Raw genomic sequence first — 72,089 nt, 5'->3', positions numbered from 1 at the left:
AACTAGAAAATCGTCTTAGTCAAGGTCTTGGTTACCTGTGTTCGTGCTAGCACATGCCATGTTAGCAATCTTTGGAACCATTAAGGTGTGAATGAGGGTGATTACATCAGCTAAGAACACGTCTCTAATTGTAGTTTGTTTCTTTCTTCACTTAGTTCTTAGGTGGTTTGAGGCTATTCGCTTCTCGATGATGGGTTTCTTGGTTTGTTTTCGTGGTCCTAGGGGTATTGCAAGTCCTATTGGTGGGTTCATTTCTCAACTTAATTTTCCTTTAGGGTGCTCCTTGTTAATGAGATTACTTCGCCAGTTTACACTTACTCACACACTTGAATGGTGCAATGCAGGGTGAGCTATGCACAATCAAGCTTTCCACTTTTCTCATGCACCTAAGTGCCTACCATTATGCAACCTTCAATGAAATCATTCACACACCCATCAAGCAATCAAACAGTGTCTCTACTAGGTAGCAAGTTGTCAATGATCAACTAATTTGGTCAATTCTTGAGCCTATCAAGGCAAATTCTGATGTTGGTCAACTCTATGGTCACACTTGCAGGTCTGAGATCCAACAGCTAGGGTCACTCAATATTTAGCTCATAGCCTTTGATATGTTTGGGGGCTCTGGATAGTCCCTGAGAAAATGTTCTGGGTTAGACACAACTTGGATGTCTAAGTTGCAGGTTTTTGAGCGTTTGAGTCCTAGATTCAATCGTCGAAGTGGTGAGTTTAGACTGTCCAAATGGTTAGGTTTGAAAGGGAGCGACAGATCAAAGGTTAGACTCGAGAGCTATGGCGAGAGAGCAAGAGCAAGAAAAAGGGAGAGACTAGAAATGGGAACTCCAATAGTCACAATGTGTGACCGGGCCTTCCTTTATTCAAACAGTCACTAAAAGAATAAAGAATAAAGTGTCGGTGATGGGCGCCCGCTACCTGCAGTGTGCAGTGGCGATGACTGTAAGTGTAGTAATACACATGCGGCTAGGCAGAGGTGCCTTTACCCCCAACAACCTCCCACTTAAAGGCAAATCTGCCCCACTGAGGAGTGAAAAGAAAAAGAAAAAAGACAGTACAACATGTACACATGTACAATAGGATGAGGAAAGACGTCATCTCATCCCACACCCATCAACCTCCTGAGGAAGGCAAAGAGCTCTGTAGAGAGGCTTTTCGTGAGCAGATCTATAGGATTCTGGTCAGTCGAGATCTTGACAAGATCAATAGACTTGTCCTCAATGACCCCACGTATGAAGTGATATACCTCACCTTAATGTGTTTCATCTTCGCATGGAAGACCGGATTCTTGGCTAGCTGAATAGCACTCATAGAATCCGAATGCAGTGTAGGGATAGCATCAATACCAAGGTCATCAACTAAACGACCCAACCAAATGGCCTCCTTGCAAGCCTCAGTGGGCTGCAACATACTCGGCCTCTGTAGTAGAAAGGGCCATGCATTTCTGTACCCTGGACATCCAAGAAACAGCACCTCCAACATAGGTGAATACATAGCCAGAAGTGGACTTCCTACTGTCTGCATGTCCTACATAATCAGAGTCAGTGTACCCCACGACTCCTGTATTCTGGCTGCCATAGCATATGCACAAATCTGCAGTGCCCTTCAGGTACCTTATGATACCCTTCATGGCACCCCAATGCTTCTTGCCAGGTGTAGCCATATAGTGCGCCACAACACCAACTGCAAAGGCAATATCTGGACTAGTGGCTATCATGGCATACATAAGACTGCCCACTGTGGATGCATAGGGAATCTTGGCTATCTCGGTCCTCTGCTCATCTATCTGTGGACAATCAGCCTGTGATACCTTCACATAAGAAGGCAATGGACAGCCAATAGGCTTTACGTCCTGCATACGGAAGCGCTCAAGGACTTTATGGATGTACTCCCTCTATGACAAGTAGAGGAGTTCCTGATGCATGTCACGTCTAATGTGCATACCAAGTATGTGAGCAGCCTGTCCCAGATCTTTCATCTCAAAGCTCTTCTTGAGCTGAGCCTTAAGAGCATCTAGCTCATTATGAGCTTTCCCTGCTATCAGCATATCATCCACATAGAGTACCAAAATCAATAAAGAACCATCACGGGCTTTCTTCGTGTAAAGACACGGATCCATAGCACTCCGACTATAGCCCTGTGATTGCATAAAGGCATCAAACTTATGATACCACTCCCTAGGTGCATGTTTCAAGCCATAAAGACTTTTCTTCAATTTGCACACTAGGTGCTGCCTGCCAGGTTCTGCAAAGCCCTTAGGCTGCTCCATATAAATCTCATCATGCAAGTCCCCATGTAAGAAAGCCGTCTTGACATCCATCTCGTATAAATCCAAGTCAAGCTAAGCAACCAAAGCCAAGACTAAGCACAAGGTTGTCATCTTAACCACAGGAGAAAAGTCCTCATCAAAATCCACACCCTGCTCCTACTTAAAACCCTTTGCTACCAATCTAGCCTTGTATGCCGGCTTGGGGTGTCCAAGGGTACTTTTTAGCTTGTACACCCACTTGCATGGCAAAGCCTTCTTGCCCGTAGGCAAGGAAACCAAATCCCAAGTGTCATTCTTATATAGGGAGTCTATCTTAGATTGCATAGCCCTCTCCCAGGAGTGACTGTCACCCCTGCGCATAGCCTCATCATAGGTGAAAGGCTCTCTTGCATCTGTAACCAAGACATAATGCATCAAGGGCTGAAATCTATCAGGTGAATGTCTATTTCTAGTAGACCGTCTCACGGCAGGCTCTGCTGCCTGCCCAGCTGCCTATCCAATACCCTAACCATGAGCATCTACTGCAGCCGTAGGCTGTCCAACTGGTTGTGCGGGAGCTCTCGGCTCCTCTTGAAATATGATCCTGCGAATCTCAACAACTCTCTCAGGCTGCCTATGCATTTTGTCTTCATGGAAGACTACATCATGACTGCGGATGACTTTCCGCGCATGCGGATCCCAGAGACGGTAACCCATCTCGCCTGCATCCCCATAACCAAGGAAAATGCAATTGACTCTCTTGGGATCCAGCTTACTTCTGTTGTCCCTGGGCACATGGCAAAATGCCTCACATCTAAAGACACGGAGATGCGCATAAGAGGGAGGTTTTCCAGTCCATACCTCCTCTGCAACTTGGAAATCCAAACCACTAGAGGGTGATTTGTTTATGACATGCACAACTGTACTAACTTCCTCAGCCCAAAAGCTCTGTGGTAGGCCTGTATGGCTAAGCATACTGCGTACACGCTCCTAGATGGTTCTATTCATCTGCCCAGCCAAACCATTCTGGGGGGTGTAGGGGGCAGTCAACTGACGCTTAATACCCCTCTCATCACATAACTGCTCAAAAGCACGTGAGACATACTCACCCCCATTATCTGTCCTTAGGCATTTTAGCCTATACCCAAACTGGGTCTCAACCAATGCAAGCCATCTCTGAAACACAGCCAAGACATCGGATTTCAACTTAATGGGATAAGCCCAAACTTTTCGTGAAAAATCATCTATGAACGTAACAAAATACTTTGCACCACCCATAGACTGACAAGGCATGGGCCCATAGACATCCGAATGTACTAATGCCAAGGGCTCACTCATGCGTGGCCTACCAGACTTCTTATGCATAGACCTAGTCTGTCTACCATAAAGACAATGCTCACATGAATCAAAACATGCATAATCAAGGGGCGGTAAGTACTGCAAACCAGAAAGCATTTTCATTCCCTTCAAAGGCATATGGCCCAAACGAGCATGCCAAAGAGATACATGTGGGATAGAACCCACAAAAAAAACATGATCAAGGGAAGAAGCTGATACAATCAAGGGGTAGAGACTGCCAGCCTTGGCACCTCTCGCAATCACAAGTCTGCCACAAGTGATCTTCCATGCAGAGTCTCCAAAACATACATGATATCCTACGTCATCAAGCTGTCCAGCTGACATGAGACTACGTGTCAAAGCACGTACATGACGTACATCCTGCATAACAAAATTGTGCCAGAAGGAAACTGCAGCCTAACATCACCAATGCCCATAATATCAAGAGAGCTGTCATTACCCAAGCGCACAGAACCCGAAACAGTACGATATGAATGAAACCACTCTCGGTAAGGTGTCACATGAAAGGACGCACCTGAGTCCGAGAGCCAACACTGTGCACACATAGAGTGTATCTCTGTCATCTGCAAAGCACTAGAAGAAGCTGCTAGGATATAATCATCATCATCAACATTCTCAGGCTGCATAACATTGATCTCTTCAATTTTAACACTGGACTTTGCAGGTACTATGCTGCGATCAGAAGACTTATCCTACACTTTGTCTTTCCCCTTATCTTTGTGCCTTTCATTGCGCAATTCATGGCATTGTGGCCTAATATGGCCCTTTTTCCTACAATGGTGACAAGTAACATCTGCATTCCTGCCACGAGATTTGCTACGTGACTTCCCACGAGACTTGGACCAAGATTTCTGAGAATCCCATCCACGGCCACTACCACTACCATGCTTTCCATATCCATCATTCCTGCCTCTAACTGTCATAGCATGAGACACACGAGAGGCATCCAAATTCTTACGGTTAACCTCTTCCTGCAGAAGAGCACTCTCAACATCAAATAATTTCAAGGTAGTAGTAGAGGCACATAATGCAGTGCGGAATACATCCCATGACTCATTAAGAGTACCAAGCAAGAAAAGAGGAGTGACATCCTTTGCAAAAGTGATGTCCTGCAAAGTCAAGTTCTTGAGTATAGCATGGAACTGACTCAAGTGAGCATACATAATCACATTCTCCTTCATGTGCAGATCCATAAGCTGCTTCAGCCAATACATCTGACTCGCTGGACTTTTCTTGTCATAGAGATTTTTTATCTTTTACCACAACTGCCATGCACTCTATTCTTCCTCAAAGACATTATAGTGAACCTGTTCTGTAAGAGACAATACAATAGTGGACTTGCATAACTCATCAAGCTCAAGCCATTCCTCAGCTGGCATAGTTGCAGGCGGATGCCCACTTAACTTCAAAGGTTTGATCTGCGATTTCTGCACCAACACCTGCCACATCTGGCTCTTCCAATAAGAGTAATTTGTACCATCAAGCTTAGTGATGTTGAAAATAGAATGATCAATGGACAAACTCGCCATAATGCAGGTTAGAAGAGTGTAGACAGTTCAAAACTACTTGCTGTTTACTGCAGAAAATGACCAAAAAATCACCAAAATCGAGGAAAAATGGCGAAGAAATGGAACCAAAGCTACTGCCCCCCAAGTACTAGTGAAAGTACATCATTTCAGAGTGTTTCAACATGAAAAATCCATGTCAATCCATACATATATGCTTGCTGTAATAAATTTCAGATTTCAATAAAAGAGAGCTAACAGTGCCAAAATTGGATCCCAAGGCAATCAGATACTGCCAAGACCAAAGCCGGCATCATGCAGGCATAGCATAAGCATATGACGGTCGATAAGCATGAATCCAACACCCAAGTATGTCATACAAACATCTGCCAGTGTGAATAGGCACACCCCCCACGCAATGGGGCAAAGTGTTCCTGCCACTACCAAAACTTGACACAAGTAGGTGTCAGTTCACAAAGATACGGATCCAAAACTGAAACTTAGCTCATAAGCATACACTGAACCAAGACATATGATGTATGATCCCAAAAGGTAAGAAGTCCCAAAGTCTCAAGTGTCTGTAAACTGCTCAATACCATGTAACGGCTCAATGCATAAAAGTACCACCTGCTCAATGTCTAATAAGCATTCAAGAATGCTTCCATTGGCACAAAATCCATATGTACAAGCTCAAGAGCTCAAGCCAAGGCAAGACATAGTGCCAATGACATAAGTCCAAGACAATACATCAATAGTACATCCCGAACATGTAGGCGGTAGAGCATCCGTATGTAGCATCCATAAGCATGTAAGACATCAAGTACATCCCAAGATACAACTCTGGCAAGCCAATAAATAGCTCAAGTAAGCTCCGAGAATCCAAGGTCAAGCCAATACCGAGCTCCAGTAGCAATAGGCTCCAAACAATGTAACTAGCATGTAGTGATGGCATAGGCTAAGCATGTCAAGACCGGTCAGACATAAGCAACATACATGCCATAAGTACATCCAAGACGGAGCATCCAAATGCTTTGCAAAGTGAACTCAAGCTCAACCAACGATCCCGAATTAAAACCAAGCTCTATGTCGAGCCCCAAGTGTCAATACATCACCATATATGTCCGAAACATAGCCCGAAAAGCATAGGCATAAGTATACATGAGTAAAATGACTGCAGCCCAACTGTGTACAACATTGATTTACTGTTCAAAACTGAGAATTTCAGCAATAAAATCAGCTCCAAATGGTTGCCAAACAATAGGCATACATTCCCCTAACATCCGGGCATCAAACGGGACCAAATGGGCATCAAATGACAATGCCAAGGAAGGCCTCAAACAAGCTCCAGCAAGTCTTGTTCAAAGGCAAGTGAGATATGAAGCAAGGGAGCTTCAATGGTGGCTGCCCCAATCTTGTTTTCAGCCTATGAAACCTGAGAACTGAAGTAAACTCTAGAGAAAATGATCAAATACCTCTGATGTGATGCCCTGAAGGTGCCCAACAATGTCACGAAGGTGCTCGGGAAGTCGGGGAGTGACGGGAGCTCGAAGGAGTCGGATATGGCTACCGGGAAGGAGACCCAATGCAAGTAGGGAGTCGATGGGATACTGAGAATGCCACGAACCAAGCTCAAGAGTCGGAAAGCAAAGCTCTGATACCAATTGAAAGGGAGCGACGGATCGAAGGTTAGACTCAAGAGCTATGGCGGGAGAGCAAGAGCAAGAAAAAGGGAGAGACTAGAAATGGGAACTCCAACAGTCACAATGTGTGACCGGGCCTTCCTTTATTCAAACTGTCACTAAAAGAATAAAGAATAAAGTGACGGTAACGGGTGCCCGCCACCTGCAGTATGAAGTGGTGGTGACTATCAGTGTATTAATGCACGGGCGGCTAGGCATAGGAACCTTTACCCCCAACAAGGTTCCACTCAAACAGGGGTGCCCATCCAAGTCCAAAAAAATATGTTCCAATGGACAATTTGGTCGTTCAAGGCCATTCAGGTTGCCTGAGTGGACTTTTGCTATCCGAATGGACTGATTCAGTCGTCCAACAAGTAAGTGTGTCCGAGTGGATTTAAGTGGCTTGGCCATCCGTGTCCGAGTGGGGGATGTCTATGGGTTGACTTAAGTGGCTCGGTGTCAAAGTGCGAATAGCCTTCTAAGAATTAGGGGACACCGTCCAAGTGGCTAAAAAAACACACCGAATGACACAAAATTGATGGCAATGATTCACCTAATCGCACACATGCCTAACTATGATCCTACCCCTCATTCATGAGGTAAGCAAGGAGGGTTTGAGCATACTTGGAACCACTGAGGGCGAGGACACATGGATTTTTGCTGCTCCTTTAGCCTATTGCTCTCCCTTGGCCTACTACTCTCTCTGTCAATCTCTCACAAGTCAAAATGAGCCCTCCCCCCCTTTTTCTCTCCTTTTAATGCTCTCTCTCTCTTTCTTCCCTTACTCTCTATTTTCCTTCCAAGATATTCAAAATCTTTCTCCTTTCTTTCTATGTTCCCTTGTTTGTTGGTTGTTACATAAACTTACCTTTTCTTTCTTTTTTCCTATTTCCCAAGCCTTAATGCATCCTACTAGTGAAAAACTTCCTACCACTGATCTAACTAATGTTCCCAAATCTTCCAATGCCTAAACAGTCCAGCAAAGGAGATCAAACACCCTCCAACTCCCTCACTTCCTACCTATATCAAGCACCATTTCAAAGACAAACTCCTACTTCATGTTGCTCAATTTGGAGCATGCAAGCACTCAAGCTTAAATCTATTGGTCCTGGCAATAGAACCAAAATGTCGTTGCTATCACTAGCAATCGTCAAGACCCTATGAACCACATCAAGTCAAGTGTTTCAAGCGAGTGGCAATGGCTACCTCTCACATAGCCATGAAAGCTCTCACACACGGATGTAGTGAGCTTACCATTGAATCCAATCATTGAAGTCCTCTTCCTCAAATTCTAAATGGCTCCATAATTCAAGGTGCAAGCAAGCTCTATCTCCAAGTTCCAAGATCGAACCTCCATAGCTACGCACGCAAGAAAAGGGAAGAGAAGAAGGAGGAGAAGAAGAGCTTCTCATTGGTCCCTCACTCTCACACACACACACTCTCCCTCTCTCATGCACAAGAAGAAAGCAAGAGCAAGAACAAGAAGAGAGCTAGTCTGCACAAGCACTAAGAATAAGCTTATCCATTCACTTTTTGGCTTTTATACATATCCTTCTCCCCTTGGGCACCCAATCCTTTTCTATGACTAGCCATCCGGCCTTGGTCCTCTTTTCCACTTTCTTTCCTATTGTTTTCCTATTTGCATGGCTCTTTCACATGCGTCTTTTCATTTACAACTTTGCACCATAGGGAGCCTAGAGCTCTTTTACAAAGGGCAAAAATGTGTTTTATTTCTTGCGTGTCTTGTTCTTGATTTTTAACATTTTTCCCAGGCTTCTTGGTCTTCTTTTTCCAACAAGCTATCTTTTCATGCTCCTTCATAACTCTCTTTGCACCTTGTGTTGTTTTGCACCTTTGTACCTTGTGTCGTTCGGAGGGTTAACATTCATGATGGAGATCCTCCACATAAATAGCCTCATCTTGAACATTATTGATATTGGAGCAATCAAGTTTAGAGTACCCAACCAAGTTTTCATAGATCCTTTAATTGTGAATGCCCTTGATGAAGGCTTTTGTGATTGCATTGGTAGTGAACTTTAAAAATAAATAAATTCTAATGTGTAACGAAAGGGAGACGACATAAAATATGGAGGCTCAATCCATCTTCTTCTTCATTCTTCTCTTTCTTTCATTCTCTCATGCACACTCATTGAGTATCTTCGAAAGTGGATAGATACTTTTACTTTTAGGTCACTTTACACATAGCCTCCCTTTATTTCATACAAGCATAGGATGTAGTCTTAGCTTATGACGTATCTTTCAACACTCCCCCTCAAGCTAAGAATGAACTTGCAAATATAATACCCCGAGTGCACTTCTAAATTACTTGAACTTATCTTTACCTAATGCTTTGGTAAAGATGTCCATGACTTGGTCATTGGTTTTGGCATGTACCAAGTCTCTGTCTCCATCCATAACTTTCTTTCTAATATAATCATAGTGCACTTCAATAATGCATAATAACTCTGCCATCTATCTCAATCCCCATGTCACATAGAAGTAATCTCTACTCACAAGGTGCCAATGCTATTCCTCTATACTTTGCTTCAGTGCTATAAAGCTACTGTACATTGTTCCTTTTTTATGATCCAATTTACCATGACCGAACCAAATGAAAATACATATCAACTCATAGATCTCCTATCCATTATACTTCCTTTCTAGTCTACATCTATGTATCCAAACAAGGTAGCCTTGATTCATTTCTCGTAGAATAAACTATAACTAACTATCTTCTTCACATATCTCAACACTGAGTCACACTACACCCAAGTGTGATTTGCATGGTTTTTACATGAATTTTATAATCACTCCAACTACATAGCTCAAGTACGGTCTTGTTATTGCCAAGTAGATCGTCACCAACCATCTTTCTAAACATGGTAATATCCTCAACATATTGTCTATCATCAACCATCTTCCTATTTTGGTCCAATGGCGTATTGATCGGCTTACACGTAGTCATCCCATATTTCTCTAGAATCTCTAATGAGTATTTCCTTTACATCAACCAAATCACATCTGGTGTGTCAATTACTTCAATGTTGAGAAAATAACTCAAAAATACAAGATCTTTGATATCAAACTCCTTGTGCAAACCATGCTTCACTTCTATAATCTCTTTCTCAAGTGTCTGTGTTATGATGAGATCATCAACATAAATAAAAATAACCACCATTCCATCCTCTATGTGTCTAATATAAAGTGAGTAGTCAATCATGCTTTGCTAAAATCCCATGCTACATAGAAAACCTAGCTGAACCTTTCACACCAAGTTCTAGGTGCCTACTTTAACCTATACAGTACCTTCCTTAGCTTGTATACATAATGCAAATACTTAGGGTGCACATACCCTTCTAGTTATTCCATATATACTTCCTCTTCCAAGGTTCCATTTGAGAAAGCATTCTTTACATCCATTTGATACATATGCATGAATGGGAGATTAAGAACTTGCTCAACATGTTGGTGCAAGAAGTGAGATTTCTCAAACTTGGAAATTCCCCTTGTTACATTGTAGACATCAAGTAGACCAACTTGTGTTTAATATAGGTATTAAAAGGTTGATGCATGTGCTTAAATTTACCAAGATAGAGATCAAGGTACAAGGCATAACTTCAGAGGTCGCCTTGTGTCATGAATGACTAAAAGGTAAGGTTGCTAACTTCTTGGGGGGAAGGTTTTTGACTTGGATGAAGCTCATATTGTTATACATGTATTCAAGGTCTATATCCTTTGCTTGGACATGTTATTTACATAGGCCATGTAGACCTTGCCCTTGAATAGTTCGTGTACTTGCATTTCTCCCTGTCTAGGTTTGGGTTCATATGGTCCCAACGGGCTAAGGTAGTGTCATAGCCTAAAAGTGGGAAACAAAAGGTGATTCTCAAAGTAATGTTTCTTTTTTGAAATGCATGGAACTGTAGATGTTAGTTGTGAGATATAGCCATTAATTTTCATTTGAGAATATAGGCATATACTCTAATTTCAAGTCTATTATTATCTTATAAAAATCCAAACACGTGCACATGTGAATACACATATACAGATGCATGGTGTTAGTTAAGAGAAATTTGCAGGCACAAATACCTATATAGATCATGGATTCAAAACTCACATGAATGAGAATGCCAATGCACAGAGAATAGGTCGATGTGCATAGAGAATAGAAATGTTCATGTAAAATGCACACACAATGTTTGTAGTCATATGTTATATGAGGGTGCAAAATTTTCGCATGGCACTAATCAACCCATCATCATGTGATGTAGGTAGGTGTTGGTACATATCATGAGTGTGGTTTTGCAACATTAATGTTTGCACTATCCTACAATAACAATCAAATGCATTAAGACTTTTTGCTCAAAATTTGGGCTTTTGAAGCGGATGTGATAACACATATTCACCTCCTTGACCCACTTCTCCTTACTATCATGACTACCCATTATGGCATTATTACAATGATGGTGGCTATTTGAACAAAAGTAAACAAGAGGCCTAGGGGGTGTAATCTTGTAAAATGAGGAGATGTTCATGTTGACTATGCCCTCATACTAATGTAAAAGTAAACAAAAGACCAAGGGTGACTAACCTTGTAAAAAGAGTGGATGTTAATGTTGACAATGCCCTCATACTAATGTTTCTCTCATCAAAATTGATTACAAAAATGGCTACAAAATGTGCTTTTACTTTCAAACTATTTATCTCACTATGTATGTGTGGTGAAATGTGGGAAATATAATTTTACATCACTTTTATATTAGGCATGGTCAAGCATGGTTTCACACCAAACTTGATTGTGCCAATTTTTTTCTAATCTAGTGCCATGTGCTAGCTTGTTTTGCAACTACAAACCTTATTTCTCAAGATGGTGCAAATGCAAGTTCCCAACGTTGTAAATATGAGTTTTGCTAGTCATTAGTAATTGGAAACACAAACTCTAACGTGTAAATTCCTAAATAGATCCCAGACTTAACACATGTTAATCAATGCTTTACTAATTCTTAGGTTGTTGGGCTATGGCCCTAGCAATAAGCTTGAGGTTATTGGCCTAGGACCCTAGTAGTAAAGTCTAATTTGCATATAGGTTGTGAAGGTTAGAGTTTTCAAATTTTGGGTCTCTTTGACCACGTGTTAACAAGTTGAGGCCCTTCCTTCTCTAGTTATCTAAGTGTGGTTATGAGATAAGAATTTAAGGTAGCCTTAAGTCAACTATGTCTCTACTTAAGTACATGCACATTGTGACGGGTCTTTGATCTAAATAGATTTGGAAATTACTAATAATGTCTTCTACCTTAACCTCGATCATTGGCAAAGCTTTTAGAGAACTTTACAATATCAATTTTGATGGGTCACAATCCCATAAGATGCCCATAAGAGTCCATGTGCTACTCTTTTTAAAAAAAGCAAGGTAAGGGTGGACTTCTTAGAGTTTCAAGGCGATATCACTAGCACATCAGAGCCACCCCTTGACTCTAAAAGTTGCATGGATGTTTACTATTAAAATCTTGTAAAATCATTGCATGGGTTTTCTTTTTCTCCCACCATGTTGTGCAAATTAGGGCCATTGTTCTCTGAGATGGATCACTTCCTTGTAAGATTTCAGAAAAAGGGACATATGTTGTAGGTTTTGGTCCTCAAATGCTATCTGAAACATTCAATTTAAAACAACATATTAACCATCATTGGGATGATGGTAGAAGCTACAACAAAAAATCAACAATGGACAATGTGATTTATGAGTGCATTTGAAAGTATCCTTCATATATTCATCATTTGATTGGTGGATATACAATGTACTCTAGCTTCATTTTGCAATGTAGCACAAATCAAAGATTCAAATTGCATTAAAGTGTGAGAACCTCTTTCCAATTGGTATTCAAGCTGAGGCTAGCTAGGAGGCGCAAGACAATCTCATCCATTATGAACCCAAGCAATGAATAAGAATTATTTGATGTATTCTTTAAGGACAAGAATATTGAAGGTAATCAATTAACATTGGGGAAGCTATAGTCACTATCTTACTCATGACATGAGTAAATTTCCCTACCTAATTATTTCTAGGGAAACTATGACCAACACCATCTAGTAATGCAAAAGAAATACTAGGTGTCCAAGGTTGAAAACAATTATATTCTTGGCCACCATTGAGACTGACTTCACTCTAGAAAGGGAATATTGTAATGCTCATAATTTTGAGTGGATAAGTTATCAACCATTTTAGTGGCTCTAAATATCATCATTTATTGTAATTTGATCAATTCTCATATAGATTAGAGGGTAGGATCAATATTGATATCCAGCATATGCACAAGTTGAGTTTGGATGTATTCAAATGGATTTTAAGCCACATTCATAGTGTAGGATCATTTTCATGGCTAGTTACAAGACTAGTATTAACTCAAGCATTAAGATTGTATATTCTTATATAAGCAGCATGCATCTAGATATGGCACCTTTGGGCATAATCTACCACCTAGATTTTGCAAATATACTCAAAACCACAAAGCCAAACAGAAGCTCATAAGATACGAAAGTTAAGTTGATTTATGCCAAATTAAAAGTGTGTGAAAGTCAAATGGGATATTGATTTAGAGAAACATCAAAAAGATATTAGTACTAAATCTCATCCATTTTAACAAATGTATTCTCTTGTTTCTCCATCATGAAGGATTACCTTTTTTCCCTTTAGCCTATTTACTCCTTTGACTAGATTCTTCATTTTTTACATGGCACATTTGTGCTAAGTGTAGAAGTTTAAATCCAACTAATGGTTGAATGGCTCCAACTTGACCAAATATTGAAACAAAGAAGTTGTGTGGTGTTGATCATGTCCTTTAGATATTGTAGATATAAGATTATTTTCCTTGGAACATTGTTTCATGAGATCAAGCAATGTGATATACAACTTGAATGTTGTATTGTGTCATGGTTACAACCCACTTTCTACTCATTCTTTAATTTCCTAAAAAATGCATTATACCACATCATTTGACTTGTAAAAGTAGTTTCCTTGATTAAGCCTATTGCAAAGGATTCTTTTGCACATTCTTGAGTCATTGAATACAAAAACAAGTCAAACAGTCATTGAAAGCTAAATTTTATTAAAATAGCATTTTCGCGCATTACTCTATCTGGAGCATGTATCCCTTGAACATGACAATTGGTCCCACACTAATCTTATACGCTATGTCTATAATTTAGGTGTCAAGCTCATGAAGGATTCGACTCCATTATTGTAGAAGAATGATATCACACTTCTAATTTGAAGAAACATTACTTCTTAACATATTATATGAATTCAAGGTGGTCAAATGAGTAGTTGTGTATACTAACTTTTTGCTAAATATTCACCTAGTCAAATATTAATGGAATATCACATAGAATCCCATGCACATCAACATGTGTGTGCGTGCATACACATACGCTTGCATGTATACGTGCGTGAAAACGTTTGTGACGTGTACACACGCACACACAAAATTATGTGTGGATCATGTTATTCTATTGTAAATTTAGGGTAATATGTCACTCACATGGTAATTGTTCATTGGTTTCTCATGAATCTCCTTTAAGCAACATATGTTAGATTATAATATGCATTATAAATTCAAACCTTCATTGGTCAGACTACATTTATCTCATAATGTTAACATAAGGACAACCAAATGTTGAAATACTAAGAAGAAAACTATGCCATTTTGCTTTAAACCTTTGTTCCACAAGTAGAAGAAAGTATAAAGTGTTGAGCTTTTAATAATCATTCTTTCACATCTCAAGTGTGTAAAGTATCCATCGATCGTTTTTGAGAGAACTGCCAACATTGTTTTAGCTTTTCTTGTCATCGGACTTCATTTTAAGCCTATAGCATCTGTAAGCTTATACATCAAGTATAAGATACCCAATACCATTTTGATGGGCTTTCACCAATGGTTTTAGATGATAGAATCAAAGGTTGGAATATGTTCAAGTAAAAATGCATTACTAAAAATATTGAACTTTCAAAACTATGTGAAAATCAAAGACATCAACACTCAACAATGTTGATAATTTTCATCAAATCCCAATTGTAATAATGGGAATATATTGTGTACATATCAAATTTCATAAAATTTCTAGATAGATTATTTTTTACATGGTTTGATTTGAAGCACAAAAGCTTTTCTACTTTTCGTTAAAGGGTCTTAAAGTGAGCCACAAGAATACACACTTCATAGCTTATTTTGAACCCCTTGTATGTTTTTCAACTATTGTCTCTATCTCATTTTGTTGAAACCATCTCTTCTTAATCTTTACCATTGCAAAAAAATGAAGTTTTTATAATGCCAAAATTATAACAATATTAGCTTTTCTCCTACAAGACTAGTGTTAAAGTTTAAATTGACTAACAATGGCCACTCTTTAACTCCAACATTGCATTTGGATAGGCCCTTGTAATAATGTCACTAATTTCAAAAGATTTACTTTCTAAAGGTTTTGTATCATTATATGACTATTAGGTAGGATTGCTTGCCTCCTTAGTATAGTATATGTGCAAATTTAGATTTCTTAGTGATCCATATGTAGTTGATTTTTAATATTATGAAAGTTAATTCTTATAGTTGTGATTGTTGATGTATACTAAAATTTTATCTTTTTATATATTGACTCTCTTTTATATACTTTTCATTCTAAATCTAGTTATATGAACTAATCATTGTAATTTTTCATTTGTGTTCGCATATGTACATGCATGCATATGTATGCACAAGTGCATCCATCCCATCCAAGTGACATCCATTTACCAAACTCCCTTCTAGCAACATGTGCTCTTTTTCTTTTTCTTAGAAAGAATTCTTAAGGAAAAAACCCTCTAAAGTAATATTAAGAATAATAAAACCTTTCAATTACTAGTGTATTTTTGTAATGCATTTTTTAAAAAACCAAGGTTTAAAATTTATCACATACAAGTACATTTTAACTCATGCTATTACTTGAATGTGGATTTAGGCATACATTGAATGATACCAAACAAGATTCAATTCATACTAACTTTGAATTACATGTCGAATGTGTTTATATGTAAAAGCAACGCATCGAGGAGCCAATCCCCAAGATGTAAGAGAGTAACAATGGGGTCGCAGCAATCAGTGACAATCTGTGAAAGAGAATCAGACGCCATTACAAAACACTGCAAAAAATTCTGTCACTGCAAAGAACACAGCTTCAACCTCACAGGGAGCAAATCTGCAAAACTAACGAAAGTGGTATTTGACTACACAGTCACTTCCTAGTGGCGATTTTGCATCAACAAGCAACAAGGATGATTCTGTAACTCCCAATGTCTCTGCGCTGCAAGCATATTTACATGGTACTATACACAAAACAACTCAACTCAAGCTTAGATATAGTCCACTAACCACCATCTTTTAAAGCCCTTCTAATGAAAACTTGCTTTTTGAAATAGTGCAACCCTTCGAACTTTCATCAATTTGTATCTAGCTCTCTTTAGCCACCTATTATGTTTCGCATTATTTTCAATTGATAGCCTTTTTATACAGACCATAGTATCCAACTATTACAAGCTCATGTAAGTGTTGTTTCTTCTTGAACATGATTCCTATATTGCCTTATGTAGTGGTTAGTAGTCACAAAAGACACGCATGCAAGAAACAAAGTTACACCACTCAAAATCCACATAATCAATTATCTAGAACCAAGAACGATAATCACATATGTTGAAAATTTTGATGCAAAATAAATCATTGTTTGATAGCAAAGGCCTTTTTGTAAGATATAGAATAATCCATAATGTTCATTCAAAACAAAGGACCCTGTGAAGATGTGAATCAAAAAGATAGTATTATAGTCTATAAAAGCTTGAACCAAAAAGTATAATGTAGAGTTGCATTTAGTAAATACAACTGACACAAGTACATGTTTTTGCCTTTCAAGAGCCAATACGAGTGAACAAAAGAGTTATCAAGTCATGAGGAATTGTGACAAACAAAGGAATTTTGAGTCAACAATAACCAACCATTGTCCTTTGTGACAAGTGTTGAAATGCATACACAACAATGGATTTGCATGTATCATATAACATATGACTGGTAAAATAGCCTTATTGACACCCAAATTTCCAATTATGTTAAATTGGGTGGTCTATTGGTACTGATACAATCCCAAACCACAACTCTCGAACAAGTAGAAATGCCCAAATAGAAAATATCATAACCATCAAGTATTGGCACCAAAATTTTGATTTTGTTCCTACTAATAAACCATTGACAACTATCAATCCCCTTTTCCCGAATTACACAGGGCTGTAATATAATATGTTATGCATAAAACAGTCACATTTGTGAATATGTGTTCAAGCTTCATGCACAGATTTACATCCACCTTCAGGACCATTTTCACCACCCACCCCAAAAAAAAAAATTTAAAAAAACTCTTAGCAGTCCTAATCAAAACCATCCCACAATTTTTCCATCAAGTTCACACTCTCATGAAGACTACTTCCATATGTACTCCACACCTCGATTACGATTGCTGTAAATTAAATCAGAACTGTCAGACTTTTTCATTAGCTCCAAATAGTATGGTTTAAAGTTGTTTTGAACCCTTTTTCCTGCACTCTTATAAATCAGATTCTTGTAGATAGTGAATTTCAACTTGAAGCATGTTCCAAACCTTTGATTCTGCAATCTAACAACATTGAAATTAACTCCCAATCAAATTATAACATCATAGACACACATTTCTTTGCATGCAATCAAATGAGGCCTCAGTCATTTACAAGACTAATGTTGAAGGATTGAGGACCAAAAACGTCTTTCCAAAGACAAGCTAGGTGTGAAAAAATCATTTTAACATCTAGTAAAGGCCAAAATGACCTACAAAACCAAAATGGTGATCCATGGTATCTCATGGTTATAATAAACCAGTAACAAGAATGTAGATGCATATATGTGTAGAATAGCCCCTGGCTCTATTATTATTTAAAGATCTGCCAAAAGATTACTATGAAGGGATCTCAGTACATCTATGCTTTATGTATACAATAGCTCCTGGCTCTAATATTATCCAAAATATCTAACAAAGGATTACTGTGAAGGTATCTCAGTACATCCAACATCCATGATGGCACAAACAGAGACACACTGTAGTGTTAAAACTTTCTCTAGCATGGTCTTTTTAAATAAAATTAGGAAAGGAGGTTTGGATTCATGCAGAGTTTAAAACCACATGGGGCTCAATGAAGAAAGGACACATCAGAAGCATACAAAAATGTACACACACCTAATGCACTTCGCACTTGGTGACAATACCTATATACATTGCAAAATTAAATCTACTAAGCCTACAAGTGAATAAAAGCATACAATGCACAATGAAGTACTAAAATGGGAGACATGAATACATAATCACCCTTCTATACACAAAATTAACATTTAGAGCTAAGGCAACCTGATGATCTGTCACTGCAGGAAGAAACACTAAAGTTCAAAAATTTGGCACATTTTGTGTGGCAAAAAACTCTCTAACAGTTTAGGAACAAAGTCAAACTCAGAACCTGAAACACCCACTTTTTGAATTTGTGTCAGGTGTTCTGTTTTCAAAAAACAGAGCATACCCTGATGCATGGTAAATAAAGTCATAGTATACTGAGTACGCATTTCAATTTCAATAGTGTCCATCAGATCTTACACCAATTCTGAATGTTTCTCAGACCATGACTGCACACAAGGCTCTGTTGTACATTTCGTACAAAGTAACACTTTGAGCTCTATCATCAGAATCAAATTGACAAATATTCATCTGATTCGATCTTGGAGATCAGCAATGAGGCTTGTTGCCATAGATGTTAGCTTCTTTCCAGTTTGACCAGCTAAGGTCTTCAGGGAAGACATATCCTGGGATGCCTGAACACAGTAGATATAAAAATTACTTCACTTAAAAACTGTCCCAGTACTAATTAGTGAGATCTGATGAAATAAGCAAGCTATGTACTTGAAAGCTAAGCCTTGTAATCAGTTCACTGGCTGTTAAATCTGCTGGGTTATTGGATGGCCCCTCATTACGCTCAAAAAAGTCTGCACTTGAAATAGAGCTTGAATTCTGCCATCGAAAATCCCACCCCCAACACCCCAAAACAACCAAAAACAACAAGACACAAACACACTTTTCTGTAAGCTCCAAAGGAATTCATGCAGCTCATAGCCTCACGCTTAGGCATATGTTCATCTGGCAATTCTTTAACAGTTTTCACCAGCAACTCACCGCAAACTTCTGAAGACGTACTTGACTATCCGCATCAACAACTTTCTTATCCTCCCCAAAAAATTGTGCAGATGATATGGATTTAGCATTTGCAAATTTCTTTTGTGCTTCATCACTCTCCTCAATCTGCCAACATCAATGAGAATAATGTGTTACATACACAACATGCAGACTTCTCTCTCCCCCCCATTCCCACTCTCTTAATCTCCATCACCCTCCACCAAACCCTCTCTATCCCTCAATCTCAAGCTTACACAGAGGAAGCACAGAAACAGACCTGACAGCTAGAATCTTTAACAGATGCAACCAACAATTGCAGGAGAAGTTCCACAGATTGCAGGAAAAGCACAAAGAACAGAAGCTTGCTGGAAGGAACAATGCAACAATAAATTCAAGAATGTAACAAGAAATTTGACGAGTATGCATACCATGTAAATAAACTATTTGCCAAACCTCTCATATTATAGCAGCTGCAATACTCCACTTGCAAACAGGAGCTTCTTGCAGTGGTCATGCCTCGCACAACTGGAGACATTATTTGATTGCACAAGACCAAGCTCAGGATAAATCATCAAGTATTGAGTCTTCTCCCTAAGTCACAAAAAGTATCATGTCTCTTCGCATTCAGTTGAAGTTTATGAGAGCCACTTTCAGAGGACCCTTTACTACTTCGTCAGATATATTAGAGAGGACCTTTTTCTTCAGACATACTAGAAGACATACAGTTCTTATGGGGGAGCATGACTCCCCCATCAGATGAGCCTAGATGCTTCATCTTCTGCACACAAAAATCGTGGCAGAATTAACCAAGCAGCAGTGAGTGCAGCTGCTGCTGGAATACCCAGGAAAACACTTCAGCGAGCAAATCAGTGGTGGCACAACATTGGAGACATCTGGCCAGGACTGCATTTAGTCACTCTTCATCTTCACCAAATTCTTTCCCTCTCCACTTTTGTAGCAAAAAAGATGTCGCTAATCATATTACTCAAAAGAAAATCACAATGAAGTACGAGTGCTCAACAATCTAGCTGGAGCTGTCTGTAGATCAGAAACCACTCGTATTTACAAGCCTCTCAAGGGGTCCTATGGAGGATGGAGGATAGAAGCCATGGAGGCTTGGAATGGCCATAAGCCAATGGTGTCACGCATATGTATTTGGACGTTTGGCCTATGCTTAGTTCAGTCACCATGTTAACACAAGCTTCAAGACAAAGCTGTCTAGTGTATATTTATTGGATACAGTGCTGAAAGTAAAGGGTACCACTAGTACCAGCCTTCCATGAAAAAGGTTATTGTGACTCGTGAGTCACAATGTGGTATTTGCTGAACATGCAGATCAGCCCTTTATGGAGTGCAAACTTGTGGGTCCACTTGACATGTTTAACACTTTATTGCCTTTGTTCCAAAGTGGTGCACTGGATTTCGGTCATATTCGACAGCCTATTGAGGTGTTCACTGTTACAATGGCATAATAAGCAGCTTCACAAGCTGATCACAAGCCTGATTTGCGACCCATTGATCAAGCAGCTAAATGGGATGTAGTGGCCAATGAGAGGGTTGCTATTCAAAAAGCCAAAACAGACCCCAAATGGTTGCTGGATGCATTGTGGGACAGCAAACAGCCCACTCCTCTTCCTGGTAGTACTAGAGCACTGAAAAGTAGCTATGCAATCTAAGTTAGACTCAATGATACAAATGGCACTTGGCACTTACGTTGCATGCGAAATGCCTCCATGCAAGCATGCCATAGGCACAAAGTGGATTTACAAGGTCAAACACAATTTTTTTGGCAGCACAATTCGCTGCAAGGCAAGGCTTGTCACCGACGGGTATGCCCAACAGCATGGGATTGACTATATGAGACATTTTCCCCCACTTCATGTATAACTACCATTCCCAATGTTATTGCTTTAGCTCCACATTTTGGATGCCATGTGTATCAATTGGATGTAAAGACTACCTTTCTAAATGGCAATTTACAAAAGGATGTTTATGTCATACAAATTGTCACGGGGACAAGTATTTCTTAATGCTTACCTTTGGCATTATTAAGTCATGCACATGTGAAGTGCAAATCAATTAAGTCAACATCGACAACCTAAATACCCCAAGTGATTAGTAAGTGACATTGGCAAAAGTTGTATAAAGTTATGCTCAACAGGTACTTGAGGGTGCTTGGTGTCAATTTGGGTAAAGAGCATTAATTGGGCCATTAAATGTCCAATGGTGACATTAGGGGCCTAGGCATTAATGAATAAATTATTGATAGCCTAAGACCAATTAATGTTGGGGCGATCAAATGTCCCATGGGAGTGAGCACACTCATTGTTTGGCTTAGTATTTGATTAAAAGATAATCAAATGTGCAAATATGACTTGCACATGCACGTTAATTATTTTATAATGTGGGACCCAAGACCCCAAAATATCAATTGCTACAAAGGCAAAAGTTGTAATAAGTTATGTGTAACAGGTATTGGGTATCATGAGGACGTGAAATTTTATTGCTTTACTTAGAGTTTGATTAAAAGTTAATCAAACGTGCTAATGTGACTTGCACATATGAGATACAAGTAAATTATTTCACAAAGTGAGACCTAGGATCCCAAGATATCAGTTGGTGTCAAAGGCAAAAGTTGCAATAAGTTATGCTTAACAAGTACTAGATGGTACCTAATGTCAGATTTAAACCTAACCAATTTATTGGCTACTAATGTTAATCATAACATTAGAGACTAGGCATTAATTAATTAATACTAGTCTAAAGGTCAATAACTACTCCAGGATACTTGAAAAACAAATTGGCCTGGAGAATTTAATTATTGGCTCATGAGATTAATTGTTTGAGCACTAGAATAATTATTAAATTAATATTCAAAATTATTATTCTGAAAATTAATTTAACAAGATGGATAATACTGAAGAATGGGATTAAACAGCTGCCACTTGGCAAAAATTTCCCATGCAAGTGGGAAAATGTTTTTAGGGACTGGTGAAAGTCTATTCCAACCATTGTGAGAGAGAAGGCTGTTAGAGAGAAAGACGATACTGTTGATGTGATTTGCGACCACCATGGACTAGTCCTACAACGATGACAACAATTTGGAGCACTTCAAGAGCAAGTGATATCAGCCCAAGGTCCTTCTGGTGCAGACATACAAGAGGGCGATGATGGGGCAGTCATGATACTTTGGTGGTGGCACTAGTTTCCATGCTATGGTGGGTCAAGAACCGCATATGGAGATATATGACACAACTCCTTATCGTATGCAGCAACCAATGCATGGTGTGCAAGGCCCAATGTATTCGAGTATGGCTGGTAATATACATAACCCCATGTAGAGCAATGTTAGCATGATACTAGTGTACAAAGTGACAAGTTTGACAATGTATATATGCATTCACTGTGATTGGGACTCATGCTATTAATGTGGTCATGCAAATGCTCCATATAGTGTTGGTCATGAGGAAAAATGTCGCTAGTAATGCATGCAATGTATGGAAAAATGTATCTTGGTATGGCTAGTATGCAAATTTCCATGCACAATTACATTGCAATGGTTCAAACTATGCAAACAAGAATGTTTCCTAATGTATCTAGTGCTCCTAGCATGTCAAGTATACATGAGGGGCTAGTCAACTAGATGCAATGTTGTATATCCATTAAGTTGAAATTGTAGCAGTGTGAAAGTATCAAGCATCGCAATGCTTAGGGGAAAGAAAGGCCTACAACCTAATTGAGGTTTCGAGGTAAGTAAAGTTTAGAGAAAAAGTTTCCATATGCTTCTTAGTGAAGCTTCAGCATTGTTTCACCAAATAGATACAAAGTGGATGGAAGAGGATGACTTGGCAAACCATCCTCAGTTGTCGCAACTTTACCTAGATGCCTTTCAATTACAGCCGACTTCAATTTGCTTGTAGTCAGGTTCAGCAAAGTAGAGGTTTCAAGTATTGCCTAATGCTCGAGGGGGGGGTAGCACTTCCACTCCGCTAGTTGAGGATAGCTCTCGTATGTAGTGGATCACGGATGTATTCAGTATGCACCTAATGTACTGTGCTAGCAGTATGTCTGCCATGAGGTCACTACTCGGTGTACTAGTCACTATGAGATGTATGCAAATGAGTTTGAGTTTCACCGAGGCACTGAAACTACACTTTGCATCAGTTTATGATCAATTTGACATGAGTTTCTGTCTTAGTTTTGAGACAAAATTCTGATTAGTTCAATTTCTTATCAATTTGAGTACTATTCACGGTCACTTTTGGGATCTCTTCTACATCAATTTTTGCATAAGTTACTAACCACTTTGTGATTAGTTTGGGATCACATTTACAGCAGTTTATGATCAGTTCTCAAATCAGCAAGTGATCAATTTATGCCAAGTTTTCAATGGTTTACAGCCAGTACCATGGATAGCGGCATGTTAGTACATGCCACATGGTTTATGCTGAGAATATGCTTTACTATGGTTCAGAAGTCAGAATAGTTGAGAAACATGAATTATGGATGTATCCAATACGTTTCCAGCAACAATTCTAGGCTAATTCTTAGTATTATTTGATGTTTATGTTAGCTGGAAATTTTCAACATGTTTGCAGGATATGGCATGGTTGGACAACAATGGCCAATGTTGTGACTATAATGCCTTATGAAAACTCCAACGTAGTGTGCTTTTGCTTTGGCACTATGTAGTGCAATCGAGGACGATTGCAAGGATTTCAAGGAGTGGGTCTATCATGAGGACGTGAAATTTTATTGCTTTGCTTGGCATTTGATTAGAAGTTAATCATATGTGCTAAACGTGACTTGCACATGTTAGGTGCAAGTGAATTATTTCACTGTGTCAAACCTAGAACCCTGAGATATCAGTTGTTAGTGCTAAAGGCAAAAGTTATAATAAGTTATGCTTGATAGGTACGAGGTGGTACCCAATGTCAAATTTGGACCTCACCAATTTATTGACGACTAATGTCAGTGGTGGGGACATTAGAGACTAGGCATTAATTAATTAATTAATTAATGCTAGTCCAAGAATCAATAACTACTCAAGGATACTTGAAAGACAAATTGGCCTAGCTTCTTTAATTATTGCCTTGTGAAATTAATTTTGTAAGCACTAGAATAATTAAATTAATTTTTAAAATTATTACTCTAAAAATTAATTTAATAAGTTAGATAATGCCAGAAAATGAGATTAAAAGGCTGTCAGTTGGCAAAACTTGCCCATGCAAGTGGAAAAAATGCTTTTAGATACTGGTGGAAGTCTATTCCAGCCATTGTGAGAAAGCAAGACAGTAATAATTTTTCAGCATTTCTCATAATGAAACTCTAAAATTTCTCTCTCTATAGCATTCTCTCTGATCCCCTAGACATCTCTCAAGTTATCTCAGCATTTTCCACTAGTTTGGGCCATCAAAGAAAGAGATTTCAATCAATCTCTGCTGTAAATCCTAATTTACAATAGAAACTAGAGTTTTCATAGCTGCCGAAGGATGCATACTCAGAATTGAGGGCCTAGAACTTGAATTCTAGCAACTCGAATTTTAGGGAGATTCAAAAGACCAGCCAACTAATATCAAGTTTGGGGCCGAATTTGTATTTTAAGGAGCAAGGTGAAGGTCAAACCAAGGGGTAAATTGGTTTGAAGGCTTGTTGGTCAGTTTCGACAGCAAGGGGCACTTGGATTAGCAGAGGAGATTAGAGGATCTCTTTTGTATTTCTCCCATTTGCAATATAAGATAAAGAAATAACGCAAGGGGCACCATTTTTTAGGCCAACATGATGTCCAATGTCCATGATTAAAGTGATAAAGTGTTTATTTTCAATTTATATGAATTTAATTATTTCTCAAGTTATCTCAACAAAATCCAATCATTTGAGTCATCACATGTGGAGATATTGAAAAATCTATGTTGTAAACTCTAATTTATAACAGAAAGTAGGGTTTGACTACCACCTTGGGATACCTACTCAAAATTGAGGGCTTAAGACTTAAATTCCAAGGGCTGAAATTAAAGAATTTCAAGGAGATTCAAGAGGCAAGCCAACCCATATTAGATTCGGGGCTTAATTTGTCTTTCACGAAGCAGTGTGAAAGCCAATCCCCAATGAAACCAGGTAGCAATTTGTAGCTTAATTTGTCTTTCAAGGAGCAAGTTGAAAGCCAATCCCCAAGAAAACTAAGGGGCAATTTGGTTTCAAGGCTTGTTGGTTAGTTTTGCAAGAAGAGGCATACGGATTAGCGGAGAAGATCAAAGATTCTCCATTGTACTCAATCCATTTGCAATAAAAACTGTCACCAGGTGATGATACTTTTTACAGTTGATTTTCTTATTTACTTATATAAATATTTTATTTTTCTTTTCTTTTGTTGCTCTTGCTTTTTACCCCCAAAGTCCTCTTGGAATAAGCGGAATCTTTGCATGGCCAGAAGAGGTAGCCATTGAGACAAATTGAACTAATGGTTTGTCTGAGCCTTAGGACCAATTCTATATTGAATGGACACTGAAGAATAGAATGCCAGTGGTTTGGGACTGTGTGCTTAGCCACTGGAGATGGTGCAAGACAATGAGCCTAGCCAAGATAGAAGAAGCACACGTGAGAATGCTCACGGAATAAAAGTCACTGTAACTTAGCCATATTACACTTTTGATATGGTTGCAATGATAAAAGTTGCACAGAACAACTTGAAGAATGCAAGGGTCACCATCCCTAAAATTTAGGGAGTTCCTATTTTTAGACCCCGGAATCTGTTCACGTCATTGTCTTCGTTTTTACACGAGGATTGATTCTCTTGTTTGTGCCGAGGTCAAATTTTGCACCGTTCATGGAGAATTTTAGACCGGAAGGTTTAAACGGGAAAATTGTTACATGTATGCCATGTGGCACAAATTCCCAAAAGAGAGAGAGAGAGAGAGAGAGAGCATTAAAAAAAAAAACGTAATAGGCCCAAGGGGCAGATGGGAGAATGAAGTTTGGAGGAGCTGAGGAAATATTGCTGCAAGAAAACTAGCCATGGAGCGTACTTCTACGTCTCTGACTCAAGCACGGAGGTAGAGCTTGCTCCCTCTGATCACCTCTCTCTCTATTCTTAGAAGAAATGCTTTGCATGATGGATTGATTCCATCGAAGGTACAATTATGTGTTTTCTCTGCTCATACTGAATAAGAACAGTGAACTCTACACATGCTGAATAAGAACAGTGAACTCTATTCATGCTGAATAAGAACAATGAACTCTGCACATGCTGAATCGTAAGAACAATGAACTCTGCTCATGCTGAATAAGAACAGTGAACTCTGCACCTGCTGAATAAGAACAGTGAACTCTACACATGCTGAATCAAAAGAACAGTGAACTTTTTTGATATGGGGGTCTAGCCTCTACCATACACGGCAAACCACACAAGATCAGTCATTGCCTAAAGGGGAGGAGAGATATGAAGGATGGGAGCAGATGGATTGCCACCTGGTAATGATGATCTCCCAGCTGATCAGGAGTAAACCATCAGTACCACACAAGATCATGAGGGCAAAATTGGGAGCACCACCTATAGTGGCAGAGGCCCTATCCCAGACGGTGGCTTTCCTGCACAGGCTTTGGAGCCTACTGCGACACAAATACTGCTACCTCGCACTAGAATAATCCAAACAACTCGCATCGCAAGGGGACACTGAATGCTGGTATGCCCGTACTCAGGCCTAGCACTACCTCTCGCCCCTACAATATAGCCTGAACAGCCCCCACCTGAAGATTCGCCGAGAGGAGCTGAACCGCGTCATCAGGGTGAATATTATTCAACTACACACAACCAGGACATGGGTGTTACCAGCCGAGGATCTGGGAAAGAAGATGGCCTTCTACCAAGAGCACTTCCTACGCCTCACACCTGACGGCTTCATTATACGCTCGAGATACATGGATGTATACCTATCCCATGGGGTCCCAAGTGCCATTGGGCAACTCCGTACGTCATCACACCAGCTATGGATCGAGATAGGGACATAGGGAGCAAACTCTCTTCCCCTAGAGGACACGATCTGCCAACTCTATCAACTGGAGCTAGAGATAGAAGAACATTACATATGTAGATGCCCAGTGTACTACAAGATCAAAGGCCGCTTCCACTGTCTCTTCAAGGAGGGATTCAGGCCACTCTCCCAAATACTAGACTTCCCCGACCAGAAATGCCTCAGGCTTTTCCTCCTGGACCTATGCCAACATAGAGACCACCTTCTACAAGTCCAGGACCAAACAGCCGGGAACACACAGCAACGCACCCTCCAAGAGTTCTACAAACCCTCGACCACCCCCTCTACAGCGAGGACTGCAGCCAACTAACCAATGGCCCCACCCCGAGGAGTCACCTTGGATAGAGCTACAAAGAGAGGCAGAGCTCGCCCCCCACACCCAACAAGCCCACGCCCCCAGAGACATCACCTACAAATACAGCGGATACTACAGCGCCATCGAGGAGCCATACCCCGCCGCTTCAGCCTCTCCAAATAGACAGGGCCATGCAGGACATCTTAGGATGACCACGCTCCATGATTAGTTCCACACTGCACTTGAAGCGCATCTAGATTGTATGGAGTCTGTATACCATTTTGTATCTACTCACCTAGTTTACCATAACACTAGATAGTAGCTTTACTGGGACTTGGAAAACTTCCCAGACATTTGTATGTAACCTTTTGATCTCATAGGCCAACTTGGCCTTTTGTAGACGTTAATATAACTTTCTACTTTCTACTTTCTTTCTCTCACTCTCTCTCTTTATGAAGTTCCATCCGCCATAGCCTACTGGCCCATCTTCATGAGCTCCATACCCAACAGTGGTATCAAAGCAGCCTCAAATGCTGCCAGCTGTCACATTTGTGCTGCCTTAATAACTCAGCCCTATGTCTTCATGAGCTGCTGCCCAAGACCCAACCTACTGCAAAGCATGTCAAGGACTCCATGCTAGAAGAAGAAGAGGAGGAGGAAGAGGAGGAGGAGGAGAAGGAAGCGAACAGTTCAAGTCCCTACATGCCAGTCTGCCCCGACCTTCATGTCTGCCTACGTGCCTTGTGCTCTAATCCCCACATTGACCTGGATCATCGCTCATGCCCACCTGTCAACGCTAAATTGCCTACATCACCTCTCTCATTTGCTGCGACACTTCGACTACCTCAAGATTCTTCACGCTCATCTTGTTGTTGTGACGCTTCACTCCACCTTGATGCCACATCAACATTAACCTACACCATTCGCCACACCACATGCTCCAGTTGGTCTAGTGGACAACCATACACTTGGAATAAGCCACATTTTTTTTTCGTTTTTGCTCGATCATAAAGGTTTAATTATTTCTTAAATGAGGCAGTTCACATGAATTTGGGGATTTTCAATATTCTTCAAAATTTCTCCGAATTTCATGATCGAATTTGGGGCTTTTCGTGTTGGAGCCCTTTGACATCCAATTGGGGTCTCGGACAATACGTTGAAGACCGCCCGAGTGCTCGCACCTTTAACATTAGGCGAAAAAAGACCGACCAAGCATCCAATACTTGGCAACAACGTCGCAAGCGATCAAAAACACTAATCATAATGTCCTCGACATCGATATTGAGAAGGGGGTTTATCGTGACACAAAATTTTAAAGGTTTTTTTAAATTTTAATTATTTTTTAAAATATTAAAAATGTGGTTGAAATTAGACATTCGCCATGCTCACGCATGTGCTAAGACCTTTTCATCCCTTATTAAATAATTGTGTAGGGTTCTCTAACCGGATTTTGATCCAAAACGAGCTGTTATTTTTTCTATTTACAAAGGAGTTATGTTTCAAGGGGAATCTTAACCATCTTGCACATGACCTCTGAGTTGATCCCAAAAGCTATACCCATGTATTTGGCCTCTAGTCATGAGCCCAGTGCCTCTAAGCCACACTGGCTTTTGATCAGTCTCTGAGTCATGCACACGCACCCCTAAACCATATCTTACATCAGTCCCTGAGCTTGTCGATAGACCATGTCATGACCTTCCTTGGGTTATATCTCTCTCGCTTATGTATCTTCTTTTTCAAAATCATTGTACAAGATTAGACACTAACTTTTCGAGGTAAGCCCTTTCCTTTTTTCCCTTTTCTGTATGCTTCATGTCACGGGTTCAAACACCCATGATCCAAAGGTGGGTTTTTTAGATTTATTTATCCCTGTTTGTGAGCACACATTATTATGCGTAAAACCGGTATTCCTCCTCAACTAGGATGGCAAATAATCTAATTAAGTACTAATTACAGCAAGCATAAAATTCACGTAAACTAAAGATGTACACTTTACCACTTTAATCTTGGACATTGGACACCCTATTGGCACCCCTTGTGGTATTTCTTTATCTTATATTGCAAATGGAAGGAGTACCAACTAAGATCCTCTGATCTCCTCCGCTATTCCAAGTACCTCTTACTTGCCAAACTGACCAACAAGCCTCCAAACCAATTTGCCCCTTAGTTTGCTTGGGAATCGACCTTCACCCTACTCCTTGAAAGACAAATTCAACCCCAAATCTAATATTGGCTAGCTGGTCTCTTGAATCTTCTTGAAATTCCTTAATCTCAGCTACTGGGATTCAAGTCCTAGGCCCTCAATTTGAAGCATGCATCTCGAGGTAACTGTCAAACCCTAATTTCTACTATAAATTAGGGTTTATTGTAGAGATTAATTGAAATCTCTTCCTCTGATGGCTCAAACTGCTCGAAAATGCTAAGATAACTTAAGAAATGGCTAATGGATAAAAGAGAATGTTATAGAGAGAGATATTTTAGAGTTTCATCGCGAGAAACACTGAAAAACTATTGTTGCCCTACTCAAACAACCATAGAAGCTGTCACCTACAGCTTAAGACCACCTGACAAACTGTTGCCCCATCCTATATACTATCATCTTTGCACTAGAAGAACCTTGGGCTGCTGTCACCTACTCCTCGGGGGATCCAAACTGCTATTACATGCTATAAGACTAATGCTTAGTGGCTACAAATCACATAATGAGTATCTCCTTGATCTTTAACAACCTCCTCCTCTCTCACAATGGCTAAAATAGACTTCCATCGGCCCCTAAAAACGTTTTTTCCACTTGCATGGACAAGTTATACCAAGTAGCAGCCTTCTAATCCCATTTTCCAACATTTTCAGCTTATTATATTAATTTTTAAAATTAATTTAATAATTCCTCTCGTGTACAAAAAATTAAATCCAAGTATCCCTGAGTGGTTATTAGCCCTTAGACCAACATTAATTAATTAATTAATGCCTAGTCTCTAATGTCACCACTAACATTAGTAGCCAAGAAATTGATCTAGTCCAAAATCCGGCATCAGGTACCACCTAGTATATCACCACGTGGTGATACTTTTTGCAGTTGCTTTCCTTATTTACTTATATAAATATTTTATTTTTCTTTTCCTTAGTTACTATTGCTTTTTACCCCTAGAGTTCTCTTGGATTAAGCCGAGATCTTTGCATGACCAGAAGAGATAGCCATTGGGACAAATTGGACTAATGGTTTGTCTGAGCCTTGGATCGGTTCCATATTCAATGGGCACTGAGAAATAGAATGCCAATGGTTTGAGACTGTGTGCTTAGCCACTGGAGATGGTGCACGACAATGAGCATGGCCAAGACACAAGATGCATATGTGAGAATGCTCACGGAATAAAAGTCACCGTAACTGAGCCACATTACACTTTTTGATGTGGTTGCAATGATATAAGTTGCTCAGAACAACTTAAGAAATGCAGGGATCACTATCCCTAAAATTTAGGGAGTTACTATTTTTGGACCCCAGAATCTATTCGCGTCATTATCTTCATTTTTGCACGAAGATTAATTCTCTTGTGTGCCGAGGTCAAATTTTGCACCGATCATGGAGAATTTTAGACCAGAAGATTTAAACGGGAAAATTGTTACATGCATGCCATGTGTCACAATTTGGGCACAAATTCCCGAGAGAGAGAGAGAGAGAGAGAGAGAGAGAGAGAGAGAGAGAGAGAGCATTTTTGTAAAAAAAAAAACGTAATAGGCAGGAGAGGCAAATCTGAGAGTGAAGTTTTCAGGGGCTGAGGGCAAATTGCTACAAGTACATCAACTATGGAGAGTACTTCGTCTCTGACTCATATACGCACGTAGAGCTTGCTTGCTCTAGTCAACTCTCTCTCTCTATTCTCAGAGGTCTGCATGATGGGTTGATTCCATTGAATGTACAATTCAGTGTTTTCTTTGCACTTCTGCTAAGGCAAGAGCCTCACTGTCCAGGTTCAAGAGCACCTGATTGCTTCTCCATTGCAAGAACTAAAGAAAGTGATGGCCATGCCACATGGGAACAGGGTTTTCAGCTCTGATTTAGTGCTATTTGTGGGACTGTTTTACTGCTGGAATGATGCCAGGGTCAAAAGGTTTGCAATTCAACTGGTATGAAATAGATCTGGAATGTAATAAGGCTGAGGACAGGTCAAGAAACAAGTGAAAAACAGTAAATACAGAGCTCTGCAGATTGTAATTCTACACTTGAATTATTGAGTTATGGTCACAAAAAGTGTTTTCCTACTTGGGATATTGTTTTGGATATGTTATACTATCCTTATGCAGCTGAAATTTACTCAAAAAGGGATGTTGTTCTGGATATGTTGTATTGTCCTTATGCAGCTGAAATTTACTCAGAAAAGATGAAAGCCAACTGTTCACAGGTTTTGTACTTTTTAATATTTCTTTTTTTTGGTAACCTTCCATCTTTTAATTGATAAAGAAATACCGAAACGGGTGCCAGTCTTCAGGGCCAATCTGGTGTTGAGCGAGGGAGTGAGGTCTCTGTTTGTGTGTGTATATGAAAAGACCAGGTATTAATTGAAGGGACTACCGCTTTATGTGAGTCATAGACCGGTTTCATGGTTCCATCCCCGAGATTTGAATTCCTTTCTATAAGAATTTAAGCTCAAACAGTTTTGGGTGAAAAGACCATACACAAGTTTTACAGAGATTACAAGCGAGAAAGACTACAAGATTTTTCTTGGATACAGTATTTGCTGGATATAAGACTAGAAGATGGCAGACATGGAGGAAAACTCCCTCATGAAGAAGAGAGTTCTTCTTCTACTCATAGGCACCGAAGAGAGAGTATTGGTGCACATGTGCCAGCACCTTCTAGAACCAAGATTGAGCCACAGGATGAGGAGCAAGAACAGGAGGACTTGTTTATGGCACAACTCCTCATTATGGTTGGCTCTTTCGAACAACTTGTAAAGAATCCTCAAATGCAAAAAATTTTGAAGTCACATAATGAGGATTATTAGGCTGAGTCATCACATTATACCATGGAGCGCTCAAAAAGACAAACCTCTAATGTGAGTGAGTATGTGGAAAAGACACCAAACATGGAGACAGGTCTAGTACAACAAGAAGCACAGGCACAGGACCAAGGAGTGAATGGTCAAGGCATATTGCACAAGTGGCATAGCAGACTATTCCTCCTTAGTTTGCTCCCTATCCTAGTTACTTTGGTGGTGGGTCAGTTTTTCAAGCGATGGCTGGATTACCCACTGGTTATTAGGGATACTTCCCTAGAGGGCCACTAGGAATGATGCCTATTGAGGCGGTGAACCCACTTTATGCTAATATTGGTCTACAGCCCGGTTATCAAACTTTGCAGAGTCCTTATTTGATGCCTGGAGTACAAAATGCAGTGGCTGGTTTTTTTCATCCTAGTGGGCATATGGCAGCTAAGACATGTGAAATCAATGTTGATAATGCACCTAAGGGACTTCCTTTTTTACAGCCACTTGTCTATGACAACCTAACACCAAAAAGTGCAAAGCCTAAAGACTATAAAGAGGGTGGTCAAGCATTAAAGTTTGAAACCTTCAATGGTATGCAAGATGAGCTGAAAGCTTTGACATTTATACAACAATTTGATGTAGCTTACACTAGAGGGAATTTTACTAAAACTTCTAAGGTGCGGAAGGCTGCAACTTTTTTGAAAGGTAATGCTTTGCAGTGGTGGAAGATATTGTTGATGCAAGGATATGCACCTGCCACTTGGGTCCATTTTAAATAGTTGTTTACAACTTCATGGTTAACTGGTATGTTTGAAGTAGATATCGTGATTGCATGGCATAAATTGGACACGGCAAATTGTGCGGATTTAGACGAGTACAATAAGAAATTTTGGGAAGCACTTTTGCCCGTGAGTTCTTACAAGACAGTGCCCCTATCAAAAAATTTTGAAAAGTACTGTTGCGGTTCGCCCGAAGCCATCAGGGATTATTGTACCAAGACCAGGGTTTACAAATATGGTACAGTTAATTGAAAATGCTAGTGTGGCAAATGCATTGTTGAAAGGAAAACCTGACTGCTTTAAAGGCACTGAAAAGAAGGATTCTCAATTTAAGTAGGATCCTAGCAAGAAGAAGAAGCAATTTCCAGAAAAGACCAGCTTTACAAAGAAGTCTTTTGGAAGAAAAGTTTTCAGCAGCAGCCTCAGACTTCTTTTAAATGAGGCAAAGGATAGAAGATGCCACTTTTTGGCAAATCATTTGAAGAAAGAAAGGCTTTAAAGATGACTGGGAAATGCATTATATGTGAACAAAAAGGCCATATTCCTTCTAAGTAGCCACAGCAATCTTCTAAAGATGTGGAGGATAAAGATGCACCAAGTAAAAAGAAGCCCAACATTGGCTTAGTGCTTGATATGGTGGGAGATCAATCAGCTGATGATGCCAAAAAATTGTGCAGAGCTTGGGAAAAGATCAAAGATTCCATAGTGCTTATTTTCTTTGATCTTGGAGCTCGTGCAAACTTTATATCACTGGCATTGGTAGCTAAGCTGGGTATACATCCCGAGGAAATGGGACCAATTGGACAAGCTGATTTGGCATGCCCAAGACATACTGAACCTGTCACCCCCATTCTTGGCAAACTTCATATGCACATTCACAGCTATGTGGACACAGATGAGTTCCAGACTCACCACCAAGCATATCAGTGAAGCAGCTAGAGACCGCATCATAGTTGAGATCATGTGCAGATCTTGAGATCAGCTACAACCCATAGTCTCCACCACACTTTTGTACATGGTTCTATCAGATCTGGTTCTCCTTTCCTTTCCTTTTCTTTTCTATGGATGGAACAACACTACACATGGTTCAACCCTAGTATAGTCCCATTGTATAGTTATTCTCAGTATTGTTTCATAGGCCACCCACTTATTTGTAATGTTATCTTTGCCTTACTGATGAGATGACATTAGACATGGATGTACTCTGAATTTTGTCTCATCGGCCACATTGGCCTTATGTAGATGTTAATATATCTTTCTTTCTTCTCTATGGAGTTCCATCCGCCATAGCATGCATAGCCTATTGGTCCATCTTCACAAGCTCCATACCCAACACATGAAGCTTTATCCCTGACCTTTCTTTTCTTATGTGCCAAAATCTACTCGGGTATTAATATCTCATACAACTTCTCAACCTCAAGCTGAATTTCAATAGATACATCCTCTAGCATATCCCCATGAAAAGACCTCAATAAACTGTTATGAAAGGCATTGTGTATCCGCCAATGTGGAGGTAATTTCAGCACATATGCAACATCGCTAATCCTCTCCAACACTTGGAAGGGCCCATAGTATCTCATACTTAACTTTGAATACAATCTCTCTCTACCTTTTATCTTTTTCAACCATCCCTTTTCAAAACACAGTGATACATAATCACCCTCCACAAGCTACAAAGCACATCTAGAGTGATCAATTGTCTTCTTTTACTTTTCCTAAGATCTCTGAAGTATATACTTTATCTTTGCATAGGCTACATTCAAGCTTTTCACATAGTGATCAACCTCAAAGATCTTGTAATATTTCCAAGCAATTAAAAATTAGTTGATTAATTCGAAAGTTAGGTAGTTAATTAATAAGTTAGTAAGATTACTAACTAAAGACTAACTAAGGTAAAAAACTAACATTAATAACTAGTAATTTTTATTTAATTAAAAATAAAAAATTAACCGAGAGTCGTAATCCAACATTTTTCTTGGATTGACAAGAACCGTAGCCACCCTTCACGGAAGTTATAACATGAACGAGAGTTATGAGCCATATTAATCACTAGTATTAATGTATATAGTACGGATGGTCTAAAAATATTAGATTTTTGGATAAAATCTAGCATATTTTAGATATTACTATTGTAAATATCCTAAAAAGATATGAAAATTTCTAGAATTGGATATCATGTAAAAAAAAAAACAAGTGATTTTTTAGCTAGTTTTGAAAATTTAATACAAAAAAAAGAGAGATTGGCAAAATCATACGCGCCCCGATCGTAGTTTATAGATAATAAACAGCACTTTGAACAAGGAGAAGAAAAAAGAGTGATCTGGAAGATTTCTAATCAAGTGTCTTGGAGTTTTACCTCCCTTTCGAAGCCAATGGAACCATCAAATTTATGATCTCAGCATCAGATCATCGATTTTTCCAATATCCCCTCCACAAAGAGCTCTTCTTCTTAGTCACAACCCTTCTTCTCTTGTTTAACTATAAATATGAGACATGGGGAGCAGTTAGGGGACCACAAGGAGACCCCGAGAGGCTGCGAGAGAGAGGTAGAAGAATACCCCTCCAAGAGATTGCAAGGAGCTTGAGAGAGAGAGAGAGAGAGGAGTTACCCCAAGAGACTGCAAGGGAGAGAGTTAGCTCAATTTCCCCTATCTCGATTTTTCACTAAGCCATCTTTTCTTACGCTCTCCCATCTCAAATTCATTCCTCCTTTATCCCTCGAATTTACTTGCGGACGATGGCCCCCAAGCAAAAAATGTCGCGTACGGATGTTAATCCCACAACCAGCAATGAAGCTTCGGGCGAGGGTATCATTGTCAATACAACTACGGTACCGGATATAAGTAATACATTTCCAAATTATTAGATGCTTGCTTTGATTTCCGCATGAGATACATTAGGTCCCGTATTATGTCGCATGAGAATAGGTTATTGAAAGGGATAAATTCCATCTTTATAATTATAGGATGCATAATCAAGTGCAAGAGTTGAAACTATGAAAAAGAAAATTGCATTCATCCAAGTATAACGCATCTACACCTAAGTGGCACATGAAAATGTTATCGCGTCTATTCTTGCATTGTTTGGAAAAATACAATTGGTTTTGTTGGTTGTTCAAACATGCTTTTACATTCAGCTTATTGTTGAATTGTCATTTTGATGATTATTCCAAATGCTTGTGATTTATGGTAAATGCATGACAAGGGTCTGTGATAACAAGTTGCCATGGGAATAAAGGAATGTTTTCTTGGAAAATGATATTAGGGTTGAATGTCTTGTTTGTACTTGATTCTTAAAGGATTTAATTAAGGAAATGATATTTTACATGGGTGGATCATCTCCAAGATCGCACCGCGGTTTAACCCGAGAAGGGCACTGCTCGATTCACGGACAGAAGGTCGAGTGGTGAAAATGCCAACCACGGGAATGGTGTTTCACTCCTAGGCAGCTTGCGGGTCTGGTGGAGCTCTAGCCACCCCTTGCTAAGTCCAGAACGGAGTTGAAGACTACCGTGGCCCCAACGTCTATGGCGTTGGAAGATTCTATTCTAGATACAGGATGAAAATTGTAGTGCTATGTGATTTGGACCAACTACTTCTGCAGGGCAGAAGGGACATATAATTTCTCTTATATAGACAGGAGACAAAGATTAATCGGAAGATAAGTTAAGAAACTTGTCAAAAAGAATTGCTTGCTCTGTATTCGTGTCTGTGCCATAAATTATGCGAACGAACCTTGTTTCCTAAAAGGCTTAATTAAGGAAGTTGATTTTAAATGCCATACATAAATGTGGTAGGACCTAATTAAATAACTAAATAACGCCTATTGAGGGAAGCGAGTGGACGGAACCCCGACGAGTTTGTCCTATGGCAGGGTGGTCCCAGAGAACTGAGAGGCTTCTCACAAGGTTTTACCAACCCTTAGAAATTGTTAAGTTAGAACCCCGATTCATACTGTTTAAGGGGACCAGAATGGGACTATGCCCTATGGGTAGAGAGGTCAAGCGACGCATTTCTCTCATTTCCCATTCTCTTTGAACCAAGTGAGGCATGGATCTGCTTCGGCTTGGGTATCTCTATGTAAAGTAGGATGTCCAAGATCCAACGCTAGAATGCTGTCAGGAGACCTTGACCACTAGGGACCCAAGTTTCAGGTCGATCCTAGTGGGTTTGGCCACAAACGTTCCGTTGCGAGGCAAACTCGAGAAACCCTAGGCGACAAACCCCATAACATTCCATGGAAGTGCCGAGCGGTGTCGCTTAGATTCGTCTCTCGATGGACCGCTAAAAACGTGTCTAGATAATCAATAGGCGGGCACGTTACAAATCTTATCCTTAGTGTGCAAGATACGTGTTACTTTCTTACCACCCTCAACAACCTCAAATGGAGCTTTGCTAGTGAAACTATACACCATATTGTTGTATGCAAACTCAACAAATGGCAAGTAGTGCTTTCACTATGTCTTATGGTCTGATATATAGCACCTCAAAATATCCAACACAATGGAATTTCCCTCTTCAGATTGCCCGCCTGTCTACACATGGAAGAATGATGAGAATTTCAACATGGTACCCATATTCTCAAACAAGCCCTTCCAAAATAAACTGGACATCCAAGGATCTCAATCACTGACGATCACCTCTAGCATACCATGGTACTTAAAGATATGCTACAAAAATTAACATGCCATATGATCAGCCTTTATCTTCTTTCTCACTTGAATAAAATGGGCTTGTTTACTGAATATGCAAATGATAGTCCATATCCTATTATTCCCTATAGGCATCCTAGAAAGCTCAAAAATGGAATAGCAATGCTCTGCCAAGGCTTGTTTGCAATAGGCAAGGGCTACAACAAACCCGACATCTTTTGCTTATCATGCTTCACTTTCTCACATATGATGCATGTCCTGACAAATTGTTCTATATCCTGCCTCAAAGCTAACCAATAAAATAAATGTTTCATTGCTTTGACTGTGGCATCAATCCCTCTATGCCTTGCATAAGAAGCATGACTCTTAATGATCACTCTAAGTCTCAACTACTTTGTGATACACAGTCATCCATGCATCAACAAAAACCCATCTCTTGGCACAAAGTACTCATGCTTCTGGCCATTGCAAAGCTAATTATACACATTAGAAAAATCCGAATCAGTAGCTTACTAATCCTTCATGGCATCCAACTCAGTGTCATAAACCATACTAACAGCAAAATCTGAGGCTCACATAATAGTGCATTAGCCACAACATTCTTTTTACCATCAATGTGTACAATCTGAAAGGGAAACATAGAGAGGAAGTTTGCCCGTCTCATATGTTTCTCTAACAACTTTGTCTGCATAAGAAAGTACCTCAATGTCTAATGATCTGTCTACATTGTGAAATCAGCCCCTAACAAATAATGTTTCCATGTAGACAGTACATAACTAAACCACAAATGACTTGCTTAGATCAAATACGATCACAGGATCTGAAGTCATCTTTTCCTTTAACTTGTTAAATGCTCAAATTTTCACTATCGTCCATCTAAATGGCATATTCTTATTCTGCAAAGCATGCAATGAAAACCCAACAACCTCATATGATGAAGCATAGAAGCCTTGGGCAAAGGCTTCATGAAGAGATGCACAAAGCACACCGGTACTACGTTCAAGAGCAGATCGTGGATTCTCGATTAGTAGTGGCCTACTGTCCCATGAAGGATTGTGCAATAGATCTCTTCATGAAGCCTTTGCCAAGCTTCCATGCTTCATCATATGAGGTTGTTGGGCCTTCGGACTCCCCCAGGATCTGAGAGGGTGTGTTAGCTTGCCACATTTTGTAAGTCTGTGCCATCTCCTGGTTGAAAGCATCTCTTGTTCCTGTCAACATATGTCAGCCTGTGTAGCCCTGTCGCACTGCAACAGCCCTGATTAGTGCCATGTCAGCATTGCGATGCCACATCAGCATCAAGTCAGCCAGCATCAATCAGCTAGATTTGGCCATTTTCTGCTATCTATAGTAGATTGGCTGGCCAGGCAGATCATCTTTTTCTGCCTTCTACAGGTACTCTCACTAATTGCAGCATTCTTCTCCATCTTGTGTAAGGACTATTGGCTGCACGCTCCATCTCCGTCACTGTCACTATCAATGTCACCATCTCCAGTGCTGTCATCATTTTCCAGCCTGATCCGGTGCCCCTCACTGATGCTTTGGGCTGTGTGCAGGGACTGATCAGTCCATCATTGTATTCAGCATTCTTTCCAGATTCAATGCACATCTCTCTCTCTCTCTCTCTCTCTCTCTCTCTCTGTGTCTTTTCTCCTCTCCTTTTCTCTCCATATTCATGTTCCTCTTCCATTGCACACACTCACAAATTTTACATGGTACCTTTTTCCTTTTTCCTTTTTCCGTAAGCCTGTACCACACTACATGCTTGGTGGCAAATCCTTCACTAACTGTGGAATGGCCACTATACCAAGAGCTAGAGGTACCAAAATTACATTCATGTTAATTAAAAACCTTAGGTGAAGTCTTTATGAAATCATTAAGTCCATTTCTCATTCTTGTGACACCCACAAACTGGGGAAACATGAAGAAAGGACAAAAGAGGATGAATCATGTAAAGGGGTAGGGAACTCTTGTTCACCATGACATGGTCCTCCATGCATATTAGGAGGGGGAAAGCTCTTGTGCTAGGGGCAACCTATCATCAGGCTAGGGCACAAGGCACTGGAGGCTTCATCTAGCTAAGTCTGGAACCACCAAGTGCACAAGGTGATCCAACCATCACTCCATACATCTCTCCAAAACTGGCAGGCTGTCAATCGTGAAGAATCCATATAGCTTTGACCCGCGATGCCCACCAGCTGAGGAGCAGTAGAAATGTATACGAGGCTTGAAAGGCTGCCAATTGCCAATCCACGCTGCATTCCAGTCAATATGCAATCCTGCATGCTCCCATCCTCCAAATCCTCGAACCAAACATGCTGCCCTATCCAGGATGAATCCATGATCAGACACCAGTGGCACAACCAACCATGCACAGCTTGATCAGCACATGCTCTCCTGCTTGCACTTACTAATCCACCTGCATGGCACCCATCTCCACACTCTTGTTGATGATCAGATTGATGATGATAAGTCATGATGTTGACCACGATCACAAGAAGATGACAATGAACATCAACTGGAGACCACAATCCACGACGCCGAAAACTGTAAAGTGGTCTGCCTTAAATAGGCCATATGCTGGTGCCTGTCCACCAGCACCATGTCAGCAATCCTACTGACATGTTATCTGAATACCTGCCACATCAGCACTGTGCCAACCAGTAGGCCACATCATCAAGTGTACTAAAAACATGGCAAAGAGCTTGTAGGCAATTCAACAAATTTTTAGTATAGATAAGCCATCTCATGTTTTGTTGGAGAATCTTTTCTAAAAATGTTGCCTGCAAATTTTTAGTATTGTTAAGCCACTTTGTGCTAAGTTGGAGAATCTTTTAAAAAATGTTGTCTGCATCTTTTTACTTGTCTGCCTCTTTTTCCCTTTCCTCCACTAGTCTTCTTCTTCTTCTTCTTCTTGGGAGCCGAGGTCCCAGAGGGTGATAGGGGATAGGAGGTGAAGAGATCATGGGGAGGGTGAAAATGCTAAACCAAGTATCTTAAAGATCATCTGATTTGGGGGAATCCCAAATATGTGAGAACTTGAAGATATCGACAAACTTAAGGGTTTGTGCTTTTCCCCATAACTATAAAAGCTTTGCAAGCAGCTCTGCCCCCGACAATTTCAGGCTTGTGTTTAAAGATGCGAATATTTTCACAAGAACATGACCAAAAAACAAACAAAGGAAGTGTCAAAAGAGATATGCAGATAGCTCTCATGATAATTCAGAATAGAACTGAGAATATTACCTGTATCTTAGGTCGACTCAAACTTGCAGTTTTGCGAGTACCTGCAGTCCCAAAGTCTGTAAAAAAATCTCCTGCTGTAGGTGGAGCCAATACATGTCCAGAAGACCCTGAAAGATCAGTCCCGCTTGTGTCTTTATCTTCCAGATATGTAAACCTAGATGTTCTAGCAGCTGCTTGTGAAACTGAAGAGGATGGAGGGGCAGGTTCAGGAGGAAGCTCTGCAGGCTTCTGATCATAAATGTTTTCCATGGTCTGTCATTGTTCAGCAGACCAACCGCATGTACCTTGAGTCAAAACCCTGGATCATATTTTACTTAAAAGTATTTAATAAACAAAGAGATATCAACATACTTTTGTTGTCAGCTTTTTTACACCCAGGCCACCACCTGCTTTAGCACCAACTATCTTCTTGGCACCAATTGCAGTTGGCTTTCTAGTAACTGTGGACGAATACTGAGGAGTGGATACAGAGGAAACTTTTGGTTGCTCAACCATAAAATAATCAGTATCAGCTATCTCACTATCTGCAGATTTCCCACTTGGAATCTCTTTGAAAGAAAAAGCAGACTGTGTAGTTGGAGAATCAGGGGCATATGTAGATGAAGAAGTAACAGTGGATGAAAGTTTAGCCACTTCCTTGGCAAGCAACTGTCTGTAGAGATCTGCTGCCCTTGAAGTATACTTGGATTCAATTTTGCCACCTTCAGTCCATCCATGCTGTTTAAAAAAAGCCAATGCTCGGCCATTCCCACCAGCAGCCATCAGCTTCAATTGTTCTTGGGTCCATGAATCAAGATTTGTTGACCTGAGGAATTGCAACAAATTATATTAACAGCTTAACTTGGGTCAACAAAAGACAGCCATTGCCACAGCAAAAAATAAATGTCTCACACCTTACAAAGGTGATGTGAACACCAAGACTCCGATGGAGAGCTGAGCAATCCAAGCAGATGAAAACACCATAGGTAATAGAAGCCCAGGTAGGGTTTTTAGCATTGCAATCAAAGCAAACCTGAAACAAGATCATTAATTATGAATTTCTTTCACAGTTTCAGGAGCATATAAATATAAGAGTTTTGTTTGAAGAGGCTACACAGTCGGATAAAGGTGTTATGTTGCCATATATAGCTACTTTCCACAAACACACGATCATTAGAAACAATGGGTAGACAGTACATATTACACAGCCATCTGTCAATCAAAAGAATACGCACCACAAATTTTTCTATTCTTTCTTTTTTTTTAATGGGTTTTGGGGGGGGAGGGGGGGCAGAGGATTTTGTTGGCATGAGGGGTGTGTGAAGAACTGTAAGCTTGGATGCTAAATATAGATTCTGGCAAAGTTTCAAAAATGTGGTCTTTGCATTAGCAAATGTGCTAAATCGCCAATGTTAAGCTGCATGTATCATTGGCCATTTTAGCAAATGTGCTAAAATGGCCAATGTTAAGCTACATGTATCATCTCAAGAAGAAAAATGTGAATACAACCAAGGTGCAGCTTACCTCAAAATAACAAGTCAAATAATTGCACTTTAGGGACATAAATTTGTTAGAGAACTTAAATCATCCAAATATCAGAGTGCACCAATTACACTACAGTGGCAACATGACAAATGTAATATGGGAAAACTGTTAGCAAACATTTGTGCCTTGTAAAGCCATCTCCTTAGACGAAGACATTAGGAGCTATAATATAGTCATTGTCCATCATTTTATGTGTTTTGGGCACATTAAATGGAGGGTGCATCAGTGCATTTCGTTTTTGGCACTGTAGGCTGTCCTGGGCACTCACATTTTGGGCCTGGCCACTTGATTACCAATTGTGGCCCCCATTTGCCTATGTATAGGTGCCCTACCTCATCTCTTCCATCCCCCTGCTACTGTCTAGCGCCCACACTTTGACGCTCAGTGCTACACGTTGGGACTGACCATTGCAACCTTGTATCTTTCAGCCATTGCAGTCAGTTTGTGCCTTCTCTCCTGTGTTCATTCAGTCTCCTCCCCATGTTCACTTTCCTTTCTGCTGCACGCTCTCACATTGTGTCATTTGCCAAGTTGGGAGCCAGAGTCTTCAAAGAGGAGCGATCTATCTACTTACTCCCAGCTGGGTGCCACCCTTGAGGTGTAACAAACCTTGCAGTTGCTGTCAACCACCAGTGCAGGGAGGCTTGATTTCAAACTCTGCAGGCTGCCTTTGATCCAGAGGTACCAATGCCAGGCGGCCTTAAGCATGCCCAGCATTTGTGCAGGCCTGCTTCCCCCTGCCTACATTTTGGGCATGGGAACTACCCTTTAGGCAATTCCTGGTTCAGCTGGGCGGCTGCAGACAGGACATCTATTATGCTGTGTCTAATCCTGGGCAGCTGCTGTAGCAGCAGGTGACCTCCTTTATTGCTGGGCAGCAGATTTCGGTGCTGACATCATCATTTGCAGAGCTGTATGACCTGCATTTTCTACTCAGTCTCACTGCCCGACATCAAATTGCCTCTCCTGACTCAGATACTCCCGGTCTATACTGCTGCACCTCAGTCTTTTGGCTGGCCAGCACATTGATGGACCCCAAGCAGACGGAGCATACCCAGCGCAGCCTCTTTTCTTGTGTTTTGTTTTCTTGCAAGTATTTTTGAAGGACATCTATGGCCAACGAGTATGATGAGTGGGATCATGTGGATCAGGACTGAGAGGACTATCATAGCTACAACCAAGACCATAAAGACCACCAATCACAGAGCCGTGATCATGAGGATCATTGGACAGTTAGTGAACAACCACCATCTTATCATTCTATCCCTCTAGGGCTACAAATCCCCAATTGGGACTATTGGCACCCCCCATGCATGTGCCTATCCTACCCTCTCTACCTACATCTAAGAAGTTGGATGGGACGAACTACCCTCTATGGTCATGCAAAGTCAAGTGCATCCTCCACACTTTTGACCTTTGGGATTTTGTTGCAGCCCCTATATCCTGACCTACCATGGATCCCCATGTTGGAGCGACCTTGGACTCTGCAGTTTTATGGGATTGGCTCTATGCCAAAGCCCATTGTCACAAGGGCGTGAAATTTTATTGCTTTGCTTAGCATTTAATTAAAAATTAATCAAATGTGCTAATGTGACTTACACGTGAGGTGCAAGTTAATTATTTCACAACGTGGGACCCAAAACCTCAAGATGTCAATTGGTGCCAAAGGCAAAAGCTATAATAAGTTACGACAACTGATAGGTACTAGGTGGTACCCAGTGTCAAATTGTTAGCCTAGACCAATTTATTGGCCACTAATATCAATAGTGACATTAGAAACTGGCCATTAATTAATTAATTAATACCGATTTAAGGGATAATAATAACTCAAGGATACTTGGAAGACAAATTGATCTAACCAATTCAATTATCGGTTAGTGGAGTTATTTTTCTAGGCACTAAAATAATTCTTAAATTAATACTCTGAAAACTAATATAATAAGTTAGATAATGCCAAAAAATGGGATTCTGGTGCAGGTGATAGCATACAAGAGCAAGAAGCAACCTTTTTGGCAGTCCTAAGCTGTAAGTGACAACTTCCATGGTTGTTTGAGCAAAGGCAACAGCAATTTTTCAGCCTTTCTCACGATGAAACTCTAAAATTTCTCTATCTATAGAATTCTCTCTAATCTTCCAATCATCTCTCAATTTATCTCAGCAAAATCCAACCATTTGAGTCCTCAGAGGTGGAAATATTGGAAAATCTCTACTGTAAACTCTAATTTACAGAGCAAAAATTAGGACTTGACAACCACCTCGGGATGCATGCTCAAAATTAAAGGCCTAGGACTTGAATTTCCAACGACTAAAATTAAAGAATTTCAAGGAGATTCAAGAGGCCAACCAACCCATATCAAATTTGGAGCTTAATTTGTGTTTCAAGGAGCAAGTTGAAGGCCACCCCCAAGCAAACCAAGGGCCAATTTGGTTTGAAGCTTGCTGGTCAGTTTTGATAGCAAGAGGCACTTGGATTAGCAAAGGAGATGAAAGAATCTCAATTATTCTCCATCCATTTGCAATAAAATTTAAAGAAATACTACAAGGGGCACCAAATTTGAGGCTAACCTAGCGTCCAATCTCCAAAATTAGGTGGTAACATTAGCATTTTCAGTTTATGTGAATCTTATACTTGCTATAATTAGTGTTGAATCAAGTTATTTACCACCCTCTCCGAGGAAGAAGGTTGGTTTCACCTGCTCTTCTCTCTTTTCTTAGTTGTGCAAATTCTATGCCCGTGCATGTAAGATGCATCTGCACTACCACAAAGATTTGGAAGAGATTGGCATCTCTCTACCAGATCCAAACATTTGAGCATTGCCACTCTCGAGTTGAAGCTGCAACTCCTCTCTATAGCAAATTCCCCTATAATGAGGCATCGCATCAACCAAATGGAGGATGAGCTTGTATCCCTTGGTAAGGCCATTCCTTTGAAGGACCTAGCTGTGACACTTCTTTCACATCTTCCATAACCAACATATGATGTGCTCTACACCAATCTTCTGACCTCTTGTACACAGGACACTATCACTTGAGAGAAGCTAGTCCCATTGGTATAAGCAAGATGTGTGTCACAAGGTATCACGAGGATATGTATGTTTACTTGCTTTGGCGTTGTTAAGCTGCGTAGATGTGAGGTACATATGAAGCGAAAATCAATTAAGTTGATGGTCTAAGTACCCCAAGATAGTGATGGATGATATTGGCAAAAGTTGTGTAAAATTATATTGGACACGTATATTTGTCAGTGGCTAGTGTCAATTTGGGTCTAGGCCATTAATTGGGCCATTAAAATGCCCAATGGTGATATTGAGGGACTAGAAATTAGGGTTTTCATAGCCACCTTAGGATCCATGCCCAATTACTAAAGACTTGACTACTCGATGTAGCAGCAAGTCATTAATTTGCAGCTGAACCAAAGGGGTAACTTGTGCCCAAGAACTGCTGGTTATTTATGACAACCATTGAATTGAAGATTGAAGGAAATCGGCCCGTATCTCAGTGTACTTCAACCTTATAGCAATAGAAGATAAAGACATACCACAAGGGGTGCTAGTTGTTGGGACCAATCAAGCGTCAATTGTCCAAGATTAATTAGTTAAGTGTGCATTTCCACACGTGTGTATTTAATGCTTGCTGTAATTTGAGTTAAAACAAGTTATTGCAACCTTTGGCAAGAAGAAAGGCTGGTTGCACTTGCTATAGGTACATTTTCATGAAGTCTTGGTAGGACAACTGGCTCAAAAAGTTCTATAAAAGGGCCCAAGGGCATGGCCATTTGTTATCCCAAAACTCTATCACTTTCATCATTGCCAAGCATCCATCAACATCATCACTCTCCCTCCTTGCCATCAGCCTTCACTGCCATCCTAGCCTACCATGGCCATCACCACAAATAGGCATTGCTATAACTACCCTGGGAAGCATTGTGCTACAATTTGTTGCTTCTATCCAATGTTAATTATTTCTCACTTGTGTGTAAATACACATTATTGTGTACTCTATGTGTGTGTGTGTGTGTGCGTGCGTGTGTGTGTGTGTGTTGTTGAGCTAAAATATGCATTACTTGCTTATTAGCCTCTTAAACAGCCCCAAAACACATTAAAAAATGCTCTTTTAGAGTAAAAAACATAAAACGAGGAGCGGTTCGAGAGTTCCATGGAACCCTAAAATAGGGAGCGGTTCAAGAGAGTTCAGTGGAAACCCTAATTTTTGGGGCACCCTTCCACATTTATAAATAGACAAGCTGCCCCCATTCAGCCTCATTCCGTCTGTGCAGGTTTCTCACTCCATGTGCAGATTTCAGCCATCAGCCTCCTCCCACATGGCTGTCCATCCCTCAAGACTACTACCACTCCATCCGTGTTTGCTCCTGCTGCTGGTGCCTTCATCCATATTGACGTCAGCTGCTGGCAACATCATCATCTGCTGCAATCTTATCATCCAGTCATCGCCAACCACATCAGACACTATTTCAGCTTGCTGTTTACAGCAGATTGTGCGCAGTTTCTAACCTCCGATCGCCAGTACATTGCTGCGTTTACCAGTTTCCAGCCTCCAGACTGTTGCGTTTTGGTAACCAGCTTGTTGCGGCCTGCCATTCACTATTCAGGACTCCGACTGGTGGTCGCAGACTTGGGATCCGTCTCCAGTGGATGTCACACTCCGACATTGCTCTACCCTTGAGCACACTGTACACTCTTACATTCATTTACAGCATTCATTCACTTCAAAGTTGTGTTCTCTATGTCCCTTCTTCTGTTTGTGTTTGAGTTTTGAGTTTTGCGTTTAGGGTTTGAGTTTTGCCCTCTATGTTTGTGTCTGTCTCTTTGTGTTTCTGTTGTGGTCGTACACTCTCTGTGTCCTCATTGCAAACCCTAGGAGTTTTCTTCACATGGTATCAAAGCCGATGCTCTTGTAAAGAGTATCCTACGGATATTGTAGAGAGCTAATCTTTGTGCGAGGCACACAATACGACTCGTAACCGAATCACAATGTCCCAAACACCTTCTTCTCCAGTTCCTATGATGTCTTATCAGGCTTCTCCATCATTGGAGGCCCTGAGACGACATTATGGACTCAGTGAGGAGGACAACACTCCACGTTCACCAGATTTCACTAACATGACAAAGGACTTTGAGGAGTACTATCACAACAAGTACGGTGATGTTTACACCCCTCCTACCAATTTTGCTACCACATTCGGACCGGTTGGTAAGGCTTGCCACCTCTCCGATCATGGAGGACATACGGCATTCAGAATGTCTAGCGATCCATCTTCATCATCTCAACTAGGTCCAATGTCAAGTTTGTACAATTCTTTTGTGTTGTATGAATCAAAACCCTTGCATGTTTCTTCTTTTGAGGTACAGGATCCAGATGGCTTTGCATATGTAAACTTCAATAAAGGGGGCTCACGAAGCAGATGAAATTCACGTACATCTATAGCTTCTGTTTCATTTGAGCATGTCACACACACTTCTCACTTTCCTCCCATCCCACCCTCTTCTATATCACACCTTGATCACCTCTCATCATCTTTCCAAAACCTTGGATTACACTCCACATTTGCATCACACACCCTAGGGGTTGGATCTTCCATCCCCCCTCCTAGCACCTTTTCCTTCTCCACCCCATTCTCTACCTCTTTGCACCATGGTGCTTCGTTAGGGGAAATGTTGTCAGAGTGCAACGATGCAGAAGCGTAGGACAAAGATTGAGAGAGTGAACACAGAGAGAAGAGAGAGAGAGAGAGAGAGAGAGAGGAGACAGTGTAAACGTAGAAAATCTACAGTGCAGTATGTTGTATAAGAGTGAAGAAATATACAAGGGGACAAAGGAAATATCTGTGTATGTCTCCGACTTGATGACCTCAATCTCCGTCAGCCCGACAACAAATCTCAAGATCAGAATCTGAAAATAAATGACTGCTAGAGTGTGCCACAAACTTGCTATAAATAGCCAAAAAATAGGAAATAATTGCACCAGCTCGACTGCATCTGCAGTAAACTGGCTAACTGTGCAGTAAAACTGTCCAACTGCAGGCTGCCACATGGCACCTGCGCAGTCTGCTGACATGGCACTGCCGTACTCTGCTGTCCACCAACTGTCCAAGAAATGACTGTCTTAACACCCCCTCTCAGATCCTGGATGGGTCAAAAGACTAAGGGATCTGGAATGCTGCCGAAGAAGAGCCTGGGGAAGCGCCTTCGTAAACAAATCTGCAAGATTATCCTCCGTCTTGCAATACTCCACATCAATGGTCCCATCCAGAAGCTTCTCCCGAATGAAGTGATATTGGATCTCAATGTGCTTTGTCCGGGCATGGAATACAGGATTCCATACCAAGGCAATGCAACTCTCATTGTCGCAGCGCAGAAGTGTAGGAGGAGTCAACAGCCAAGCTCCTCCAACAATCTCCGAAGCCACACAATCTCACAAGTGGTGGAAGACGCAGCCCGATACTGCGCCTCAGTAGAAGAAAGGGCTACCATGGGCTACTTCTTGCTACTCCAAGAGATAACACCTGTACCCAAGGTAAAACAATGGCTTGTAGTAGGCCATCGGTGGTCCACATCACCAGCCCAATCCGAGTCACTTCAACTTGCAAGAACCAAATCTGAAGCATCTGAACCTGCGAGATAATAAATCTGTAAGTCAGAGGTCCCCTTCAAATACCGAAGAATCCTCAAGGGAGCCTGCCAATGCACCTGTTTGGGTTCAGTCATGAAGCCTGCCAAAAGACCCACAACAAAACAAAGATAAACACGAGTGTTGAGAAGCCAAATCAAGAATCCAATCAACTGACGGTAGCATGAAGCATCCATCACGGGAGAATCTGAGTGTGAAGTGGCCTTCCAATTTGGATCCATAGTAGTAGTAATGGGCCAATAAGTCTCCATCTCAAAAGTCACCAAGAGCTCCTAAATGTACCTCTGCTGAGAGATGAAAATCCCCCTTTGAGACTGATAAATCTCATGACCCAAAAAGAAATGAAGAAGCCCCAAATCCATCATCTTAAATGCCTGATGTAAAGTTGTCTTGGTCTCTCCGATCTTCTATGCATGATCCCCTGTCAGAATCAAATCATCAACATACAACACAAACAACACACGACCAACCTCGGAAGTGTGCACATAAAGCTGTGGATTGGCCTTAGAGCACCGATATCCCAACTTCGACTGAAGAAACGAGTCAATCTTCTCATTCCATGCACGTGGAGCCTGCTTGAGACCAACCGCCATACAAGGCCTTCTTCAACCTATAAACTTTCCCATCCGAGGATCCAAAGCTAGGAGGCTACTCAACATAGATCTCCTCCTGCAAGTCACCATTCAAAAAGGCCGACTTCACATCCAACTGATAGATAGGCCATCTCCTATGGCCAGCCAAGGCAAGAACAGCTTGAATAGTCACCATACGAGCAGTGGAGGCAAAAGTATCATGGAAATCAATGCTTGGGCGTTGAGTAAAACCTTTAGCAACAAGGCAAGCCTTGTGCTTGTCCAAAGAACCATCGTTAAGGTACTTGGTCTTGAAGACCCACTTGACACCAATCACCTTCTTGGGAGAGAAACGAGGCACAAGAGACCAAGTGCCATTCCTGTCAATAGCCTCCAACTCGACTTCTATGGCCTTCCGCCAATGATCAAACTGCAAAGCCGCCTTCACTGAAGTGGGCTCTCGATCCTGCATAACACGGGTCAACAAACAATAGTTGAAGCAAACAAGCTCCGAAGAATGTGTTTGGTTCCTCCCTGACCTCTGCGGTCCATCCTACGGTTCCCACTCCTCAGGGACCCCCTCGATCCCTGAATCTCGGAGTGTGTCATGGGCCCAACGAGGAGGTCGAACCTCTCCCCGTCGCTCTCCATCTGTTGAAGACTCAGGAACATCCACCGGCGAAAGCTCCTCGAGGGTGGCGGTGGAAGAGAAGACTCTGAATAAAAAGAAGAATCTCCGTCAAGAGGCTCTGGCTCCAAAGGAACTGTCTCGAGAGCCCAACTCCCCCCAGGATCTCCAAGGCAGGGTGCTCCTCACCCCCCTCTGTGGCCGAAACTTCCACGAACCGCACATCTCAGCTCGTGTAGACATCCCGCTTGACGGGATCAAACAAACAATAACCTTGGGACTGGAAGCTATAGTCAACAAAAACCTGTCATCGAGAAGCCGCCTTGAACTTATCACGCTGCGTCTTTGAAATGTGCACATAAGCGTCACACCCAAAGATCCTGAAATAAGAAACATCAAGCTTAGTCCCGAAGTAAGCCTCAAAAGGTGTCATCCTGTCAATGGCAGAAGTGGAAGATCGATTGAGGATGTGAACTGCGGTAGCCACTGCCTCGGCCCACAGAAACTGAGGTGTCTGTCGGTGCTCCATTATGGTGCACGCCATCTCGATCACACTCCAGTTTTTCCACTCCAAAATGCCATTCTCTTGGCGAGTGTTGGTATTAGCAAACTCCTGGTGAATGCCCCTATCTACACAAAAACGAGCAAACTCATTAGACATAAATTCACCTACCTTGTCTGAACGCAAGGTCTTCAATCGCCGGCCAGAACGGTTCTCCTCAAAGAGAAGCCAATCCTTGAAGTGAGAGAAAACCTCCGACTTCAAAGTCAAGAAATAGTTCCAAGACATCTTAATGTAGTCATCTACAATCAACATGAAGTACAAGCTCCCCTTCAGGGACTCGGTCCTCATCGGGCCACAAGATCCATAGATACAAGCTCCATGGGTGAAGTAGACCGCCTAGAAGCTTTGTTGGGAATCGCATCCCGATGCAATTTCCCACGAATGCAAGAGACACATGGCTGATGGCTCACCACTATGTCCGGCAATCCTCGGACAAACGACCCTCGTGACGCCTTCTGAAGGTACTCGTAGTTCAGGTGGCCAAACCGAGCATGCCATAGCTCGAACTGTGTCTGAGAAGTAAGAAGAAGAGAAGTAAGAGCTGAAAAAGACTTCAATTTGTAGACGCCATTCTCCTCATACCCTGCAGAGAGAACCTTCCTTGATTCATGATCAAGGACTCGAATAGTATCACTATCAAACTCCACCAAGAGGCCAAGAGCACAAATCTTATGGACCGAAAGTAAATGATACCTCAAACCTAGCACATGCAACACCTCAGAAGTGTGGGTATCACCACATCCATCTGGAATAAGCTGCATCTCACCCCGCACAGCAATAGACACAGAAGAGCTGTCTCCAATGAGAATCTGCCCACGTGAAGGTCGCAAATGGGCAACACCAACGGGAGAAGGAGTCATGTGCCAGGAGACACCACTATCCACGATCCACTCACGAGCCTGGGGAGCCGTCATCGCAACATCAGAAGTCTTCGGTGTAGAGTCCTCAATGACTGCTAAGTGTAGAAAAGCAGCTGATGAGGGTGCAGCCACCGCTCCAGAATCCTTCGTGTCCTTCTTCTTGGTGTCCTTCTTGTCTTTGTCAGGGCAATCCTTCTTCCAATGACCGGTCTTTCCACAAATATAGCAAGTCGGTTCCTTCTGCTTGTCCTTCTTGGATTTGTTGTCCTCCTTCTTCTTCTTTTGGTCCTTCCCCTTCTTCTGAGAAGCTTGACCAACCAAAGCCTCCAATTTGGAAGATCGCCATGTCTTCGGAGGAAATAGGCTTCCCTGCATTTTGAACCTGCATCTAAAGCTGCTGAAGCTTGTTGATGTGTTCCCGAAGCGAAGAAGACTTATTCACGGACAAGGTCCGCATCTATACCTCCAAAGAAACCCTCTTCATCAGGGTCATCCGGTTGTACATTTGATCGAGCTCCAACCATATCTCTCGAGCCACCGTCAAGTACTCGATGTGAGCTATCACGGCTGTAATGCAATACAGAAACAGAAAAGATAGAATCCTCGCATTCAGTTTGTCCCAATGAGACTGGGCCTTGGTCAACTCCGCGCAAGCATTGAAAGAGAGTTTGGACTCATCCCTCACCAAGGGCCTATTAATCTCCTCCATCACCAGTTCCGCCAAATCATAAGACTCCAAAATGGCCAACATCATCACCCGCCAAATGCGGTAATTGTCACCATCAAGCTTTTGATCCGATGGAAGAGCTGGTAGGACAGGCACCTTCTTGTCCATTATCGCCTGGAACTCCAAATCAGTCTCTGTAGACATGTTAACCTGCAATACTTGCACAAACGCAAAATCAACCCCCTCTGATTGTGTAAACACAGCCTTCTAGGGCTGGTTCCTTCACTGCCAAAACCTTCTTCACCCGCCGGAGGCGATGAAAAAGTAAAATCTACAATGGAAAGCCTCAAACACAGCCTTCCACCCCTTCCAACAGCAATAACCTGCAGCAAATTCACCGATTAGACTCCTTTCCCGCACGGCCACACTCGCTTCAGCCCTGATCCAATGCGCAGCCCATAGAAACATGAAACGGAAAACGGGAAACGGGAACGGGAACGGGGACGGAGACGGGAACGCCAAACCTAGGGAACGGGGACGTGGGAACGGGAACGGCATTTAAAAAATCAAAATTCATGAAAAAAAATTAATATTTCACTGATAATCCATGTGGACTCTGGGAGTCTGGAGTGTTAAAACTTAAAACCAAGGTATATAATCCACAAGGACAAATCATTTTAAGTTTTAAGTTTTAACTTTAAGATATCATGCATTATTCTAAAACTACTCATTAGAAATTGAATTGCAACTTACAAGGCTCAAGAGGTAAGCTATTCAATTATAAATAATAAAATCCATAATACATATGCCAAAAATCATAAATGATAAAACAATGAACAATGAACTAAACTTAAAAGTCTAAGCTAAAAGAACATGCCTATGGTACCATTGCCAAAAAACTTAAAAGATTACAAATATGAAATTGAAGTCTAATCTTTGAAAGAACATGCTCATTGCCCCAAAAAAGACTGCAAATATAAAGTCTAATCTCTAGACTAAAGCAAAATGCGGCATGCCGCATGCCAAAATAGCCCAAAGGGCAACTGCAAGACTGCAAGACTGCAAGACTCAAGTACAAGTATAATATCGACATGGCACAACTGTCAACAACCCAAGTGTCACAGTGTCATCAATGATCATAATATCATATATAATGTAAATGTGTCATGTATCATGAGACTCGTGATAAGTAAGCTAAATCAAAGATCATGATGGGGCTCTGAGGCTGCTCTAGCCACTCCTGAAGTGCCAGCCTCATCATCATGTGTACCATGAATTGCTGCATCTCCCTCAACATCAGCATGTGTCTCCTCTTCTTGCTGCATCTCCCACTCTGTGAATGGATCAGGCTTTGTTGTCATACTGTTACATAACATCCTCAAATTAGCACTAACGAATACTAAATCGTTTGCCCTCTCCACACCAAGACGGTTCCTCTTCTTTGAAGCAATGTGAGCGTAGGTACTCCACAATTGCTCCAAACAAGAGGAGCTAACTGACTGACTCAAAATACGGATGGCTAGTTGCTGCAACTCAGGACCATCCGAACCATAGTCCTCCCACCACAAAGCTGCCCCAATCTTACAGCGATCCTCCTGTGCATCCCCACAACCAAAAGAACCCCGAAAGGTCCTATAACATGAAAGCTGATCTCTGATCTTTCGTCTAGTGCCATGATCAGGCACTAGACGAGACAATATAAGTCTCCATGCATCCATAACCTCACTGTCATTCTCTTGACCCTTGCCCTGGAACTCAGGATCCACAACAAATGCAGCTCCATGCATGGGTGAGCTATAGGAGTTCCACCTCGTCACAACTAAATGGTGTATTTCCTCATACGCCTCATCATTTGGTGCCAACTCCTGCAACTTTTCATTCAACCTGTCCATAGCCTCATATACCTTGCCAATGCAAGGTTGCATAGCATCCATAACCCTCAATAAATGTACAATGGGTGATACCATAGCATCTATCAGCTTTACATCATTCCAAAAAGTGGAGTTATTTGCTTTCTCCAAGCATAAGATACCTGTAGGAGTATCTGCCAATGTTGATGAGGTAAACTCATCACTAAGAAATAACTGCCTCAAGGCACCACTGCATTCTCTTAACCTGCCTAGCATCAAGAAGTTAAAGGCAAATCTGGTATCAGAGTATTTTAAAAGTGTCTTCTTCGACCGCAAAGAAAAGTGATGGCGAAGAAATTGGTGGTTCAAAACAAAGCTAACCATTTGAGCTCCTTGCTCTATGACAGGTGCAATCCATGACAGGTTACCAATATCCTTTAGTAGGTTGTTCAAGCAATGAGCCATACAATATGAAACTGTGATATGTGGATAATATCCCTGAATAATAGCACCTGCTGCCCTATTTGCAGGTTCTCCATCTGCAACAAATCCCACAACATGCTCTGGGCCAATAAGCTCAACACCTGTAACCCACTCTGCTGCAAGTACATCTGCTGACTTTCCTGTCCCCGATGCATCATGTGAAGATATAAAATACATTTCCCCACGAGAATAAGCAACCATACCATGAATGGATCGCTTGCGTATATCACTCCAACCATCAGCAATCAAGGAAACTCCATTTTTAGCCCACATGCTCTTTCTAGTCACTGCTGCTTGCTCAACAAGGCGCTTTTCCTTGTCGAGCAAAGTGGTGCGTAAGGTCTCTGATGATGGAGGTACATACGAAGGGCCATACTCACCAATCTTCTTGCACATCAATTTAAAATACTCTGACCTGGCTGCACGAAACTGAATGTGGTCATGATAAAAAAAGCGTGCCACTGATGTATCCACCTCTTCCTTCTTCTTGGGATCCCAACTAGCATCAAGTGTGCTTTGTCTACGTGCAACATGTGGCGTTGTTGATGCCATGGCCGATGCAATGCCTGTAGTAGGTGTGGAGGTAGCACTTCCTGATACTGACCCTGCTCTAGATGCATCTGATGGGGATGGTGTCACAAAAGTTGCAGGGTCAACTGCAACACGTTGTGGTCTAGATGCAAGATAAGCTTATTGACCTGCTACACGGTCACGAAGCTCCCTTTGCTTCTCCAAGGTCACATTTGGACAAAACTGCACCTCTGAATTTGGCTCATGTAGGAGATGAGCTCGGACCTGATTATGCATAAATATTAAAATTTAAAATGGAACAAGTGGCAATTGGTAGTCCATATTCTAATATTTAAGTAACTTTGAAAAATTAAAATCAATAAAAATTTGAAATACAAATGCTCGACTCAATGGATTACCTTGTTTGCTCCACTAGTTCGCTTGTATGGGCAAAGCTTGCAAGTCCATGGTCGAGATCCTCCACCACTCAAAGGGCGGTCAGCATTTACTTCTTCCCACCATGACCAATCATCAGACCTTCTTCCTCGACCACCAACCCGACGAGCGGGGCGGGAAGATGAAGCCATTTATGATTTCAGGCTGAAAATTGAAGGCCTTAGGTTAAAGAGTCGAGAGAAGGAAAATTTGAAGGCTGAAAATTGATTATTGAAGGCTCGAGAGAAGGGAGAAGGCTCAAGAGTCAAGACTCACTCAAGAGTCGAGAGAGAAGGGAAAGGGAGAGAAGGGAGAAGAAGAAGAAGGTTCATGGAAGAAGGAAGAAGAGAAGGGAGAAGTGAAGAGAAGTTAGAAGGAAGAAGAGAAGGTAGAAGGAAGAAGAGAAGGAAGAGAAGAAAGAATAAGAAGAGAAAGAAAAAGAAGGAAGAGAAGGAAGAGGTTGGAGGTGGGAGGAGAAAGAAGAGAAAGAAGAAGAAGGAAGAGAGGGAAGAGAAGGAAGAAGGTGGCTGGGCCTAGGGCAAGAGAACTGGGCTAGGCTGAGGCGGGAGCAGGCTGCAGGAGAAATGGGCCAGGCGGGAGCAGGCGGGACGCAGGCGGGAGCAGACGGAATGCAGGCGGGAGCAGACGGAACAGCGCGAAGAATAATACAGGGCGCGGGCGAAAACTAGGCGCAGGCACTTGCCACGTGGCGTTCCCTGTCACGTTTCAGACAGGGAACGCAGCAGGGAACGTTCCCTGCCTGAAACGTGACAGGGAACGTTCCGTTTTTGGGAAACGCGGTCCGAGCCGGAAACATGCCGGGGACGGCGATTCTGCGTGCCGGGGGGCCGTTCCGGCCGTTTCCTGTCACTATGGCGCAGCCCTCCTGCTCGCCCTTGAATCCTGGAAACACAGCCTTGTGTCGTGCTGAAATCTCCTCTTCAGATAGGTTCAGCCCTCAATCAGCCCATCTTCACCGCTCTAATACCATGTCAAAGTGCAACGATGCGGAAGTGTAGGACAAAGACTAAGAGAGAGTGAGCACAGAGAGAAGAGAGAGAGAGAAAAGGAGAGTGTAAACGCAGAAAATCTGCAATGTAGTATGCTGTATACGAGTGCAGAAATATACAAGGGGACAGAGGAAATATCTGCGTATGTCTCCGTCGTCCGACTTGATGACCTTGATCTCCGTCAGCCCGAGCACAATCTGTCTCAGCCAACAGATCTCAAGATCAGAATCTGAAAATGAATGACTGCTAGAGGGTGCCACAAACTGGCTATAAATAGCCAAAAAAATAGGAAATAACTGCACCAGGTTGGTGCAGCCAACTGAAGTAAACTGGCCGACTGTGCAGTAAAACTGTCCGACTGCAGGCTGCCACGTGGTACCTATGCAGTCTGCTGGCGTGGCTGCTGATGTGGCACTGCGTACTCCGTTGTCCACCAACTATCTAAGAAATGACTGTCTAGCAAATGCCACCCTTAACACAATGCCTCTCACATTTCAGCAAATGAGCACACCCATAACTCCTAGGTCGACTGTGATGGGCATCCCCATCACTATCCCCAGCTTCACATCTCCTATGACCACTCATACGCATGGGTTTCCATCCTCAGCTTATGGTGCGTCTTCACGCTCTCCTTGGGTTACACCTACGCAGGGATTCCCATCTTCTGCTTCCGGTGTTCCCTTTCCACCTCCTTAGGTTCTTCATGTGGCTACCATGCCCATGCCTAGTCAGCCCATCCCTATCTATGGATCCACCTTGCACACTACCCGCATGCTTGGTGGGCACTCTGGGACCCATTCCCAAGTGTACTCCACTTCCCCATCCTACCCACACTAGACTTTTTCACACTATCCATCTCCGAGTACTACTACTCCTGTTGCAACGGCCAAGAATGCCTTCACGGATAAGACACGTTTTAACAAGTCAGATTTCACCACTTGGTCTAATTTCATGCAACAAGTGCTTGAGTCTCAGGGTCTTTGGGATCTCGTCATTGGTCTAGAGCCTATGCCAGACCCTCGACCTAACTCACCTTGATTTACATCTATCAATGGAGAGCCCGCAATGCCATAGCCAATGTTGAGCTGATGCAGGGATTGCTTCCTGAGTTTCACTCTCCGTTGCAGCACTTCCCACTTGCATCAGAGCGTTGAAGTCACCTTCACGACCGGTATGCGGCTCGTGATCGTACTTGGCGAATCAATCTCGACTTTGAGCTTCAAGAGTTCTCTATTAAGGAAGGGGATGATCTAAAAGTCAAGCTGGCTGAATATAGGCAGTTACTTGCTGAGTTCGCCACTATTGGCTCTCCAAAGTCAGATGACGATCAGGTTATATTCTTCTTGAATAAGTTGCCCGAAAAGTACTTCAATTTCATTCAACACATCATCTCCCAACCTCGATTGCCAACCTTCTACGAGTTTGAGTGCCAATTCTTGCGTTACGCGAGGCTGCATGATCAAGTCTACAAGAAATCCTCATCACTGTCTTATTCAGAGTAGAGGGGGTCGGTTGCCTCTTCTTCAGGAGGGAAAACCACCAGAGGCAAGAACTCGCAAGATGCGAAGGCAAGCCAATCAAAGGGTGACTCCTCTTCCTCAAAGGAACAAAAGAATCTAGACCTATCTGACAGCAAGTCCCTAAGCAAAACCGGTTTTGCACACACTGCCAGAGAGCAAGCCATGTGGACGAGGAGTGTCGCTCCAAGGCCCAAGGTCTTCCACCTAAAAAGCCTCTGCACACCGTTGCGATTGCATAGTCCAATGGGGCTACGCCTTCCGCTCTTGCTTTATCTGCTCCTTTAGCACCCGCTGTTACTACTAGACACGTGGCTCGAGTACAACCTCAACAACCCATCTCTTTCACTACCCCTGAGGGACTGGCTGATTGGTCTGCAAGTTCCGATCCCGTTGCACTTCATGCATCTATCTCACCTTCCTCCCCACCTCGTCAAGCGTTCCCTTGGCAGAGCCTTGCTACTAGACGTACACAATGGTGGCCACCTTCTTAGACTAGCATGTCTCTAGGTCCTTTCGAATATCCTAGGTCAGTCTAGCATTCATTCTTTGCACTCTTAGAGTCGGGCCCATAGGATTCATTGTCCTTAGCTTTTCCATTCTTTTGACTTCCGCTGCATTTACTCACACACATACACATTCATTGCATTTATTTTGGGTTGGATTTTCTTTATGTTATGTTTTTCTTTGGAGCATCTCACCACTAACCTCCGTGCTTGCAAATTCTCATCTCTTTTGCAGGGTTTTGTCTTTTAGAGTAGGGCTAACTTGCAGATTGCTTTGGTCCTACCTGGGCTAGAGACATGGGGATGCACACTGTTCCTTTCATGGTTTCATCATCCTAGGAGTGCTTGCTCTTCTTCCATCATGGCAGTTTTCCCTCTCGAGGCAGATCGTGCAACATCTCTCTCGATGCTATCATGGCGGTGACTTCTACCTTGCTCTTTTAGCGAGGTGCTTCATTCACTTCATTTTCTTTCATTCCTTATGGTTCTCGGCACCACACAAAGATCGACATCAGGCTCCTCTTCCTTCGGCATCTACATCCAGGTTGAGAGGGGGTTTCTACCCTTCTTGGTATTCTACAGGCTTCAGCACTTTGTCTTCGATATCGACTTTTTCTCCCGGTTGTACCTTACCCTTTGCATTGCATGATTTCATCATCTTTATACTAGAGCACTTGGGCAAGTGAACAATTTTCCCACAAGGGACACTGTCCAAGTGGCACCTGCTGCATGAGCATTCTTCAACATATAGCATACTTTGCATCTCTTTGTGCAGAGCACCACTTGAGCGGATCCTAAGTTGTTTCCACCGGCGACTGTTGTTACCCCACCACCATCCTCCTCCATCCCATAGATACCTCATCACCTATTTTTCCTCATCATCGATACCCTGAGTGGATGGGTTAGCTTGTACTGTTTTGTGATATATTGGGTGTACCCTCCCTACTCCCGTCTTCTGGGTCACTATTACTCAATCGACTGCATCCCATAAAATCTATCTCACTTATTCCAAAAAAAAAAAAGTTTCCATGTAGTTCCATCCGCCTTTGTAGGGCTTAGTAGGCCACTGGGCAGCCAACGTGCACACTTTCTCCGGTGCCTTGTCCTCTCTGGGGTGACTACTTGGATTCCCTTGGTAAGATAACCATCGTCTCTATAGTCTTGGTAGGCCATTGGGCAGCCGACGTGCACCCTTTGTCCAATGCCCTAGTTGCTATGGGGTGGGACGCCTTGGGGTAAATAAACATCATAGCGATTGGCCTAACCTTTTGGCTCAGTTTTGGGCCTGAGAGAGGATGTTGAGCTAAAATATACATTACTTGCTGATTAGCCTCTTAAACAGTCCCAAAACACACTAAAAAATGCTCTTTTAGAGTAAAAACCCTAAAACAGGGAGCGGTTCGAGAGAGTTTAGTGGAAACCCTAATTTTTGGGGCACCCTTCCACATCTATAAATAGACAGGCTGCCCCCATTCAGCCTCATTCCGTCTCTGCAGGTTTCTCACTCCACGTGCAGATTTCAACCATCAACCTCCTCCCACATGGTTGTCCAACCCTCCAGACTGCTGCCACTCTATTCGTGTTTGCTCCTGCTGCTGTCGCCTTCATCCATATTGACGTCAGCTGCTGGCGACACCATCATCTGCTGCGATCTGATCATCCAGTCATCGCCAGCCACATCAGACATTGTTTCAGCTTGTTGTTTACAACAGACTGTGCGCAGCCTCCAGGCTCCTACGTTTTGGTGACCAGCCTGCTGCCATTCACTATTCAACACTCCTACACTCCGACTAGTGGTCACAGACTTGGGATCCGTCTCCGGTGGACATCACACTCCGACATTGCTCTACCCTTGAGCACATTGTACACTCTTACATTCATTTACAGCGTTCATTCACTTCAGAGTTGTGCTCTCTCTCCCCCTTCTTTTGTTTGTGTTTGAGTTTCTGTGTTTGAGTTTTGAGTTTTGTGTTTAGGGTTTGAGTTTTGCCCTTTATGTCTGTGTTTCTGTCGTGGTCGTACACTCTGTGTGTCCTCAGTGCAAACCCTATCAGTTTTCTTCACACGTGTGTGTTTAGGGGTTTTGGGGTGGGCGGGGGCGGGGGCGGGGGCGGGGGGTGTGGCGACGGCAGTGGAAGTGGAGGTGGAGGTGGAGGTGGAGGTGGAGGTGGAGGTGGAGGTGGAGGTGGAGGTGGAGGTGGAGGTGGAGGTGGAGGAATGCCTTATACACGACCCAACCATTCAATAAGGATCAAAGGTTCGAATATGTACCTATCACAAAAGTGTGGAGCAATGAAAGAAAGAGACACTACTAAAAGAAATTGCAATAAACACAGAGAACCAAAAAGAATACAAGAACTCAAAGAGAATAGACTCAGGAAATGGAATCCGTATACCTAGACTCAAGAGCAATACAATGGCACAGGCTGAGTGAGCAGCTAGCAGAGTCCAATAGACTCCCTATCTCTCCACCAAGAAGCAGGCATGCTCTAAGGTTCTCATGACTGACTAATAGTAGAGGAGGAGGAGCCTATAAATAGGCTAAAATAATACATTATAAATGACTAGCCGACTAGCAACAATAGGCACCATAAATGTTATTGGCCAACCTAAAATGATCAATCATGAAAATGAAATGTACACTAATTGTAGGTCCTAGCATCCACAATATACAGTGTACACTTTAGCAACCAAGATATGCACATTGCTAACAGCACCATGGCCTATATATTGAGGCCCTAGCTTTGTACTTTCCAATCACTGCATCATATCATATCGCGTACTTGAAAAAGTATTCTCGTTTTTTGGTTTTTGTGATGGGTAATTGTATTGATTTCAACAAATAGACAAGAGTCACATGACTACACGGTATCACACTGACTGAAGTGATGGCAGCAACCCAAGGAGCTAGATCATCCCTAATAAGAAGACCCACATACTCTATGGTGCTCAACTGCAATTGAAGAAAACCTCACTAGCAACCGATATGGTTGACCATTGTGCACATTGTTACACTTATCACGTTCCCTTGTTGTTTTGGTGTGAACACTCCCTTATCCACATGAACTTTTTTCCTTCTAGCTGGAGAAGGGTTTTTTTGTTGTGAAGGGTTTTTTCCCTATGTGAACACTTGCCTTGGGTGTGGTATTGTAGTACCTTAGAGATTGTACCTTCATTTTATCATTCTCACATAGTGGATGTGACATTCCAACACTCTTCTTGTACTGCACTGTGAGTGCGTGTGTGCACACAGCTAAACATTGACCTAATAGTGGTGTAACAACTGCCTTCTTCACTACCACTCCCCAAAGGAGCCACTGCCACAGCCACCATCGAGTCTGAACTACTACTCCAAGTTCATCAAGCTACGCATCTGTTGAACAGGTCACTAGTTCTACCCTTCTATCTACATAGCACCTTCAACCCTCCTTGCCTGCACATGTTTCGGCCCTACCTACATGTGTCAACTACCTCCTCACAACCACATCACCCGCCCTGCACTTGCCTACCTATTGCATTACTTTCCTACTCACATGTTGCAACTTGCGGCACCACCTATTTGTCACTACCTACATTATCACTTGCCTCTCACAAGTCATTCATGCATTGTCACAGACCTCCAACCCATTTGACGCCACTTGGAACACATTTGCAGCCGTCAAAAAGTTTTTTGTGATGAGTCAGCGTCACAAGTAGTTGTTCATGTGTAGCCTCTTCACAAGCACAAATTTTGGGATTTTTCAAAGCAAATATCAATTTTATCTAAATTTCTTCTAGAAAATTGGGGCTTTTTATTGGAATCTCTAAATTTCACCCAAAAATTTTGGGGTTTTTCACTTTACACCATAGAAATTTGGACCTTTTACTTTAAAGTCTCAATTTTACCAAATTCACCACTAAGATTTCAGTTTTTTGTGAACTTCACCCAAATTCATCAGCATTGAGGCCAAATTCATCATCTTACGCAAGCTTCGAGAACATTAAAACTAATTTTGCTTTAATTTTCAACATCTTCAACATTCAGCACTCTCATCAACATTCGATCCATAAATTGTGCATGTTTGAGTTCCTCCTTACTTTCTTTTGTGTTGCATCTCCATCTGTACTTTGGACAACAACTCGTCAAAAGTACCAACAACAAGCAATGGCCACTCAGAATGACTTGCTGAAAATGTTTGACCATGACGACAAGTTGGATGAAAACAACTATCCATGTGGGTGTACATCGTGAGGCATGTCTTGGTTGCAAAACAGCTTTGGGGTTATATATTTGGTATAAAGAAAAGGCATATAGGCCCTATTGTGCAAAACAATGCAAGTTTCTCTAGCTCGTCTTCAATGACTAGTGGATGATAGAACCGGTTCCTCCTCCTCCTCCTCCTCCTACACCTCATCAATTGAGATGGGATGGGTGATATGTCCAAGCACATGCATTGATTAACATCCTTGGACATCTTGATGGGCACTACTAGCATTGGTCACAATTGTCATGAATTGATTTAGTGCAAATATGGTAAGAGCACTTTAGGGTTAGGGCAATCGAGTCCTACTTACAAGATTCACGGCCCTATTGTGCACATCATTGTGTGATCACCACTCTTGCACTCTTGGCTGCATGTAAGAGTGGACCTCTACAAAAGGAGACTCATTGGGAGTCATCTCATAGATGTGGACCAAGTTCTCATCCTGGTGTGTCTTCGAGAAGGCGAGATCAACTTGTGGACCAAAGTCCATTGTTGATAAGTCTAACAAAGCAATCTACCATTCCCTTCGATGTCATGAAGGGCATAGACTATGGTGGCTCTCCAATGGTTGCATGATCCTCGGGCCTCCATGGGCCTTGCCACCCATCCAAATGGGAATGATCCTTGAGCTTAAAGTTTAATAGATATTCTTTCAAGGAGCAATTTCAAACTCCTCAACTTGATCCAAGTATTGAAATTTAAAAAAAGATCACAAAGAATGCTATTGTGTCCATTGTAAATTAAGACTAGAAAATCCTCTTTTGCCATTATCACATCCCAATGTCCTCCATGACAAAGACATCATTAGGCAAGAAAAAAATCCCCTATATTCAAAAGTATTGAATGGTAGTATGTTCTTGTGTATCAATTACTGTGTCATACAAAAGGTTCGAGTAGATTTGTTCAATTCGACTTATTGTCATCAAGTACTGTCAGCCATTGGTAGCAAGTTGAGCTGCGTACTGCAAAGAGCCCTCCCAATGACTGCCAAAAGTTAAGCGTCCTAAATTCAAACTCATCACACGCAAGTCAATACATGTTGATGTATGCAGGTCAAGATCATGCATTCGGGCATCTGAATTTCCATGCACAGCCAATCAGAGACATCTTCTCATGAATCCAGTCAAATTTAGTACTGGCAGGCTGTATGAACAAGAAACAGATTGGCAATTTCATCGAACAGCATAAACGCCAGGACAGCTTGAGGTTTATTTCCTTAAGGCGTCGTGCCATGGCCTCAGGGACCAGAAACTTCATGGCTAAGCCAGTCCTTTGAGCCTTAAAATGGCCAGGGTCTGGTCGATCTTGACTCTTACAGACGCAGATAGAAAAACATAGAATCGTTTGCAGGAACCCTTTCAAGCAATTTTCTTTTCCAGCATAGGAAAATGAAAAGAAAGAATGGCTTGATGTGCGGCGCGGTACCTTGTTTTCAGGTTTGGCCTTGAGCTTCCGAAAGAGTGTGTCGCGATCAAGGGCATCCTCAGAAGCCATGGCCGGAGACCTGCGAGCGGGGCAACGAGAGATGGCGATGAAGGTGGTGATGACGGTTTGATGGTTAATGCCTGCGATTGCGATTACTGCTGATGACGGGAGTAGACGATGCTGGCGAGCAAACGCGTAGGATTATTGTTGCCAAATGAACGACGAAAATCAGAAAACAAGAATAAGCAAAATATTAAGCGTAATTAAGGATCAGAAACAAGAATAATTAATAATCAATAATAATACTGATTGTTCCAAAGTCTAGGGTACCCACACCAATCTTATGAGGGGGTTATTCTTTATGCAAAGTTTCTCTCTCCAATGCAATCAACTAATTATAAAATGCTTCAACATATGTACAACATCCACCCCACGGTGGAGAGACAAGTCACCTCAAGTACCCTCAACGCATTTGTATGCAAAAGTTTACCAACGAAGAATGATAATACCATACTAAAATCGAGCTGTCAAAGAAGTTTACGCCAAATGATGTTTGCAATGTAACTCCATACCAAAAGTGTCTTGAACAAACTTGGTTTCTGACAAAAAGATGTCCCAAAGTTGATGGCCTGGCGATAACAGTTGGGCTCACAATCATGAGATTGTGGGTTCAAGTCTTTGTTGTGTGCATCGCTTATCGACTTAGATAGCCTAATTTTCTCCATCACAAGTACCAATATCAACACATAATCAAACATACTTGTCTCGATATTGTGGAGGAGATAAGTATTTGTTCTCTTATTCTAAGAGATGCTCCACTCCATATTTTGCAACACATTATACCAAGTATTAACAATTCCCTATGCAACCTTAGATTGAGAGATTTAGATTCTCATTTGCCCATTTTTTGTTATATCTTCCCATTGCACTTGAGGTTAAACCCCTCCTTTGACAAGTGCCTAGAAGATCCTAGACTTGATTTTTTTTGTCCAAGGTTGGACCTGGTGGATCCTTTTGAAGAGACAAAAGCATAACAAAGTCCCTTTCTCATTTAGCTTTTTGTATCTCACATAGAAAGATATTTTATACATCAAAGTTCCACCAATAACAAACAAAATACAATGTGCCAATAATCCTCCATTCCTTTTTGTCCTTGTTATAACATCTCAACATATGGCATGCCAAGCCAAACCATCCTTGTGGCCCCATAGAAAGGACCTAAAGGCTTTGTCAAATTTAGCCTAAGTTGTGGTGTTGAAGATGAGTAGGGAACCAACAAAGGTGGTTTACTAATGTGAGCATCTTCTTGAGAACATTAACTTTTCCTACAAAGGAAAGAGGGACTTACCTCCACTTGTCAGCATTAGATATAATCCCATCCTTAGGCCAATTGAACCATTGCTTGAGTGCGATCTCAACACCCATAGGGAAACCTAAATACAAATGATTTGTCCAAGTCTCACTACCTTGAACTTGTACTTCAAGATCAAAACCTATGGTTCTTCCCAACTTAGTAGTACCACCTTTGTTTCAGCTTAGGCAATAACAATGCGGCTGATGCCCTTACAAAATCTCAGTAGACCTTGAAAAGGGCTTCTATATTTCTATCCTCAACTACAACCACACTTGAATTATCATATGTACAAACAAAGCCACAAAAGGTGTTGTTACCTTGTCACTCTTTTCTAAACCTTTTAGTTGAGTTATTCCTATACCGGATCGCTTTATAACAACAACGAGGAGGGGAAATATGGGACACTCTTGCCTTACTGATACCCTTAATGGAAAGGTAGTAGACACCAATCCAAACATGGATACAGATATTTCTAATGTTTGATGGTATCATCTTCAAGAATACTAGTCCAAAACCAAATGCTCTCAGGGTTGACATAATGAAGGTTACCCTACCATAGGATTTCTTGAAACCCATATTTATTACTATAAAGTCATAGTTCTAGCACAATGTAAGGTGCATGAAGAGTATAAGATTCATGATTGCATCCTAGATGCTTTGGCCTTAAACAACTCCATATTGACATAGATGGACAATTTCGAATAAGAGGAACTTAATTCACAGAGCTAGCACCTTTGCCAATGATTTTATACATAAAATTAAGCACTAAAAGATGTAGCCAGTGCGAATGCTTCTTCCAATCAAGAGCTTTGGGGACCATCTTGTCAAGGGTACAATTGAATTCTTCCAATATATCCCTGGAGCACCCCAAAGTTATTGAGCGATTTCACCAAGTCACTAAAGCATACGCACCAAATCTTTTTAAAAAACTTCCATCAAGATACCATCAAGCCTATGCAATTACCCATCTTTCATTTTTTCAATTGCAAATTTGACCTCCTTTGGAGTGAAAGGCCTCTCCAAGTCAAGTGCCATGTCAACTAGAATTAGTGTGACAGCATCCCCAACAAAGCATTGTGTGTTCATGTTGTAATCCACCACCTTAGAGATCTTACAATAGTTTATGTGTCCAATAATTCTTACTTCGCATCAACTAAAGGTTTGGTTGAAATACATTAGCATTTTAGGATTTTCTTTTCTTTTCTATTTTTTGTATCTATCTCTCTTTGTTTGTGGTGCTTCCAAACACCTCAATTGAAAACCAACCAAAAGAAAAAGAATTGCAAATAAACAATGCTCACACATCCACATGTTGACTTATTCCATTTGACTCGAAATGTCAAGTTTTGAAAAGCACTAGTCTTGTATGGTTAGCATCTGGAGTAGGGTTATTAAAAATAAATAGTCAATGCTATTAAGAGGAATGGAAAGGTTGCAATCACTAAGTGACCATGAATTGATGACACTTGTGATGCATATGGTTCTCGTCGATGCTATTACATGTGGCATTGGTTCAAACAAAACAACATGAACAAATCATTTTTCCAAATCAATTGAACAAAATAATAACTTTGTCTAAATGTGTAACACATATAGCTACATAACTACCATACTATATAAATGCTGAAGAGCTAGCACAGTTCTCTTTAAATTTGATAAAGACTAGGGTGATGCCTCCCTTGTACACTGAAGTACATATGCTTATACTATATATGCTTCAAGTGGAAGTACATAAAGACTACATTGATCCTCTCCCTTGTACACTAAAGTACATATGCTTTTACTATATATGCTTCAAGTGTAAGTACTAGTTAATGAACTTGGTATTTGTCTTGATACTTGTTTATCCACAATCACTTCCAATGTCTTCCTCCTCTCAATTGGATAGGTACAACTTGGCATATGTGATAGGGAGTGCATTGAAAACTACATTTCTTATCATCTTTTTTCCTTGATCCAAGCTTGTTCTCTCAATCGTTTAAAACAAAATATCTATTGAATACATGTATATTATGTTTATTATTATTAGATCTATTTTGAAGTTCTCATCTAATAATGACTGTATGGCCATTTGACTCCTCTCGATTCTCTTCTCCAAAACAGCCAAAGAATCTTTGCAAGCCATAGCAAAGTTGCAATCATCTATCTTTCGAGCCATGAATCCATCTAATTGGTACAAGAAGACAATCTAGTAAATATATTGCTATGTCCAGCTGTTGTGGCCAACTGTATGGCTAAGTAGAAGCAGAATAGGAGAAGCTTAGTGGGAAATAGGTGGGGCAACGCAAATATCAATCTCTCAAGATCACAAACTACCCTCACATTGGTGCAAAGCAATAGTGCTCATGGCACTTTGTCTAACTCACTAGTTGCATTGGTAGTGTGAACATTTATTCATATAGCAAATAAATCCCAACAACTTGATTATATTGGAGCATCCTCAAATTTGTGTGGAGCATAAGGTTGGGTTTTGTGTGCGTGTTGTGTGCAAGCATGCACATTACATGTTATAATGTCGGAAGGTGAATTGCCAAAAAGTGGTCATAATTTTATTTGCAAGCACAAAGATGCCACAAAATGGCCTACCATTCATTGTTTGGTGTAAGCATGACTAGTTATCATTAATTGATCTCACAATGCTATAGAAAATAAAGATCTATTAACAAGCAACCACGAAGTTCATGTATCTTAGTGGCTTACACTAGGGAGAGGACTATATCTATGTGATATAGTTCAACTCATGACATGTATAAGATGGCAAAATCTAGTATAGTAGAAGTATAGCAGTCACAACAAGATACGTGTGTATCAAAACAAATCTATGTTTGCATATGTTATTGGAGTTTTAAATGGGAACCAAAGAAATAAATATGAGACTAAAAAAGCATTTTTCCATGCCCCTATCAATGAAAATTACCAAGTTTAATTGTTAAATTTAAATTGATTTGTCTAGATGATCTAGCATGGATATTAACACTATACATGGCTATATGTTCAATTAATGGAATGTAAAACCCTTAATAGCCAAGTACTTTGATAACAAGTCTTTGCTCGCATAAAATAGAACTCTTCACTTTACCCTAAAATTAAACATGTCTATGAGCTTTGTGGCCATACTAGCATTCATGTCTTTAATCATAGTTAAAGATTCATCAAGCTAGACTCTTGCAATGCTATAAGCCTACAAAATGACCAAAATACTTTGAAAAGATTCATGGCCCAAACTTACATACAAAGTACAAACTAAGAAAAATTAAGCTTTCTCAATATGCCATCCCATTGGGAGAGTTGCCAATCCATTAACATAGTATATTATAGCATAGATGATTTGCTTTACTTTTTGGAGTGTCCACTTGGGATTGGAGCTTGCCAAACAATTTCCTTGGGGATTGATGTTCGAGTTCACATTAGTCTTTCGGTTAGTTGCACATTTTCAAAATGATGACTTCTTTTTGCATATCAATTCAACCAGGAGTCTACTTTGAACCTTTTGATCCTATGGCCAAGAGATGTACTTGACATGTGCCCATTATGTTTAGTGAAAGAGGTAGCATTGTAGATGTGTTGAATGGTATGTGTACATTGGAAAATTTAAAACAAAAGAGTGATCACAATAATCAGGTAGGCTTCCCTTCAAAGCAACAATAATAATGATTTGTAGGTGGTAATGTTTTGAGATGTTTTTAAAGCTTTTCCACAAGAGAACTTCAAGTGAAATTTAGGCTATTAATGAAAGTGATTTTACTTAGTATACATGAGGGTAGCAATGAATGTTTTCTAGCTAGTTTGTTTTGACATGACCATGTTTTATTTTATTAGGCTCTGGTACCTTTCAATGTTAGGTGCATTGAGACACTCTACACTATTTTAGATGCATTGAGGCTTAAAGAAAGTAATAAAAAATTAAACATCATGCCATTATTTTTAAAGCTACTTTACCAAACAAATTTTCTATTTTGCTTGATTAGATTATATATTTGATTTAAAGCCATCAATAACTTGTTATGATTCGGGAAAGCTATTGATATTTTAAAATAGTACTAGCTCTATCCAAGTTTAGATTTTGTTTAATAGAAAAGGTTCCATAGAAATATAAGATAGTAAATATAAGTAGTGGCATCATTGTCTTGTTGTGATAACAAAAGACCCTCTATGTGGGTAATAGGTAAGTTAAAGGGGTGCCCTCCCTATGGAGGCATAACATCCTTGAATTTTATGCTTGGCTTGGCTAGCTTTGTTCATGATAACATCCTAGGCAAGACATTTGCTAACATATCGCATTCTTCTTAGTTTTAGGCTTAGAGAAGGCTCCCGTATGTTTGACATATGTGTGCCTCCAATATTGACTTACGTGGATTTTACTTTTTCCCACAAAAATGCAAAATCTCTCAAAGTAAATGGATTTTGGCTCCATCTAAAACATCAAGCCACTTGATTTTTACAAAGATAAATGAGCTCTTGATGAACAAAGGCAAAGAAGGGAAAAAATAATAGCCTTTTGCACACTTCACCTATTGAATATTATACTATATTCATTCAAGAAAAATAGTACCAATGAATTTTGAAGTATAGAAAAATTTTGAGATAACATTGTGTTCTTGGTAGAGTGTGATATCAAGAGTACTCTATCATTGCTCTACATGTAAGGAATTTTCTATGCTAGTTCTATTGAACTCATAATTGCATTAAATGTGCTTCAAAATGATTTCTTTGATTGTGTCACTGACCTTGAAAGTCAAGATCAAGGAGTATTAGGAATCTATACTACATTATTATTTGAGCTATAGGCTCAGGAGGTGTCAAAGCACCAAGGAGCTCCCTAGCCTAGCCCTCAAACCAAACCACTCACATGATTGGATTAATTGCTCACATGATTGGGGGTAGAGAGAGGTTAATCACTCACATGATTGGATTAATCACTCCCACGATTGGGGGCAGAAAGAGATATCTTTTCACCACCTCCTCCTCTCACTCTCACTTTGGGCATCAGGCTGCAGTCACCACCTCCTCCTCTCACTCTCACTTCGGGCATCAAGCAGTAGTCACGAGAGCAAAGCGGACAGCAGGAGAGCAGAGCAGGTTAGTCATCTCTCTCTCTCTCTCTCTCTCTCTCTCTCTCTCTCTCTCTCTCTCTCTCTCTCTCTCTCTCTCTCTCTCTCTCTCTCTCTCTCTCTCTCTCGGGTGCTGGCACTTTAGTCCATGGCAAGGAATGATGTGGCATAGTCCGAGGAAGGTGCCACGTAGTGCGGTGAGGGGACAGGGGACAGGCGATCAGTCAATGGGTCAGTGGTCAGGGGATAGGGCACGGCGCCCAGGTAGCACAGTCAACAGGCCAGCAGTCAGGGGACAGGGCACGGCACCTAGGCAACACGGCGGCAGCATAGTGCAGCGTGCCTGTCCACTGGAGAGAGAGTGTGTGTGTCTGTGTGTGTCCCTGTTTCTGCAGGGAGAGAGAGAGTATGTGTGTGTATGTCCGTGTTCCCGTGGAGAGAGAGAGAGAGAGAGAGAGAGAGAGAGTGTGTGTGTGTGTGTGTGTGTGTGTGCGTGCGTGCGTGTGTGTGTGTGTGTGCGTGTGTGTTAGGTTAGGTTAGTTTAGTTTAGTTAGTTGTAAGTGGCGAGAGATAGAGAGAGAGAGAGAGAGAGAGAGAGAGAGAGAGAGAGAGAGAGAGAGAGAGAGAGAGAGAGAGAGAGAGAGAGAGTAGGCTAGTTTAATTAGTTTTTTTTAATTGTTAGTTGATTGTTTAATTTTTAATTGTTTATTTAGTTAATTGTTAGTAGCTTAGTAAATTAGGTAGGTTAGGTTAGTTGTAAGGGGAGAGAGAGAGAGAGAGAGAGAGAGAGAGAGAGAGAGAGTAGGTTAGTTTAATTTTTAATTGATTGTTGGTTAGTTAATCGTTTAATTAGTTCTTCTTGTTTGTCTTTTTCTTCTTCATTCCCCTATTCTCTCTCAATGTCTCTTTTTCTTAGTTGGTTAGTTAGTTGGTAGGTTACTTTAGTTTAGGGTTGGTTGGTTAGGTGTAGAGAGAGGGAGAGGGAGAAGCAAAGAGAGAGGGTTAGTTAATTGTTTAATTAGTTAGTTGCCATGTTAGTTTATCTGTTGTTTTTATTGGTGCGGTGTATGGGCTGGTTGGTTAGTTCGTTGTTAGTTTATCTGTTGTTTAATTTTTAATTGTTTTATTAGTTAGTTGTTAGTAGCTTAGTGGTTATGTAGGTTAGGTTAGTTTAGTTAGCTTGGTTAGTT

The 72,089-nt window shown here is 41.2% G+C and overlaps 2 protein-coding genes across 2 annotated transcripts; both read right to left on the bottom strand.

The window, feature by feature from the left end:
• Positions 1-18,232: 18,232 nt before the first annotated feature.
• Positions 18,233-64,726, bottom strand: LOC148019084 (putative ADP-ribosylation factor GTPase-activating protein AGD8). The gene is made up of 7 exons (XM_087701666.1): positions 64,495-64,726; positions 41,944-42,062; positions 41,402-41,855; positions 41,051-41,302; positions 19,065-19,190; positions 18,795-18,902; positions 18,233-18,706 (listed from the first exon to the last, which is right to left on the bottom strand). Exons 1-7 carry the CDS (start codon positions 64,561-64,563, stop codon positions 18,599-18,601), a joined length of 1,236 nt encoding a protein of 411 aa, XP_087557792.1. The 5' UTR covers positions 64,564-64,726; the 3' UTR covers positions 18,233-18,598.
• On the bottom strand, positions 53,015-55,756 carry LOC148019085 (uncharacterized). The gene has a single exon (XM_087701667.1). It carries the CDS (start codon positions 55,397-55,399, stop codon positions 53,714-53,716), a length of 1,686 nt encoding a protein of 561 aa, XP_087557793.1. The 5' UTR covers positions 55,400-55,756; the 3' UTR covers positions 53,015-53,713.
• Positions 64,727-72,089: the final 7,363 nt, after the last annotated feature.

This window comes from Lygodium microphyllum, chromosome 20 (assembly GCF_053477565.2).
Source record: "Lygodium microphyllum isolate KBCC chromosome 20, Lygodium_microphyllum_v1.1.10, whole genome shotgun sequence".
Taxonomy (NCBI): domain Eukaryota; kingdom Viridiplantae; phylum Streptophyta; class Polypodiopsida; order Schizaeales; family Lygodiaceae; genus Lygodium; species Lygodium microphyllum.
The sequence above is the reverse complement of the archived record's forward strand: the minus strand, read 5'-3'. Positions and strand labels throughout refer to the sequence as shown.

Excerpts from the sequence above, each read along its gene's own strand:
- LOC148019085 (XM_087701667.1), bottom strand. The coding sequence starts at position 55,399 with ATGGCATCAACAACGCCACATGTTGCACGTAGACAAAGCACACTTGAT.
- LOC148019084 (XM_087701666.1), bottom strand. The coding sequence starts at position 64,563 with ATGGCTTCTGAGGATGCCCTTGATCGCGACACACTCTTTCGGAAGCTC. Across the intron at positions 41,303-41,401 it reads TAAAAAAGCTGACAACAAAA|ACCATGGAAAACATTTATGA; the intron begins GTATGTTGATAT and ends GAACAATGACAG. Across the intron at positions 19,191-41,050 it reads TGAGTCGACCTAAGATACAG|ATTGAGGAGAGTGATGAAGC; the intron begins GTAATATTCTCA and ends TGATGTTGGCAG.